The sequence below is a fragment of the Emydura macquarii genome, unplaced genomic scaffold (assembly GCF_026122565.2).
Source record: "Emydura macquarii macquarii isolate MOO-44397 ecotype Brisbane River unplaced genomic scaffold, CSIRO-AGI_Emac_v2 contig_75, whole genome shotgun sequence".
Lineage (NCBI taxonomy): Eukaryota > Metazoa > Chordata > Testudines > Chelidae > Emydura > Emydura macquarii.
This window is the reverse complement of record NW_027130212.1, coordinates 13,099,705-13,171,793: the sequence shown is the minus strand read 5'-3', so window position 1 is coordinate 13,171,793 and position 72,089 is coordinate 13,099,705. Positions and strand designations below refer to the sequence as shown.

The 72,089-nt window shown below is 40.2% G+C and overlaps 1 protein-coding gene across 4 annotated transcripts; it reads left to right on the top strand.

Annotated features, from left to right (window-relative positions):
• Nucleotides 1-27,320: 27,320 nt before the first annotated feature.
• Nucleotides 27,321-58,563, top strand: VGLL3 (vestigial like family member 3). Of its 4 annotated transcripts, none has more exons than XM_067543050.1 (4): nucleotides 27,321-27,922; nucleotides 41,240-41,357; nucleotides 47,724-48,224; nucleotides 57,966-58,563. In XM_067543050.1, the coding sequence occupies exons 1-4, from the start codon at nucleotides 27,806-27,808 to the stop codon at nucleotides 58,007-58,009; spliced, it is 780 nt and encodes a 259-aa protein (XP_067399151.1). In that variant the 5' UTR covers nucleotides 27,321-27,805; the 3' UTR covers nucleotides 58,010-58,563. The 4 variants fall into 4 exon arrangements, with proteins under 4 accessions (XP_067399151.1, XP_067399133.1, XP_067399142.1 ...); XM_067543032.1 differs by having other exon boundaries at nucleotides 41,105-41,357; XM_067543041.1 differs by having other exon boundaries at nucleotides 41,102-41,357; nucleotides 58,099-58,563.
• Nucleotides 58,564-72,089: the final 13,526 nt, after the last annotated feature.

Sequence of the window (72,089 nt, the reverse complement as noted above, 5' to 3'; positions counted from 1 at the left end):
TTCCTTCCCTCTTGTTGTTAATAATTGTGTTAGGTAACTAGTCATGATTTATCTTTTTAGTGAAGACTGAAGCGAAGTAGGCATTAAAAATAGGTATATATTCTATGGCAGCAAATATTCAGTCACCTGACTTTTATCAATTCCTATTCATCTCATAACTTCCTAATTGCCCTTTTAAAAAGTCATTTGTGCTTGTGTAATAATAGCATAACACCTAGTACACTCATTGCATTACACAAAAATCCACTTGTTATTGTTTTCTCTTATTAGCTTGTACTAACAAAAAGAAACCAACAAAAACCCATAGCCTCTTAAAGGCTTTTATTAATGATTAACTCCATAATAGAATACTTTATATTCCTGAATATCATTTTAAAACCTTGGTTTTTTCATAACATCCTGAGTCAGTGCTTTGACACTGAGGTGGGAAGTGCCTGGTTCTGATCTCTCTTGAGATTTACATTAGTGTAATTCCATTGATTTTAAATGAAATTACTCCTGAATTACATATCTGTGAGATCAGAATCAGGTCCAGTCTATCCAAATAAATGAGTTGGAAGTCTATTGCATAAATCCTTTTGATATTTTGTTGTGTAGCCATACATATACTGAATTGTGCTTGTAAATTCTAACTTTGCAGTAAAAGGGTGTTTATATTTAAAGCCAAACCTGGCCATTCTTCCTACTGAACACATTTTCTCCCTTTCCTCACCATAGATTTGTAGTGTCTTTAGGATTTGCAACAACAAAGTGACACACAGACACACACGTGCACAGAGTCTTGAACTACATTTATTAACAACAAATAGGAAGAATGTCCTACAGCTTGCTATAGTTATACAAATTCCACGGTGGGGAGCTATGTGACTTAGTCCAGCACCTAGCAAACTCCCCACAGTGGTTCACACTCAAACCAAGATACTTGCAACTCCTGCAGATGTAAAACACGGTGTCCTTAGAGCAAAAGAACCACAGCCACATTCTAACAAACCTTAATAGAAGAATATTCTACTGAAATCCTTTTTTTTTTTTTTTTTTTTAAATAAAGGTTTGGCTAGATGTAAAATTTTAGTCACATGGTTAAAACCAAATTTAACCAAGGTACTTACACAAATTAATAATTATTTGAGTTAATATTGGAAACTGTTTTTTTTTTCCTGCAAATTTTTGTTCAAACTTGCAACTGAATTTTTATTTTGACAATGTTTGTGTCTATTGAATATTCAATTTTTGTGAATATTTGAGCACTGGAATTTTACAAGCCTGAATTCTCATGAAAAGCAAACATTAATCTTGAGTATCTGCTGAAAGCAAATTTTGAATAGTATATTTTCAACTGTAACACCTAAAGTTCTTGTGTGGTGACTAGTTACACAAGCCATCCAATCAGGGAACTGAAACAATACCATGTGACTATGTAACAAGCCACTACAGCAAGAATTCTGAAGTTCAAGAATATGTAATGAACTGTTGCAAGCTTTTCATATGGGAAGAAAACTTTGCAAAGAAATTCAGGATGATTTTGAATAGCAAATTCAAAAAAATTGCATTGGCTCACAATCTGTGAACAGAACGAGGCAAAATGTAACAATTTTTTGTTGTGAATTGTTCATGCAGCTCTGTTATTAAATGTAAGCAACATAACCAGAAAGGAATTGTTATCAGGCCCAATTATAGAAAAAGGTGATCGTGTGGATTAGGGCTCTCATCATGCAATCAGATATGTGGGCAGACCCTTGCCTCTGAGCAGAGCCCTGGTGAAATTACAGGGGCTCCATGTGTGCACAAAGGTTTACCTGTAAGGATCCAATTGCAAGACTTGGGCAGGGCTGACTCTTGTAATAATTAAGGCCCCAATTCAGCAAGTCTTTATGTACATGCTTAACATTAAGTATGTGAGTCATTCCATTAAGTCAAAGTACCTTTCTGCATCAGGCCTATCTAAAGAATCCTGAGATATAGAATAGAGCCTTTTTTTTAAACAGCTAAACACAGAATCTGATCTTTTATGGATTTCATATATTCCATATCCAGTTCAGAAAGGGCAGCAACTAAAAACCCCAGATGTCAGAGTTATACAACATCATTTCAGATCTTTCAGAAAAGCTGCTCTAAGTTTTCAGTATGCTGTCTAATAAAGAGCCCGTAACAAAGGACTGAAATGTCTACACATACAGTGAAGTGCTTACTTTGCTAACAGTACTCACCCACCATCAGCTCTTAACTCATCTTTTTATAGGTAGAGAGGTGGATCTAATATTCTTCTCTATCCCTAATGCATGTTTTTATATTAACTCTGATACAGGTAGGTTGCTATGTGACAAACTTAATGCACCAATTTGTATATCTTCATCGTTTTAATGGGGTTTTTTTAATGTTGTGTAGGGTTTTTGTTTGCTTGCTTTTTTTCTGAAACTGATCAGAGTATGACTTTTTTTTTTCTGTGCTACTAGCTTATTATTCTCTGTCACTAGTATCTTCTGGTCTCTCTCTAATGGAGGGAAAGATTTCAGTGGAGGAAAGATGTATACCTGTAAGAAAGTAAATTTGATTACCTGCATGTAATCTAGTCTGCAGTGTTTTAAAATGATACTTGCTGTTCCACACAAATGCATGGTATGCTTATCATAAATAGAGTGTTCATACACTGAGTATAGTCAAAGAAAAATATATAATATATGACCACTCCAAACTGTCAGTAATATCCCAGTTAGTTCTGCATCTTTAGCCATTCTAGCATGCTGTCAGATAAAGGATTTTCCCACACTGTGTTCGCAGTAGGCATGATTTTCTTATATTCCTACTGTAGTCTGGAGTTACAATTTACTTGAGTTTAGCATCACGCAATAGGCTAATCTTTAAATCTTAGCGCTTGTCAACAGAAGAAAGTTGAACTGATTTAACTAAAATAGTGTGATTTTTTTTTGCAAAGGGCAGTGTGGCCACTCTGGTTTTGGTTTAAGAGCAGCTTACTTTGGTTTGATTAGGAGTTAGTTTAAGCTAAGCTACAATAGGCCACTCTTAAACCAAAATAAATGTCCACAAACGGAATTGCATTAATTTAACTTATCTGGTTTAAAATCACATCTTTAGTTAAACGTATGCATCTTTCTCATGTAGAGAGGGCCTTAAGAAACCTGTACCATCCCACTTTGGCTGTGACCTCATCAACTCCCACAGGTCTGTGGGCAGTGTCAAGCCTGGTCAGAAGTGGAGTAATTTTGGCTCTGACTTTGGATAGCATACAGATATTCTTCAGCGTCATGGCACGTATCCGTGTGCCTCAGTGACTCAGCATTAGCAGCAGCAGCACCAGAAATTCTTTTCTCACCCATACCAGATGCTTGGAATGGAATGGTAATCTGTATTATCCTGTCCAGCCACCAGATGGAACTCTGTGTAAAATACTTTATTTAAACGAACTTCAGCCATATCTGGCAGAGCATTAAAGGATTTGATAACGAATACATCTGCTGTGTGTAAGCAAGCTCTGTAGCCAGTCCATATCTGGTGCAGAAGTACATGACAGTCCTCAACACTTCCTCTGGGCCGCCCATTGATTTTTTGGCTCCCTCAAGAGTCCCCAACAGGCTCTGGCAGCCTGCCATCCTATGATCCTCCAGGACTCCCAAGAGCAGTGTTTGGCCAGTGAGCCATGTCCTTTTTTCTGCTTTCTTCTCCACAAATTCCCGTCTCCTCTCTCCCACCTTCGAATCTTCCAGTCACTCACCTTTCCCTTCACAAGAAGCCACTGGAGTCTGCAGCTGTGTGACAGGAAACATTAATTGTGTTTAGGCCTACTCTCTCATGTGACTAGAGTCAGGAAATATAGAGCCGTTTCACACCACTTCTCTGCATCACAACTTCATCTGCTTTATTCCAATGTCTCCCTTCCCAAATTCCTCAGTGTTTCCACTTACTTGCTTTCCCTTCCAAAGCCCTCTCCCCTTTCTCCTTCATCCCTATTCAACCCACTCTCCATCACATCCTACAGGGTCGCCTTATTCTCTCCTCTTTATCAGAAACCACATCACTCTTCACAAATCCTCGCAGTCAAAGGGTGACCCTAACACGGAAGAGAGGTCATGTCCTGCTTTTCTGGCAGGGGAATACTGGGGGGGAATCAAGGCCAGATAACCAGTTTCCACAATCAGTGAGAAATGGCATGGTTTGCCATGCCCAGTTGGCTATGGCATTTTGCTGGAAAACTTGTCCCATGTTGGCTGCACTAAAATAAATACCTTTTATAGAAGGCATCATGTGTCTACTTAAATAACAGCTTCTGCTGACAGGAACTGTATGTTTCTGATGATGAATTAGTCTCTGCTGGAGCAGTAGAAAAATATATAAAAACTCTTACTGGGACTTATTGAATAAAGCTTGACATGAGGAGAGGCTCCTTAATGAGAGTTTTGATTATCCTGTGGACAGTAACAGGATGCTTATTTTTCATATCATGTTCATGGAATGATTTAGTGTTCTATAAACAGAGAAGAGACATTGTGTGCTGATGTGAATGTATACAATTGAGCAATCAGTATTCATATCCTTTAAATTGTATTGCCAGACAGAGTGAAATATTAAAAAGGAATTAAAGTTTTATTTCCATTAGAGCTAGAAACACTTCATTTAAATGACAGCCTCTGAGGCGATTATGTATCTATACTAATCAAATTGTTGTTTTTTCCTTTCCATATTGGACTAGCTTTACGAAACAATGCTTTCTTTAAAATAATGCCCCTGATTCAGGAAGGTAAGAGCCAAAGGAGGTAATAAAGTTGTGGCACACAGACTATTAAACAAATTTTGGGCCTGATTCTGCATATTTTAAGCAGGCAAGACTCTCATTGAAGCCAGCAGAAATCTTGCCTGAGGAAAGGCTCAATGTGGGGTCTGTAGCATCCAAATAAATGAGCACAGTAAACTATGTCTCATCAATCAGAATATTAGTGTATGGCCTTTACAAATTGCCATGATCTATTACGTGCCCACCCATGGGAGGGAACAACTCAGTCTGTAGACATGGAGGCAAATCCTAGCCCTGCTGTACTGTGCACAATAATAATGGAACACAATAATAAGCATATGTTGTTAATGATTTCTATATCAAAATCTTACAAAATAACATAACAAATGAAAGATTTTCCTTTTTAAGGTAAATCTTCCATCAGTAGAGGGATTACTTTATAAAATAAACCACTACATACCAGATTATTGATTTAAATAGTCCAAACTGGTTCCAATTAAAAAAAAAAAAGCCTCTAAATGTGCACCTCCAACTATTTACGCATGTAAAAATCTCTCACCAACTGCATTGTTTGCAAATGAGGTGGCTGACTAAACTATACAATCTGCATATAGCATCAGTTCTGTTTGGAAAAGCTCAGTTCTGAGAAGACAAATGTGTGAAAACTTGCACGCAAACTGTGGAGACGCATTTGTAAATTTGGTCAGTAATGTTCTCCTTTTTTTTTAATTTTTAATATTTCAGACATTTTGTGTGTATTATAGTGACATCTTTGGTAGCTGTGGCTAAGAAGTCTGAGGTTTCATGCCTCTAAAATACATTATACACCTCTGAACAAAGAAATGCATTGGGAAGCATGAGATTTGAATAGTATGATGGACCTGGTTGATGTTTCCCTCTGTAATCTGGACTGGTGTATTGCTGTGTCACCCCAAACCCTCATTCTTGGAGCCCATCTTACCCTGCCCCGCTGTGTGAATCCCCACTCCTGGGTCAGCTGACGCACAGCCTACGGCAAGCAAGCTGCTCTCAACTAAGTGAGTGAGTGCTTCTGTCCAGCCGCTCTTGGGATCATGCACTGGTATGACCCACCCAACACCACCCGTCCCAGGCCCTCGCCCTGTGATCAATGTTTCAGTTGCTTGGTGGTGTTTGCAAGATGGAAGTGGAAGAGAGAGAGAGACCAGCAAAATGTTTCCCCTTTTTAACTTGTTCCTTCACCCCCGGGCCTTGCCTTCCCTTTCAGGGTCAGGTGACAAACAATGTTCTCGTATGGGTTCATCCATGTCCTGATTTAGTGAGCATAACCTTATCATGGCTCCAAGCTGGCCAAGGAAAAGTGGGGTGGCTCACTTGAGATCCCTTTGATCCGTTATTGATACTTAGGCCAGTCCTTTGTCCATGGAAGAGTTGGTTTGTTTTATGCATATCTTAGTGAGGCGCAAACTGCCTCTCTGCTCTTGAAAGGTTTTGCCTGAATTTGCTTCAAGCTATGAAACACACATTTGGAAACATTACATAGCGAAACCTCATAACCATACATATGACATTGCAACAAACATATTATCGTAACAATAATGTTCAGTGTGCCATGAGCATTCCAAAAACATCTTACATGACACACTTTGCATTAAACAATGCACAATTACAGTATAAGGGTGCATATGAATGATATACAATCATATCATATGGGTGTGAAAGGAATCTCACATAGAAATTTCAGTTTTGTTGTTAATATATAATGAAAATGAGAGAGGCTACAATTTATCAAAGCCTTTCATGTAGGTTAAAATGAGCATCATAACCTTTCCTTTATGAAGTAAAAAATCCACATTACTTTTATTTTATTCAATTTTCCCCTCTAAGATTGTTTGGAATATGGGAGGACAAAGTCTTTTACATAGTCACAGCCCCCAGCTTCTAGGAGATGACACTGAATATAGACATAGTTTTGAAAGTAAAGGCCACTACTAAATTGCAAGCAATATAGTTTACAACTATTAATAAAAAGCTCAATATTAGAATGTAAACAATATATTCAATAAACTCAGTATCCAAGAACAAATAATGTGTGTTTCAAGTGCTGATAAAAATACTTCTGAGGATGAAATTTTGAAATATGCAAGCAAAGTAATTGTTCACCAGCATTGTCTGTCTGCTTCCAAGCCCTTGTCTAAAGAGGTGAACTTCTTGCTGCCCTCATAACAATAGCTGGAACTTAAATGCGGCTTTTACCTTTGTCACAGAACATCTTGTATCTTTTATTAAAGAACAATAATGTCAATGAAAATTTAAGACTATATTAGTGTTTCACATAAACCCAAGTTTTACTGAAAATGATTTGTGATGGAAAATTGGCTTTACGTTATTCAGTGGAACAGAAGAACATGCAAAGTAGCTTCCAATTATAAGTACTTTCATTTGATCATTTTCTGCTTTCCAGCCATGAAGATGCATCCTTTAGGACTCTGTCCATCAAAGATTCTAGATACATGATGGCCTACTTTTGGGGCACTGTGGTGTTTCATGACTAAGCACCCACACATCTTAACTGAAGAATTGCCAAGCCTAAGTGTTGAAAAATCATGAGCCATGGCCCTCAAAATCATGAGATTTGGAAAAAATAATATGGTGTGGGTACTTTTTATTAGGGCTGATAGAAAATTTTCCATTGAAACTGTTTGACAGAAAATTGGGTTTTCAACTAAACAAAACTTTTTGCAAAAAGTACCTACTTTTCACAGAAATTTTGGATTTTTTGCCGTAAACTGATTGCTGTGGTACCTCACGGGAGTTGTAGTTTGGTTGTCTCATGTCCTTACTCACTTCTATGGGCTGGGCTCCCCAGTTAGACGTTATCTCCTATGATGCACTGCCTCCCCCACCAAACAAGGTAACAGTGATGCTTCATGGGAGAATGAGAAAACTGAAGTACATTTCCAATAAGGCATCACAGTGGTATTTCCAAATAAAAGTATTTTGAGTTTTGATTTTTCGTCAAAAAGTCAAAATTATCTGGATGTGCGGGAGTCCAAATCACCTTCTGATTTTTTTGAATCTTTGGGAGGTGTACTTGTGTTTTCAAATATTTCTCCACAACTATGAGAGTTAGAAATTTTTTTTAAAATGAATGCTGGGATTCTCACGTAATCATCTTCCTCCATGAACAGGGGCTTTAAGAAAAATGTGAAATATCACAAATCTCATAAGATCATGAGATTTGGCAACACTGTAACTGGAATTCATGGTCCCAAATCTTTGTGCCTCTAAACTTGCAGATCTCAGACCTTGAATATCCAATTCACTCTACTCCTGTTCTGTGAAGAGCTTCAAACTACCCCTAACCAAGGCCCATATAGGGAAGATGATTATTGGATGAAGTTAGAGGTATGAGCTCACTAATTTAATCAATTGCAAGGAAAGCTATTCTTGGCTGATCTGAGTTGAGAGATTTGCTTAGAATAATGTTATTAAGAATTAATATATACATTAAAGTGCAAATGTTCAAAGGTAAAGATATAGGAAGGGTAAGATATCTGGTAGATGCATAAAAAAGTTAATCCAGTTTCACTGGGTTGGTGCCCATACCCTAGTTCTAATTTAGGTCTGTTTTTTATTAAATTTTTGCTGTTTAAAGGTGAATTAAATTTTTCAATACGTTTGTCTATAAGGAGTTTGTTGAATTAGGCAGAGTTCTGTATGGCAGTGATCTAGAGAAATTAGTTTACATATGCTCTATTTGGCTCTGCAAGGTATAAGCTATACAAATGAGCTTTTAAAGAAAGCTTCCATGTCCCAGCCAAATTCCTGGAAAACTATCCAAGAACAGAAAACAGATCTGTGTACAAAAGGCTGGGATTTTTTCAAATCAATTTTGCCCTGTACAGTTTAACTGTGTGCACATTAAATGCAAACACAGACACTGAAACTATGCTGATTTACACCAGCTGATGATCTGGCTCTGTATTTGGGGGTGGCATTCATATGGGAAACTTCAGTGCCATGTGATAAACTACATTTCATCCCATAGACCCTGCTGCACTCTGCCAACTGATCCCTCTCATCTGGATTGCTCATAAAAGTCTAACCTGTAAACTGCAAAAAAAGAAAGAAAGAAAAGAAAAGCTGCCAGAGGAATACTGCCTTCCTCCATCTCCCCTCCCCCACACCCCAAAAATGTGGACTTTCTCCTCCAACTCCAAATTAAGTTCTGTTGACTTCAGTGGGTCTGCTCACATAAGTAAAGGGTTGGCCTGCAAGATCATAGATCCACCCTTTTGCAGGCTGCTGCATTACTGCCTACAGCCTGCGCTATGTTCCATGCAGCAGTTGCAAAGTGACTGCAAGAGGAATGCAATGCATTCTGGATTCCCTCAGGTAAAAATTCCTTTGTTAATCTGTCCTTTTGAAACCTGATGCTGCTCAGATCTAGAAGAACTTGTGTTTATATTGTAGATTGTACAAAATTTGGCCTTCATATCCAATTTCTCAAGGTTTTTTACATTTATTTTTATATGTCAGCAAGCTAAGCCATGTGGAATTCTAAGTGTCTGTGTGCATAAGTGAAGCAAACAATTATCTTAGAAATGTTAAGAAACAGACAGTCTGCCTTGACAGTGTTGCCAGCTCTCACATTTTTTTTTATTGCAAGTCTTGCAATATTTGATGTTCTCCTCCGAGCTCCAACTCCTGGAGTGAATTATGTGAGAATCTCAGCTTTCATTTTTAAAAATTGCAAATTTCTAATCCTCATTGTTACAGTGAAACACATGAAAACATTACCAGAGTGTACCCCAAAAACTCAAAAGCCAGAAAGCAAATAAGAACCCCCAATTTATTAAATTTTAAATCTCATGAGTTTTTTTTGGGAGGGGCCAACTCATGAATTTTGATCACTGGACAATGACAGTACTCTTTCATATAATAGGTTTATCACAACTGGGGAAAGCATCAAACAATTTTTGTATTGTGATCTGCGGTTAACTTGAGAGGAATGCTCAAATGCTCACAGTCAGTACTTGCTTTATCCAATATAAAGATAATTGCAAAACAGGTATGTAAAAAGATGCAATCAGAAAATTGTTTTAATATATTCAGGTGACACTGCAAGAAGTATTAAATTTTACCCACAAAAGGAGGAATGCTATGTATGATTACTATAGAAACATACGAACATAAGAACTGAGTACAGAGAAAAAAACATTTAACTTTTTGAAAATGAGGTCCATCTAGTGGATACAACACTGCATCACAACTGCAAAAATGTTCTTTAAGTTTTATTAGGGACACAAGGTGGGTGAGGTATCTTTTATGGAACCAACTGCTGTTGGTGACAGAGACAAGTTTTTAGAGCTACACAGAGCTCTTCAGAAGAAGAAGGCTTCCTGAAGGAGAACTCAGTGTGGCTCAAAAGCTTGTCTCTCTCACCAACAGAAGCTGGTCCAATAATATATCTATTACCTCACCAACCTTGTCTCTCTAATATCCTGGGACCATCACGGCTACAACACTTCAAACTTTGTTTTATATTGAGTATTTTTTTAAATGACAATTTATTTGTTTTTAACTCAAGATTAAGTGTTCTGAAATTCTTGAAGCATGAGGGAGGTTTTTCTCTGATGTTATGCTTTCCTTTAATGTTCCTTTAACTCTTGACAGAGATACATTCTGCCCTTCCACCTCAGTTTCATCCATGCAACTCCACTGTGGTTGTCTGAAGTTCAGATGGAGGCAAAATTTGGCTTTCAGTCAGTTTCCTGCTCATGAATTCATCACCAGAGTACATGTGGAAACCTTGGAGTGGGTAATTTTCTTTGGGTGTCTGAGAGAACTATGATGCATGGATAAACTGAAAGTCCAACTCCACAAGCCTTCTGTACGTGGCACTCCCATTAACTTCAGTAGTATTTCACACACACAGAGTTCGATTTTTACAAGCCAGTGTGACTACTTGCATGCTTAATGCTGAGACTATGTTTAAGTGCTTTGCTGAATCAGGACCAGAATGCTCAGCACCATCCCACATCAAGCCGATAGGGCTTGAAGGATCAACCTCTGAATTGTTAAAGATAAGTAAAAATCCAATGAACATGCATAAAATTTAGATGAAGGGATCAAATTTTACCTGTCAGAAAAACAGCAATTTTGCCTTCCAGTTAAATTTTTACATGAATATTTAAAGAAGTTTCCTGTCACCTAAAAGAAATTGTCTTTTCTTCTGGTGAAATTTGCAAAGGTAAACTTTCATATACAATGGGCTGGACCCAGGTGCTGACCCCCTAGCAGCATCTGCTAGGGAACCCAGTAGAAATTAAAGTGCTTTTCCCAATCATAATCTGGGTGAGGAGACTGTTGGGGAAATACCACATGATGGGGATAAATCCTCTTACTGGTGTGCAATCCTGCTAGCTCAGAGATGTAGAGTTTACCTCTACCTGTGTCACCTGCAGTGATCTGGCCCTCTTTAACTGTATTTAGAAAGCACAACCCTGTGAAACAGATGTACAATCTGTGAATCAAATCAGTTCAAAATAGGTTTTCACTCATGATTTTATTTATTAAGAATAGTTGAGAACCTCCTGCATGCTCAGTTTTTACTCCTGGCTCCTATTAGTTGCAGGGATTAGCAAAAAGCATGACCCATAAACAATCTTCCCCCCGAAACAAAAAAAGTATAAGTTTTGATGACAAATAATGAATATAGTATTATGCTGTAATAATGTGTGTGCAGTATGTCTGTATCTATCTCTATCTCTATTGACCTCTCTATAATTATATAGCATCAATTAAAGTACAAACAAGATATCAAGTCTTTCAGGTATTTAAAATCACATCCATCAATTTATAGTGTCAAAAGATAGGAAAGGAAGAGTTAAAGCTGCCACTTCACCTTTCACATTATCCTAAATATTATAGTTTATGATCCTGAATGTAAAATCTGCCAGTCTGACATCTGACAATACTTGGACACAATAGGGTGAATTAATGACGGAGCAGCAATCCTAATCCTGAACTTCTTTGCTTTTATAGTCTTTTAACATGGTAGTGCTGTGATGTACAGAAGCTCTTCTACTACTGACTGTCTCTATCATTCCATGTGTCAAGTGAAGGGTCCCTTTCATCTCTCCATTAGTGTACTTCCTGTATTCACAACAAGCTAATGGAAAAAAAGGCAATAAAACTTATTTCGAATATGGTATTGGAAAACATATATAGTATGTGTGAAGAAAAGCAACTCAGCTCCAGTCATTGTCTCCCTAATACTCAGACTGATGTCAGTGGGAACAGGATCATTCCCACTACAGTAAAACAACTATTTTTTAAAAACTACATTATCTGAAATGGCATGGCACGAAATAGTAGGTGATGCCTTTTCTTGGAATAACAACATATTTCTTTAAGTGGCCTCTCCACATTCCCACCCACGGGCTCACCCTCCCTCCCTCCCCTCACTGTCACTGAGAATTCTGAGGGCAAGGCTATGAAAGGGGACACGGTGCCCAGCTGCCCCTGTGCCTTCCAGTCACGGCAGCAGAAGGCCTAGAACCTTCTCTGAGCCTGTCCATTCCGGATCCAACCACCCTGAAAGACTCAGTGCCTTCTTTAGATTTCTTAGTTAGTTAGGATTAGCTTAGGTTTATTACTTTTTTAAAAATTTAGAGTAAGTTACAAGTTTTATTAGTTCTCAGACCTTCGTGTGGATTCATGGATCTGAAGGGGAGGAGGCGAAAAGTCCTGCTGTATTCCACATTTTAGATACCTATACAAAGTGTCTGGCTTGCCTGGGGGGAAGGACTCTCTCCTTCAAGATGCATGATCTGCAGCACCTTCACCCCGAGTTCTTCCAAGGAGCATCAGAACCAGCTCCAAGACTTATTACTGCAGGAGGAGTTAGTGGCCGAACTGTCCAGTTGAATAACTGCTGGTTCCAAGAGTGCTGACAGGCCCACATCAGCTCCTCACCCATCAGGGAATAAAAAAGAGCCCAAAATACCACTGAGGGTAACATCCTCCACTCCTAGACCGACAGCAAAACCTGTGTGCATGCATGGATCCTAAGCCATCGTAGCCTAGTTCTAGACACATCAGGTGTCCACATCTGTTAGCAGAGCCAGTTTAGTGGCAGCTCCCCTTCAGACCTGAAACTTCCAGTTCCAGATAAGAGTACAGTGCATGATTATGCTGCCAGCGTGCAGAGTCAGCCAGGGATCTGCTGAGCAATCTTCCTGGATCCAATGCTAACTGAGCTTTATGTCTACAGAATGTAACCTTTAATGCTGCAAAGCACCATTTTGGGTCCCTCTGGGATACCTCAGAGTCAATTCTGACAACCACAGTACCTAGGCCAAAGGTCAAGGCCATTGCACAGGGCAAATTTCAAAAAAATGGTCATATCCCGAGTGTAAGGAGTGTAATGAGTGTAGTGTAATGTAATGAGTGTATATCAGTTACGGTACAAAGGATTTTCTTTTTTCCACACACACCCGGTTCCCAATTGGCTGCTGGTCATTGCAGAAGTGCAGAGGTCAAAAGGAGACCAAGTAATTCTACACCACGTGACAGAGAAGTAGAAAACCTGGAGACTCTGGGCAGGAAAGTTTTCCTCCTCAACCTCAGTAGCATTAAGGTTTCTAATTACCAGACCATAATGACTAGGTATCAGTACCATCTCTGGGGGTAAATGGCCTTATTTGCGAAGGATCTGCCTGAACAGCAAGGAAATTGGCTAAATGCCTTTATAGCAGAAGGACAGCTATTAACTAATCACAGATTGAGAACCTTTTTTGATTCATCAGATGCTACAGCAAGGGCTTCAATCATCACACAGAAGACATGTGTGACTTAGGTCTTCTGGTCTTCCACCTGAAACCAGAGCACACATGGCAGGTGATGGTTTGTTCAGCACAAACATGAATGAAGTGCTAGAGAAGATGAAGATCAATAACTACATTGATAGGGGTTTATCAAAGAGAAGGTTTGAAGCTCCTATCTTTGGATATAATAGACAGCAAAACACTGCTTTATCCTCATCTTTGTATTCACACAGATGCTACTATCAGCACCAACAGCTTTCTGCTCAACAGCAGCAGAGAAAGACATTCAAGCTGCACTGATATAGCAAGCAAACCACACCTTGTCTTCTGTGCCAAGCGTTAGACTCCAGGCTTGACATAAGGCTAGAGAGCTGCAGACCAATCTTAACTGGTCATTCTCCACAGTTGGAGATTGACTTTGTTAATTCTTTAATTACTGAAGCACTATCACCACAGACAAGTGAACTAGGATGAAGGGATTATTCCACACAATTCAACACCATGCTTCCCACCAACCCTGCACTTCTTTCCCTATTCAGGGACCCCCCCCTTACAACAACCTACCAAGAAGAGAGGCTTGCTTTCTCTTGGAAGGAGGGGCCAGATGGGAAGTTCCAAATGAATTCACAGGAAAGGGAATCTATTTCAGATTCTTTCTGATTCTGAAGAAGGATAGAGGTCTCTGACCCATCTTAGATCTGAGAAAGGCCAATTCCTCCAACAAGAAGTTCAAATTCTGCATGTTGAGCCTAGCATCTTTAATTCCCAATGTATCCATAAAAGAGTAGTTCAGAGCTCTTCATTTATGGGATGCATATTTCCTCATGGCTATCAGACCTTCACATCGCATATACCATTGCTTCCTTGTGGGGGAGAAGATCACTATCTGTAAAGAGTCTTCCATTTGGCCTTTCTGACACCCTTTGAATATTCACAGAATACCTATCTGTGGTGATGCACATCTAAGTTGAGTATATACACATATACCCTTATTTAGGTGACTGTCTCCTAAAGACATCACAAGAAAGCCTGTCCAAGGATATGCGCATGCTCCATTTTTGAGAAACTGGGACTCAGAATAAATTGGAAAAAATCACACTTACTTCTTATACAAAGAATCCCTTTCAATGGGGCACTTTTGGATTGTCAAGCAGGAAGAGCCTTCCTTCCAGAGGAAAGATTCCTGAGAATTTAGTCAGCTATACTCTTAACTTCCAGAGAACACTCACCAAACAGTAATGTTCTTCCTCAGACTTATGGGCCTCATGGCCTCAGTTACATACAGAAGCCCTTATGCTTAACTCAGGATGAGAGTTCTGCAGCACTGGCTAGCAAAACATTATCTGCTAAGCTCAGACGACATGTTCTTGAAATTGTCTCTCCCAGGGGAAGTGCTTGTATCCCTCTCATGCTGGACACAGCACCACACTGTCTGTCCTGAAAAATGTAGCATTCAATCCTCCAACTCCACCAGTAACTATCACCTCCAATGCTTCCAACTTGGGGGTGAGGAGCCCACTTCAGCAACCTAACATTTCACAGACATTGGAAGCTCCTGGTGAAGAAGATACATATCAACATACTAGAACTGAGGACAATTTTCTGGGTGCTCAAGTCTTTTCTTCCTCACTTGCAAGGCAAGGTAGTCAAACTTGTTTTAGGCAACATGACAAAAATGTACTGTGGGAACAAGCAAGGAGGAGCTCATTCAACTCAGCTGTGCAAAGAAGCTGTGGCGCTAAGGGACTGATGTATCCATTACAATATTTACAGATGCACCCTAACAGATCAACTCAGCAGGGTAGGAGAGAAGTATATAAATGGTCTCTAAAGACTTCAGAGATGGATGAGATCTTTGCCCTGTGGCATAATCCAGAAATAGATCTGTTTGTAACCAGATTCCCAAAGTTCTGCTTGAGAGAAGGAGCAGGCAGTCCATTTTGGATGCATTCCTAATCAACTGATGAATAGGTCTCCTCTTCACCTTTCCCCATTTCTTCTCATCCAAAGAGTAACAAGGAAGATAAAGGAAGACGAAGTCAAAATAACTGTGATTGCCCCAACATGAGTGAGACAGAATAGTTTCCAGACCTCCTTCATCTTTCCAGGGCAGTATATCAACATCTTCCTGTGACCCCAGCCCTGCTATCTCAGCGGAACAGCCAGATTTATCACGCAGACCCTCATCATTGTACCTACCAGCACAGGCCATAGGACTCTGGCAAATTTAGAGAAGTCCTGCTCACTGCAAGTGCAACGGATCTTTATAAATTCCAGGAAACAATTGATTTGCAAGTGTTACAACTTCAAGTGGAAAATGTTTAGAATTTGAACATCTAATAATGTAGCCCCGGCTTCAGCTCCCATTCAGTCTATATGTGAATATTTGCTTCAACTGAAACTTTCTGGCCGCTCTTTATTTCTGCAAGGTCATTTAGCAGCCGTTATCAGCTTACTGCATACTAACTGATAATAGGACTGTAGTTACTCATGACACAGTAAATCAATATACGATGGGCCTACTGAACATCTATCCACTAGTCAAAGTTCCATCTCCATTGTGGGACCTTAACATAGTCCTTACTCAATTTATAAAGTCTCCCTTTGGACCTCTGAATGAATATTCACTGTTTTATTTATCAATAAACATAGTATTTATTATAACCATTATCAAACAGCAAGCTCTGATGGCTGATCCACCTTTCATGGTTTTCCAAAAAGACAAAATTGTTCTCTGTCCCCACCCTAAATTCTTATTTAAGGTGGTAATTGATTTTCATCTTAATCAGTTAATCTGCTAGTATTCTTTCCCAGACCCCATTCTCCTTCATGCAAAGCAAAACTCAACACATCAGATGCTAAAGCTTTAAAGGCTTTAGCTTTCTACCTACATAGGAACAAAGAGTTTAGAATGTGATCAAACTTGCTTATTTTTGTGCACGAAATAACAAAGGGGAGGCAATTCCTTCATAAACACTAAATGACCTGCATATTGAAGACAGCTACAAATTAGCCTCTTTCCTTCTTCTGGTAGGCATTACATCACATTCCAAAACGGCAAACAAAGGTGGCCTCCATGGCATGCCTTATGCACATTTCTATTGTAGAAATGTGCAGAACTTCTACATGGTCTATTTATATGATTACAAAACATTATGCACTAGACCTAGCATGCCAGTTGGATGCTCAGTTTGGTACAGTGGTACTTCTATCACTGTTTAATTAGGATTCTACATGCCACCTTCCTCAGATGACAGTGCTGCTTATCAAGCTGTCCTATGAGTGAAACTGTGCACAGGCCACTTGAAGAAGGAATGAAGTTTTATGCGCCTGTAATCAGAGATCTTCGAGAGGAACTCTGCACATTCACACTTCCCCCGCCCACCTTTCCCTCCTCTTCAGAGTCTTAATTACAGTTTCAGACCTAAGGAGGCAGTGGAAGTGATGGAGGCAGCCAGAGTGCCATGCCTCACTTTGGAATATTCAGGAAAAGTGAGGGGAAGAGCAGGAGAGGATGTGAGAGCACTCCGACGGACACCAGCACAAAATGCTGCACCGCCAGTGCATGTGAATGTGGAGAATCCATCTCAAAGAATTCCGGTTACAGGTAAGCAACCCTCATTTACTACTTCTGCCAGCTTGGGTTGTGACTTGAACACTGAGTTATGGTGCTAATCGAGGTTGGTGTTTATTTAAAAAGAAAAAGATTCATTAGTGAATCTGATGCTCATGAAAATTGTGGGACTGACATTCCTGGAGAATTAAGTGCTTTATTTATACACAGAAGAGTTGCAGCATGAGTTGCAAACAAAACAAAGCCCAAAAGATCACTTGTGCTACAAGAAGGTTCCACCATACTGTATGTATTATCATCTGTAAAGAGCTCCGAATGTCCTTTTTGGGATATGAGATGATAGATTAGCAAGTTATTATTAACATAAATTGTCAGAACTCGTGGCTCTTTCATTTGTACATTTTAAAATGGACACTACAACTGTCTTTCAAAAACATTTATTTAAAAAATAATTCCTCTTTCTTCATATATGTTACAGTGTAAAAGGAAAAGCAAGGAAAAGGATTTTTACACATACTACTTTAGTTTTTGGGCTTGTCAACAGATGTATTTTATTTTTGTTTCCATGACTTCTAAATAAGAGCTAATTTTAGGAGACTAATATTTGGTTGGCATGTGAATGGGTATGCTTCTTTGGAAAGTATGTATGTGTAGTACAGATTTTTTGTACTGTGCAGTAAGAGTAAAATGGTTATCCATGTTTAAGGCCAGATTCTGATCACACTGAGTAGTACCTCACGTCATTAATAGCTCCACTTATTTCAGAGGTACTCTTTGTGGAGTAAGGTGTTATTTAACATGACTAAGAGAATCAAAATAAGGTCCTTAATTAAGAACACCTGACAAATTGAGACTGGAAAAGTCACTTGAGGATCTGCTTGCAATTTGCAATGCTTTGTATATATACCCTCGCTTGTTTCCCCTCATTTCATTTCATGTCTGTCTATACTTTGGGTGGCAGAAGATCCTCTTGGTTTGGGCCAGATTCTGTCTCCCTTTACTTTGGCTCACAAGTGATAAAATTGAGATGAAGAATAGTCCAGTGCTTTGGATGGTAGCTTAGGACTTGGGACCCTATGTTCAGTTCCCTGCTCTGTCACTGGTTTCCTGTGTGATGCTGGAAAGTCCGAGTCTCTGTGTCCCAGCTCTCATGTTGTAAAATGGGGATAATAGCACTTACCTATCTAACAAGTTTCAGTGCATTAATGATTGTGAGGTGTTCAGATACTTATCTGTGGGGCGAGATAAGTAGCTAATCTTCCTCCTGTGGCAGGAGCCCCATTGATCACAATGTAACTCCTGGCAAGCAAAGGAAGATATTATTCAATGTGATTAAAGAGGGCAGAATCTGCCCCTTCAGTTTTAAAGGAACAACTTTCTGGACCAAATAGCAGCATTATTTGCTGAGAGATTCTAAAAAGGAATGATCTTGTTAAAAATGTGAGAGTTTCATTTCTATGAAAAGCATTTAGTTAAAAAATAATACAATTAATTCAGTGAAACCTGCTCTTATGGGTAGGGTTTGGATGCACATCCCCAAATAATTAGATTGTTACAGGAGGATTTTGTTATAGGTGTTAAGTTGTTTAAGGAAGAAGAGGAGGGCTGTATTTCCTTAAGAAGCCAAGTAAATATATAGAGAAAGAGATTGTGTGTGTGTAAGAAATGGGTGTGATTAATATGCATTCACGGAATAATCCAATCCATAGCTGGAGATATAGAGCCTGATTTTCATTTACTCTGTTCCTGCACTTGGGACTGGGACAGAAGCATGCATTCCCCCCATCCTGGAGCCTGCTCAGCTCTGGTGTTAAGTATTAAGAAAAGCTTTAGAGCTGCTCTCATTCAAAGCCTGCTTCCCTTGACCTCTTGGGAAGCAGATAATAGCCATAGTGCAATGTACTCCAATCTCATCCACTACTCTGGGATTTGGAAGCAGTGCTGGAGCCGTAATGCCATTTCTACACCAGCTAGGAGGCCGTCTGTGCAATATTTTCAGTGATCTATTTCTGCCCACTTTATAGCTCCTTTACACTGCCAGAGAGGCATACACAGGCCTTAGCATAGCTGAGGATCAAGATCTATGGGGCGGGAGAAATTCTTACTGAAGGATCTCACTCCCTCTGAGAGGCTAAACCACCTTCGTGATCTAAGCCTAGGCCTGAAGCAAGACACTGACTACCCCTATGGTCTTGGGAAAGTCTCTTAACCACTTTAGCCTGACTTTCTCCATCTGTAAAATGGTTATAAATAACTTGTGTAGTTGACAGTGTTGTTAGTTAGTTACATAGTAGTACTTTGAAGATAAACATTCTTATAAATTCTAAGTATTGTTTATTCATCTCTTTTCACACAGCTCCTGCTTTGTGTGGGTTAACAGTGGAGGAATATTGTAGATAATGTGCAGCTCCTCTTACTTATTAATAACAATAACTTACTTAATAATAGTAGGAGATAGATGCTGGTAAATACTTAAGAAGGAATGTTAGAATAACTCTTCTTCCACCAGACACAGAAACTGCTCTGGAAGATGAGTAGCTAAGCAGGAAACTGAACTCATGAAATTACAAGAAACAGCATTCACAGAAATTGAAAGAAGGGTAACAATCATGATTATTGTGATGAAATCTAGAGTGGCAGTAAATGAAGTAATTTATTACCCAACTACTTTACTGTACATTTTTACTGAAAGCACAAATAACAAAACATTTGTTATGTGTAGTTAAGTGCATTTATGAAACTGCACTTTGCAACAGCAAAACAACTTTCCTTTACCTGCAGCACGTATACCCAGAGACGGGAAGTTGTACTTGATATTCAAAATACTTCAGTGCTACCTGCAGTAAATATTTTCCATTGTCAAGCCACTAGAAACTTTCACATCTTTCCATCTCTGTAAGCTGATCCATCCAGCAAAAGATTTGTCATGTTCTTTAATGTCACCCCTAAAATACAATGAGCACTTCTAGCTAAATTTATATAGAAACCACTTGCAACAAGTGGAGAAAGAGAACAAGTAAAAAGAATCTGTTTGTTTAAATGTTAAACAGGCAATTGCTTTTTTGCAAGAATTCTCTAAAGCAATCTAACTGGGAAAGGCCGCATCTGTCACATTTGGCTATGAAATTGTATGATCATGGTAGTGATTTAGAGATGAAGTAGGAACACAAAAATGTTCCTATTTTTCTGCAAACTGGGAGATGCAAATGCTATATAGAAGCAAGCTCAGCCTTCTCTTTAGTGCAGCTCTTCAATTGCTTTGCATGTCACCACCATGAAAAGCAGATGCAAGAGGACAAAAAGATTCAGCCCATTGAGACTACAGCATGTGTAATACACTAATATGAAAAAGACATGGTGAAAAAAATCAGTATAGATGGGAGGACTTTGGAATCATATTCCACCCAGAGATTCAGACTCTCAGCTCCTATTAAAGTAACTGAAAATTATTCATATCTCAGAGAAGAATTGGGACCTTTGACACAATTCCTTCTTTTTTTCTTTGGGAGCCAAAGTTTTCAGTGGTAATAGAGAATATCATGACCAGGATAAATATAATGCAGTTGGGCACTAAAATGCTGCTTAGTTTGCTGAAGGTTACAGAGATGGACAAATGTAACGGTTTCTCATGGCTTGAATTAAAAAAGCTATTTACTGCAAGTAGCTCTACAGCCTTGCTTGTATTACAAAAAGCAATCACCCTATAAAGAGGACAGATATTCATATAGGGGAGAGATCATTAGATGGTATGTATTAGCTTAGGTACCATAATACACTTGATGAGTATCAAGTCCACAGTTTGTCTGTAGTTTGGATGTTTTGTTGTCTTTGGAGTTGTGTAAATAATATTTCATTAGCTTCTCTGTGTGTCATATGCTTCACTATTGAAGGTGCTAAATTCGTGCCAGCCTCAATCTGCAGGTTTTTGTCATTTCTAATTTAACATAGAATAAACAAAATAACTTGCCTTCACATGAAGGACCTTTTAAATCAAACCATTATACTGAACTAAATTTTATAATATCAAAATACACAATGCACATGAAAGTAATTTCAGTTAGTAGTAATCATCAGTTGTTACCATCTGATGGCTGTTTGGCCTATGCCGAATTAGCTGTTTGGTGTCAATCCATTTTGCAGTGGACTGGTGTTTATATCACAACAGTAGGGACTAACTGGGCTCCTTATTGGTACTTTCAGCAGAGAGACCAAGGATTGAATGTAGACGGAAATGAGCTACCCTCTCACTCCTGCTTACAGGGTTTGATCCAGTGCCCATGGAATTCAATGGAAAGGCTCCTGTTGACATCACTGTATTGGATCATGTCCCCCTCTAGATGAGGATTGAGAGACTTTAGTGAGAATCATAGGGAAGCTTTCATCATCAATGCCAATGATGTATCTATTTTGTGGATTAATAGAAGATTTTGATCTCCACATTCATCAAGCCGAAGCATTACATTCAGTAAATGTCTGCATAGTTACTTATATGCCCTCCTCCTCCATCATGATAGCAGCAGAGTGCCTGACAAATGTTAATTAATTCATTTTTTCTCAATCCTTGAAGTGGAGACACGTTCCTAAGATGGAGCTCTGAGGTATGAAGAAATTAACTAGTGGCTTGCACATAGACACAGAGGAAGTTTATAGTGGAGCTAGGATTTGAACCTGGATCTGTCTGGGTTCTGGTGCAGTGTCTTAACTACAAAATCATCCTTCCTCACTCTGTGATGGAATTCAATAGGAGTTAGATGCCTAGGCACTTTTGAAAATCCCTCTAGATGCATAGTTGCATTTTTAGCCACCTAAATACCTTTAAAAATCTGGCCCACAGTGAATGCAAGGTACAAGTACACAGCACCTTTCAGGACCAGGCCTACTCTGACAAGAGCTGCTTTGAAAAATAAAATAAAATCAGTACTTTTGTTTTCCATCTTTTGAAACTTTTTTTTAATCAAAATATTTTGATATTTTTCATTTCTCATTTTCCATTTCTGAAATGAGAAATATTTTAAAGCTAATTTTTTAGTTATCTTAGTCGCATATCTTATTTCAGAAATGGAAAATGAGAAATAAAAATTTGCTAAAGGTTTTGATACATTTTGATTAAAATGGTGTGAACACTTTAAAAAACCCCTAGTTTTTGCAAAGAAAAAAAAGGGCATTTTTTAATGAAAAAATGTTTTGTTCAAAAAATTTCAACCAGCTCTAACTGTGGCTAATTAATTTTTTTTCCTTTTGGAATCAACTGGAGATATTAAACTTCATATCTCCTCTTGAAAGCTTTTGTGAGATGTAGTTGCCACAGAATGGCCGCTGCATTCCACTCCAGAGGTGGCAGTACTTCAAGGGTGGGTGCATAAGCCCTATGTATATACCTGGCAAAGTGTTTTGGAATAAAAGGCACTATATAAATGAAAAGTAGTGGTGCTGTGAATGAATTTGATCTTTTATTTCCCTTCTCTTCCTTTATGTAAGGACAGTTAATTTTTCCTTGTTTTCATTTTCTTATGACACTGCATTTCTTCAGATCTGCTCTCCTCGGGCTGTGGTCTCCAATTATTAAGTATTTATAGAATGCCAGCAGAAGGCTGAACCCAAGAAAGAGGAGAAAAAAGATGCCTGTCTGTTTGTTTTTAAATTTTCTGTGGAATTGTTATTGTGCTGTGCTATATCTCCCCAGGAAAATAATTGCAATGAGGAAAACACTATTTATTTAATTATAAATCTATAAAATATTAGTAACTGTCTTAAAACCATTATTTAGACACCTAAATAAGTAGTCTTGTCCTTAGAAATGCCAAACACCCATACCTCCGAATGTGGGAGACTCTTTTAAAAAACTTTGTCAAAGGCTTTTTGGAAAGTCCAAATAAACTATATCTTCTCATTTTCCCGCTATTTTGTTATAACAGTCAAAAAATTCCAGCAGATGAAAGACCTGATTTTCCTCTATGGAAGCTGTGCGGATTTGTCCTATCACATCTTGTCTTATAATGTTTAAGTGTTGTTGCAACCAGTTTATCCGGTGTCAAAGCAGGGCTTTCTGGTTTGTAATCAGTCATGTACTGAAGGAAGAGGCGGGGGGGGACATGCCCCAAGGCACTGGTCTGGGGGGAGGAGCCAGCCAGGCCCTCGGAGGAGGAGCCATCCCCCACTGTTGCAGGCAGCCAGGGGCCGCTGGACTTTAAAATCCCTGGCGGCTGAGCCGACCCCAGCTCAGGCCTGCTGGCGTCTGAGGGCTCCCGCTGCAGGGGCACCAAGCATCCTCCCAGCCCCTCTGCTCCAATGCTGGGCACAAGGAGAGAGTCGCAGGGACCCCGGCCGTGTAGGAGCGAGGCAGCCAAAGGCAGGGCTCCAGGGCAGAGCCCATCACAGCCCCCACACCACCACCAGGTGGCTTGGGGGCATCTGCCCCGTCACTCCCGCTTCCCACCGCCTCACAGCGATGGGAGGGAATGCGGAGAGCGGGAAACGGGCCCGCGAGCAAACCCCCCCCATGAGGCACTGCTGCTGCTTCCCCAACAGGGGCAGAAGGGGGCGGTGGAAATGTAAGTATTGGCCCCTGGGCACTGGAGACCCATGGTATGCCACTGTTTGTATTTCCTTGGGTTGCTGACTTTACTGAAATTACACTGGGAATGAATTTGGCCTGGTGCATTTAGGAAACTAGAAGGTAGGGCAAAGATCAATCAACATCACTGATGGGCTGTCATTTAAATCCTTTTCTACATTAAAAAAGTTAACACTGGTGCAAAACCAGTGCATATCCCTATGGTACAGATTTGACACAATGTATCATGGCAAAATTATTTTCATTAAAGGTTTGATGATGCAGATTGATGATTCATCATGTCAAACATCTGCCTGCTAATGGTTCCATTCTGCTGTTTGACATGATATATCATGTCACTGTTTTGCACCTTAAAGCAAATGCTAAAAACATGGAACTGAAATGACCCTGTCAAAAAAATAATGTGGAATACACAATAACAGAATATTTGAGCATTTTGGCATCCTGCAAAATAGTACATGTATTAGTTTATTTTCTTCTGTAAGCCTCTTGCATGCTCTACATTTAGTGATCACTAAATTACTATTCTAAAATGTATCTTTCCTTGGTACAGTAAATTATATCATTTTTATTTTGGTCCAGTTCTGCTTTGAGAACCAGAGTATCTTCTTCACAAACCTAGCAATCTACAGATACTGTATAAAGACCATGATCCTTCTAATCATTGAATGTAGATAAGTATTATTATATAAGTATTTATATAAGGTCCCTATTACCATGGCGTCTGAGTGCACTTTATGTAGGATAGAGCGATACTACACAACCTCTTGCCTAAAACAGGAAATAGGTTTCACAATCCTTTGCAGCAACCAATACAGCTTCCCTGTGAGGATCTGTGAGGGTGGATAGCAGCCAGTAGCCGAAGTGGTAGGAGATGAAGAGCTAGTAGACCAAGCAGTTAGTGGAATGCCTGAACAAAGATATCTTACACTTCACTGTAAAAATGTCCAGCCTGGGATCAGGCACATATCCAACACTACTGCAGTCAAGAAGCTGGTACTCCTTAGGGAGAATCCATTGCCTCTAGATCCTATGAACTTCACTGTTGGGACAGATAGCTGAAGCTTCTTAGTACTGTTTTTTTTTAAGATAAATGGGGCCTTCGTTATTTAGGAATTTGTAAATAGTAATCAGCACCTTGAATTCACCATCCATGAACTGATAGCCTAAGCAGAATGCAGAGTGTAGGTATTATTTGTGCTCACCTTAGCTGAAAGGTGAGGAGCTGCATCCTATCCTAGACACTGAAGCTTCTGACTAGTCTTAAAGGTTAGCTCCCATGTAGAGCCCATTTCACGAGATGTAGAAATTGTGAAAAGTGTGAGGGGGGAAAATTAAGTGTTTTATGACAAACAAACAAGCTATTTCTAAGTATTTTAAAAATATATAACTCCCTCAAGTCTGCAGGTCATAGACTCATAGACTTTAAGGTCAGAAGAGACCATTACAATCATTCGTCTGACCTCCTGCACAATGCAGACCACAGAACCTCATCCACCCACTCCTGTAATAGACTCCTAGCCTATGACTGAGTTATTGAACTCATCAAATGATGGTTTAAACACTTCAAGGTACAGAGAATCCACCAGCAAGTGACCTGCACCCCATGCTACAGAGGAAAGTGAAAACCCCCCAGGGTCTCTGCTAATCTGCCCTGCAGGAAAATTCCTTCCCAACCCCAAATATGGCGATCAGCCTAACCCTGAGCATGTGGGTAAGACTCACCAGCCAGACACCTGGAAAGAATTCTCTGTAGTAATTCAGAACCCGTCGCATCTAACATTTTATCACAGTCCATTGGGCATATTTACATAGTAGTCAAAGATTAGTTAATTGCCAAATTAGGCTGTCCCAGCATACTATCCCCTCCATAAATTTATCAAACTCAGTCTTGAAGCGAACTAAATTTTTTGCCCCCACTGCTCCCCTTGGAAGGCTGTTCCTTTTCACTCCTCTAGTGGTTAGAAACCTTCATCTAATTTCAAGTCTAAAATTCCTGATGGCCAGTTTATATCCATTAATTCTTCTGTCCACATTGGGACTGAACATAAATACTTCCTCTCCATCCCTTGTATTTATCTCATATATTTATAGAGAGCAATCATATCTCCCCTCAGCCTTCTTTTGGTTAGGCTAAACAAGCCAAGCTCTTTGAGTCTCCTCTCATAAGGTAGGTTTTCCATTCCTCAGATCATCCTAGTAGTCCTTCTCTGCACCTGTTCCAGTTTGAATTAATCTTTCTTAAACATGGGAGACCAGAACTGCACACAGTATTCCAGATGAGCTCTCACTAGCCCTTTATATAATAGTACTAACACCTCCCTATCTCTACTGGAAATACCTTGCCTGATGCATTCTAGGACCTCATTAGCTTTTTTCACGGACACATCACATTTGTGGCTCATAGTCATCCTGTGATCAACCAGTACGCCCAGGTCCTTCTCTTCCTCCTGTCAGTTTCAACTGATGCATCTCCAGCTTATAGCAAAAATTCTTTTTTACTAATCCCTAAATGCAAGTCGCTGATGTCCAAAATTAAAAGTCAAATTTTATTTGAGAAAAAATTTCATGATACCTAGGAACCAGGATCGGAGTATAGTGACCCCAGTCCTGTGAACACTTATGCACATGCTAAGCTTTGTCCCAATGTGAATAATCTCCTTGCGGTCAAATGATATGATCTCAATGGGACTACTCACATACATAAATTTAAGCACATATGTAAGTATTCACAGCATCTGGGACGATATCATAAGTGAGCACAGCAAAGAACAATAATAATAAGAACTGAGATGTTACTCCTTACGTTGTTCTCTATCTGGCAGATATATCTATGGCCTCTCAACTCCCATTCAGTTGGAGAGAGTCTCACTCATTATGGATTCATTTTCAGACAGTTTATAGGTTTCTCCTTCTAGACTTGAAGGATTTTAGAGTGTGTTATACTGAGATGCCCCTTGCCCTCAACATCACTCACTATAAATTATCGCAAAACTTCTGGAGGAGCCTCGGTTATATAAGAAAAACAAGTGCAATTAGAACAAAGGTTCATGTAAAAAGAAAATGCAGTAAAGCAAACAACTTACAATGAAACCTACAGTAAGGGACACATTCATCAGGCCACCTGATTGTCTCAAACTACTTTAAAGTGTTCTAAAGGCTTCCAGTGCAATTTAGCTCATATCAAGATCACTTGTTCCACTTTCACTAGACAACCAATTTTTGATGGACCTGTAGGTGGTGCGTTTAGAGGTTTCTCTTCACTTTTGCAGAAAGAGAGAAACAATGCTTTCAATGAATGGGCAAACTTTTCAGTGGAGTCGTGGTAAAAGTACTTTCCTAAGAGATCTTTGGACATCCCTGTAAGAAACCACATTAATGCCAAAGGCAGACAGCACCCAGCACCTGACTACTAAGTGCAGCCCACTGATAGATTCCCACTGCAGGACTCCTTTCAGCCAGCTCCAATCCTCCTCCAGATGCCACTGCCATCCTCTACTGTGGTGCCTTCTAGGTTCCAGCGGCTGCAAAAGTACACAGCATCTAACAGGACCGCAAACTGAAGAGGGGGCCGGTCACAGTCTCCGATGACACGCCCCTTTTCTGGCCCACTCAGCTTTCAGCCCCGCAGCCCAGAAGCAAACTTGCGTCCAATCCGGAGGCGGGGGAGGGTAGGGGGGCGGAGTTTCGGAACTTTGGTTCCTTCTCTCTTCCCCCCCCTCCTGCTCTGGGCGCTGGCCATTGGCAGAGCCCGGAGCTGCTCATTGTGTGTATGGTAATAAGCAGCTGCGGCGCTGTGCCCCACTCCGCCGCCCCGGGGCTGCGCCGCCGCTGCCACCGCCGCTATGCGCCCAATTCCGCCGCTGCCCCAGCTGCCGCCGGGCTCCTATATAAGTGTCCGAGCGGGATCCGGGGGCTCCTGAAGATGAGGGCTCCGCCACCTCCGTCCTCTCTGCAGAGCTCGGCGCTTCTGACCAGCTGCCTGCCCAGGGAGAGCGCAGCCCAGCGCCCAGCCGCTGCGGCAGGGGGCCGCGCAGGGCAGCGGCGCAGGGAGTAGCTGTAGCGCTGGCGGCTCCCCTGCCCCGGCGGCCGCTGCCATGAGCTGCTCGGACGTTGTGATGCACCAGTCCCAGGCGGCGTGTGGGGCGCCCCAGTATCTGCCAAGCCCGGTGGCGGCAGCTGCGTATTGCCCCTTTCCTCCGCAGAGCCAGCAGGTGAGCCGCCGGTCTCCGAGGGGGCTCCGAGCCGAGCGTTCACCCAGGCGTGGGTCGGGGGATGCCACTCCCCGGATCTGCTCGCGGAGCCGCTGGAGTCGGGAAGCCGCAGCAGGGGGAGCGGGAGCCGCGCTGGGTGGGGAATCCGACCAAAGGAAGCGCAGCTCGCCCGGCCCCGGGGCACCCTCTGGGCGGGCACTGTCCGTGCATCCCACTCTGGGAGGGAGAGCCCAGCCAAGCACCTGACGCGGGATCCGTGCGCCGCTAGCGTGTGTGTGTGTAGACGCCTAGGGCTGGGTCGGCGCCTGGTGTGTTGGTGTCTATCCCTGCGCAGCGCCGTGGGCTGCTTAGCTCGTGCTGCCTCCAGTGAGCGGCATGCCCAGCTCTGCTCCGCGCGGCTCCGGGGCGGGCCAGCTGAGCCTGTCGGGCGCATCGCTGCGCCCCCGCTGCCCGTGGCGCGCCTCTGGAGTTCGTCTCACTGACGCGGGGCAGCGGCCCGTCTCCGCCGGCCGGGTAGCGCTGCTGTATGTGTGCGCTGCGCTGCTGTATGTGTGCGCTCCGCTGCACTGGGCCGGCTCTGGGCTGGGTGCTGAGAGATGAGCGAGCGGGACCTAGCGTCCCCGCGGCGGGCAGCGCTCCAAGCCCCGGGGGGTGGGAGTGGAGGGCGCTCCCCCACATCCTGCTGTCGGAGGGGAAGTTACGATGACAACCAGGAGAGAGAGAAAGCGGCAGGGACCAGGCGCCTTGGGTGAGTTTCCCTCTGATCCCGGGGCTTGGGTTTGGATTGAGTTTGGGTGGGGGCGGGGGAGGAGGAGGATGGAGGCAGCAGAGACGTGGAGCTGGTTGGGTTGGCATATCGCTTGCTTCGGAGTCGGAGACCTTTCGAACGGAGATCTTGTGGACGCATCGGGGCAGTCTGGTAAGGAGGGGGAATCTCGGTCTGGCTTGGTGCGAGAATCTCAGCAGGCTTCCCTGGCTTTGAGGGAAGGAGTTAGTTAGCTGGCAGTTTTTCGCCAGTCCCCAGGAATGTACTTGGCACCCAGAGATCGGAACGTGAAAGCTCCATGCCCAGCAAGCGGAGACGTTTCAAGCTCTCTCCAGACTAGCCGGGGTGTAATGTTGGAGGGGTGAGGTAGGTGTAGTGTTTAATTTGTAATGAAAGGGGTGCCTGGGCTCAAGCAATTGTTTTTACTTTCATAACTGAGGTGGCAAGCTCAGAGGTGCATGCTGGGGCTCAGCCCTGGGTAGGTGTGCTTCAAAAAAACAACTCTTAGGAGTTGGTCAGATAGTTTGGTGTTTTTTTTAGGCTGGAAAGTTCTGTCTCATTTTAAAGATGGGAGGAAGTCAGCCTTTCCCCCACTCTCCTTCCCAGGCACGCCCTAGTAACCTCTATCCCCACACCCTATTGTCTGCGGTTTTAAATAAAGTATTTTGTTTATTAATGTTAATAATGGCTACTTACATTTGATAGTTGTCAAATCTACATTGTGACCAAAAATCACATATACGATCTATTCTCAGGCACCTGATGCAAATACATAGCTGAAGATGTCATAAGAGTAGGACAGACTATTTCATATCAAGCACTCTGTTTTCTGAATACATTTTTTTTGTGCCCACTTAGCTTTACTTTGCTGCTTTCAACTAGTGTAGCTGTTAAGGTCTATAAAATATTTTTTGGGGAAGGGGACTGTTTGAACAAAACCGTGGTCTTTTAGAATATCAGCTAAAATAATTTTACACTTGAACTTGGTGATCTGAATCAGGAAATTCTTATCAGGCTGACAGCATTTTTAGACTATGCAGTGCGTGGGTGAAGTGGGACTAATATTGACTTGGCCCTAATGTAGTCATCTGAGAATACATTTTTTGGTTGTTGCTGCATTCCATAAGTTTTTATCATTATTATCCATGAAGATTGTTTTCTCCGTTCATGGGAAGTGACCCCTAATATCAGCTTGCCTGGAAGACACAAATATGGGCAAAAACATTAAAATTCCTACTGAATGTTATTGTTTTCTTTTTATTTATTGTTGTGTGTGCGTTTGTGTGTGTGTGAGAGGGAGAGAGAGAGAGAGTTTTGCAGAAATTATACTAAAGCTGACTTTTCCAGGTTGCTGATGTTATTCAAGGGCAACAAGAAAGTTTGGAGTTTTTTGTCCATTGCAACATGCTTTCAAATTGATTTTTCAAATCTAGGTCAGAGCTTGCAGAATGGAAGGCTCTAACTTGTCCAGGAATTTTAGTTTTATGCGGAAAATAAAGATGCTGTATTTGACTAGAAGACCTAAAAATATAAAATTAGGGTTGAAAACGAAGTTTTAGGTTTTGTCTGATTTGTGTGCATTCTTCTTAGGCTTTTGGTACAATATACATAGTACGTTTTGTAAGGAAATACATTAAACAGTCATTAGCTTTAACTATGCTGCAGTTTGATGTAACTATTCCTTCTGCTTCACACTTTAGATTGTGATTGGCTTCAAATGATAGAGATAAAAATGAGCTTGCACTCAGCATTTAAGGATACGGGAGGTTTTAAATATGAGTGATGTTTGTCCTAGAAGCATCACAGTGAAAGCTTAGTTGCTAATAATTTTATTTTATTAAAGATGAAGACAATTGGTGTTGGATCAAGTTATTTGTTGCTTTAGCAGTAAGAGAGATGGTGTTAAATGTGTAAGATAAGAGAACATAGAGTTGAACCAATACAATTTATAGGTTACTGCAAATACAAAACATGCTGTTATTACAAAAGTTACATCAATGATTTGTTTTTAATCAGTTCATCCCACTTGCACTAGCTTTCCTCAAATAGTTCACACTACTTCTGTTTGAATTGGAGGGCTCCTTATGAACTGTTTGAAATTCAGGCTATAGGACTAGAACGTAGAGCACTTCTGTAGTGTACTGACCTGGGAATTTTGGATGTAAAAACAGCTCTGACGTATGGAGCGGTTTATAAATTCACTTTGAAGTGCCCTGAGATCCAACACTTAAAAATAAAACACAAAAACCATATAATAGGCTCCTCTTCCATCTGAACAGTCACAATGGAACAAATTGTTCAGACAGTATTTCACACTACACAAAACACACAGGTTTCTTCAAAATCAGATTGCCAGGGATATTCACTCAATCAAGCACTTTGATTGCCTGACAATCCTCAATGCTTTATAAAAGTAACTATCGCTGTGTTTTTATTCCCTTACGTGTTCATCATGTCAATCTCTGCTTTCCTAAGTGTTTGGTAAAGATAAGAACTATTTTAAATAATTTTTTTATTTACCAGAATTAAGAGTATTTTTTAAAAATGCATTAATGGGCCATTTAAAAGTAAAACTATAGCAGATCTAATGAGGTGGAGCTCATCCTTGAAATATGCAAGAACTCAGCCTCACAACTTGTCTTTTGGAACTGAATTGGGAAAAAATCAATTTCTTGATAAAGCAGACTAATCTGTAATGGATCTTTTTGGCCTCAAAGTTTCAGATTCTTTCCAGGTTTTTGGTGGTATGTTTTTCTCACTGAAGTTTAGGCATCTTGAAGGATTTTTGGAGTAATAAAATCTGTGTTGCATACAAAAGTTTCTATGCTGGTTTTTGCTATAGGAGTTGCATCTTTTAATAGGCCTGGCCAAAACCTCAGCTAGTGGAACTATACCGGTTTACACAGTATGTAGGTAACAATAATTGTTTGGAAAGGTAATCTTCGCTTATTTTAATTGGTACTTTATAGGTGTGTTGGTAAATGTTTCTTTGGCATGTAACTAACTGTTATCATATTAGCCATATTAGCTGTGAAAGGATTTTGAAGATATTTTTTAAAAATGGGTTAAGAATGCAATCACATCTCCTTTTAAAGTAAGCGGATGATTTAAAATTATGGAATATCAAGTATTGTTGCATGCAGAAGTGAAGTCCTGGGTAGGTTTTTTTTTTTTTTTTAAAGTAAGTGATACATCATTCTTCTAAGAGTAACATCTCTGCCCCTTCATTTCTATATCTGTAACTTTCTGTTCCCTAAAATTACTGCAGAAATTCTGGAGCCATGGCTTTTCACAGTTCCGTTGCCACGAAATAATTTTCTGGCAAACTTATTTAGTATGGGATTTTTAAAAGATCTTAAGGGGATTAGGACCTGACACCCATTAACATTCAATGGGAGTTGGGCCCTAACACTCTGGAGTGTGTTCCTTTTTTTTTTTTTAAATTGCACCTAGATCTATAGGAATGCTGAAGTCCCGGGTGTCTGTCCAAGAAAATAGATAGGATACACACACACAGTGCCAGATTGGACAAGTGAAAATGAGGTGCAACCCTGGAGTATGCATCTGCTTGCAGACTGAGTTTTCCTTTTTTCCTCCTGCCAAAGTATCAAAGAATTGAAAAGTACACTGTACCCGTATGTGTATGATAGTGTTATACTAGGCATATATTGCTCTTGTTGCTGGGTAGTCAGGATCCATGCTGATAGAATTACACAATATTCAAGATATTAAAATCTGTCATCTTATTTTTATCAAAATGCTTCCTCAGGATCTGATTCAAAGCCCAGTGGGAGCCTTTCCATTAATTTCATTGGGCCTTTGATCAAGCCCACTTTTCTTTAAAAGTGTCTTCCAAGTTCACATTATAGATATATGTGGCTGAATCCTACCATGATTTACACCCCATGCAATTCCACTGACATCAGTGGTACATGGGTTGACATGCAGTATTCCTGCTTTTCTTACTAGTATGAGTTTCTTGCCAAGAAATAAATTATAAATTATAAATAATTAAACAGTACTTATAAAGTACTTGCCCCCTCTTACTCTCCTCCTCTGAATTGGTGGTTTCTTTCTCTTCCAGTCACTTTCCTCCATCAGTACAATATGGTGGTAAGGTAATCAGCCCCTTGGCCTTTTGGCTGAGATTGCCAGCTAGGGTGGCAATAGTTGTTTCCCATGATTGTTTTATATGGGAACTGGAGTGAGATCTAAATTTGGTAGCCTCTCCATTTCACATGGGCCACCTACATATTGTCAGATGATAACTACTTCCATTCACTCTACCTCGAACCAGTTTTAAGCTAGTGACCTAAAGATGAGAGACTCTGTATCCCATTTCCAATTTGCTGACCTATCTAGTGTCCCAGTGGAAGTTTTATTATCCCCAAGTATATATTGTTTAATTCAGTTATTTACGTATTTCCAGGAAAATAGTTTATTAAACTATATGGCTACCAACAGAATACATTGTTTAACAAAGGATAATTTTAACTGTGCAATCCTCAATCCCCTTTCCTCTGCACTGTTACTGATAATCCAAAGATTCAGGTGAAAGAAATACACTAATTTTGCTGTGCAGAGCTATTCTGCATAAGCTCATTTCCTTACTTATTCATTTGTAATTATAACAGTTAGCACTTTATACTTTCCAAGTTCCCTGCAAATACTAATTTGTAGCCCAGAGCTGCCTTGAGTAATCTAGCTATCTAGCTTCTGATTGTTTGAAAATGTCCTTTTTTGGGGCCGGGGGGGGGGAGAAGGAGGGTTAAATGCTGTCTACTTTATATACAAGAGCCACTTTTACACAGAGTCATGCCCACAGTTGGTTACTAAAATTCCATTTTGGTGGCTTCTAGAATGACAAGCTTTTTCTTTGAAGAGGGTTATGGGCTGTTTCCTCAGCCTTTTTGCACAAGATTTTCTCTCCATTTACACTAATATAAGGCTTAGCCATTTCAGTTTGATTTCTAGACCAAAGTTTATCTATTTACCAAAACTCTGAATGCTCATCCAACCTGAACCTTCATATGTTTTTTAAGGTTCACTTGTCACTAATGATTTGCTATAGACTTTTTTTTTTTTTTTTTTTTTTTGACTAGGCATAGTAAGATCTAAAATCAAGCTAACCCTATTTATTTCCCCATAGGAAGGGCCTGCTTGTGAATAGATCTCAAAAGTAATGGTGACTTTTAGTTTATTCAAGCATACTTTGTAAGGCTATACTTGTCCAGATATCCTATGGCACATGAACTTGATTTGATCCACTAACTTAAGTGCCATGCTGGATTCCTTGTCTTTGATCTAATCTAATAGCAGACTGTTGCAGAGACTGAATTCTCTTATTGGCCACCCTTGTTTCCCATGTGCTAATCTGAGCTTTAATTCTACCTTCTAGCTCATGTAGAGACATAGGTTTTCAGAGACTATAAAACTTCAAAACAGATAGGAAGGCTTACAAGCTAGAGGTGGAAGGGAAATGGAATAGAGGATATCATGAGTAGTACATGAGCGGATCGCAGACCTGGGCATAATTAGGAAGTGTGTAGTGTGGGATCCCATATATATTATTCCACCTAGAGCCAGAAGTATGGCATTGTATCTAAGAGAGAAGACTAGAAGTCTTAGACTTTAGTGATGATATTGTGTAATCTTCGACTGCTTAAATACATGTCAGAACTGATGGTATGATAAATGTACAAGTGAAACTGGGTTAGCATAGATTGTGGTTGTCAGCAGCTTAACCAGCACAAGCAAGAACATCCTTAGGCAAATTCAGCCAAAGGTCAAGAATCTCGCATACATTTTAAATAGCACTGGTGCAAATATAAATGCTCGCAAGGAGATCACTACTGAAATCCAAAGAAGCAGCTCACAAGTTAGCTGGCAGGTAGAGAAGTTTGAAGGGGGAGAGAACAATTTGATTTCTGTTAAAGTAAATATCCTCTGAGAAGGGAGATATATTAAGTGATCTCATTATAGCGTCTTGTTCAATACAATGCTGTATTTAGTGAAGAGAAGATTGACTGTAACTGGTATTTCGATTGTCTGAGAGTTTTCCACTTGTGGTATAAAATTGGATTTCTTTTTTTTTTTTTTTTTTTTTTTTTTTTTTTTTAAAAACCCAACCTGTTCAGTAGTCTTTTCATAACCTTAAATAGAATCATTCATAAATCCTGAAAATTTTACTTTAACATAGAACTCATATTCTTATCTTTGTAAGAGTCATCAACTTTGACTGTCAATCATTTCATGTTAATCTATGCCCAAAAGTTCAATAATCGGCACTACTGGCATAAAAAGAGAGAGAAATACCGAAGAGTCATTGTTTTTTAAAATCAATCAAACAACTGTTTAGAATAACTTCATGGACTAGAAAGGGGTCTGGGAGGATTGAAATGGAAAATAAATCAGATTCTTAGACTGTGGAAAGCAGAACATTCCTGCACAGAGAAGCAACTCTGGAGATAAATTTTAATTTCCTGAACTCCAGTCTCTTTATAGGAACATTGAAAGACTTCCTTCCTGATAACCAAGTCAATCCAGGCGCTATGTTAAACTGTGAGTGTCTACATAATTGTGTACACATATATGTATTTCTGTATTTGCAATGTAAGTACACGTGGCACATCCATGATATATATCAACGTCTTCAGTGTTATACATACTTTATTAAGGTCTGGCATATAGTCTAAGATCTGATATAGACCCTAATATCATCAATACCTGTTAGACATCTATAAAACTTTTTCTCTTGGTTTAAAACAACAACAATACAAACCTTCACACTTTGGGCCTGGTTTTTAATGGAAACTGGAGTTAATCTGCACTTCTAGAGTATGTGTAATGTTACTGCTCTCTTACATATATGAAGTACAAGATACATATATTATATTGTAAATTCTGTAACCACATAGAGTGCATTAAGGCCTGATATTCAGTGCTTGCTTAGACAAAAATATTAAGTTCATTGGCAGTCTTGCCTGAGTAAAAATTGCAAGATCTGGCATTAGGAAAGCATCATTTTATGAAACTTCTTGTTTAATACTTTTTAAAAAGCATATTAATAACATATACTATGTTCTAAGTCCCCAAATCGCCTCCATTCAAAATAATTGCCTGTCATAATTTAATACACAGCTAGCTATGTTTTCACTTTAAAGTAAAGCAGTTCACTTTTAAAATGAAACTATTCAGAGTTTTGCTATTATCCTCTGCACATTTTTGTCTTTTCTCCCCCAGTTTGCGTGTGTTTGTGAAAGGGGCTTGGTATAAAATGAATGTTTCTCTAACCATATGTCTAAATAAAACATATTCCACTAAGCAATATTTTAGTGGAAACTTGCCTCTATTAGTTTGAATTGAATTTCCAACAGTCATTTAGGATTCTCTGAATGATAAATAAAATAAAGTGACTTATGATTATTATATTCAGCATAGAATTTTCTGTAATGTCATTAGAATTTGAACGATTACTTTATTGTTGCAGTGTTCAGTCTTAATGATACAATCCAAGACTAGGTTCTGCAGTGTGTTAACTTTATAATAAAATTGTGGACTTCAAGCTTATAGGTTTATTAGTTGCATTTGCAATATTTGGATTATGCTGCTTGTAGTGAATAGATTTACATAACATGCATTTTCTAGTAATCACTTCTTATTAAGAAGTAATCCTTGTATTTCTACTTTATTTCACAGTAATTAAATTCTGTCTTTTTAAATATCCCAACTGTAACTCGCTCTGTAGTTTGCCAGATTGCAAGAGGTTCCAATTATATAAAATATTAAAATCAATCTAGTATGCTATTATGTGGAAGGAAGTTCATAAAAGATCTAGGAACCAAAAATGTGCTATATAAATAATAAATTCTTAGGAAAAGGCAAGAGTCATAACCTTGAAGATACTGATGGTGCTAAAATGTTGCCAAGCAAATCATAATAGATGGATCAGACTCTGTTTTTAAAATGAAGCTACTGAGTAGTGATGCATGTGTGCTTCAATCATGTCTGTGTTGCTGCATCTGTCTGTGTAGAGTTGGTTGTTTAAATGGCTGGCTTTTGCCACTGCAGCCTACTGGTTGTGGTGAGCTTACTTTCTGTGAAAACTGTTGTGAAGTGGAACATCTGAAAAATATGTTCCATGCAAAATTGATCTTCACACACACTTATTTGGATATTTTGGTTTGATTTGAGAGAGAAAAGAGTTGGGAATAGTTGTTCACAGGCTTCTGTTTTTGTTTTTGTTGGGGGGGGGGGGGGGGTTAAACTGTCTATATTTCTTGTTTGGAGGTTGTCAATGGTTTTTTCTCCAAAATTATGTTTGTTTATTTCTTACTTCACTGTTGCTACCCCTACTGCTTTTACAAATTATGTTTAAAAAAAAAAAAAAAAAAAAGGCAGCATAGGCTCCAGTGAGAGAGGAAAACGGTTTTTCTCTTATATCAGTAGCATTACTTTGTACCATGAAACTTCTCAAAAAGGGTCAGATTCTGTCACCTTTACTCATGCGCAGTAGTACCTCCCTCTGCAAGTAGTCTGAATTGATCTCAAGGGCCAAAGAGTTATGAACTCTTTCACTGTCCAACATTAAAACAGTGATACATAGGTTCAGGGTTTTTTCTACAGGGGTCCTGGTTTACTCAATTTCTTGGCATACACCCACAAACATTCATTCTAAAGTTGAGAGTTTATTGATCAGACAACCCCCCCCCCAAGAAATTAAAACAAACATTTATATTAAAACTGAAATTGAGTGATTACAAAAAACAAACTTAATAAGACCTATTAAAGTCTCTGCTTTTGGAGGCAAAATATAAGAATCTCTCATTTTCATTAACAACTTTCTTTGATGAAAAGGAAGGGTTAATATTACTGTCAATCCTGTGAAAGAATATTCACTTCTCCTGTTTTTACCAAACAGACATAAAGTGGAGGAGAGACAGATGTGGGGGAAATATGGCTTTTGTTGATGTTTCTGGAACACTGGGCAGCTGGTCAGTAACAAATGGATGCTTTAGGCTTTCAGGTTGGCAATGACACCTGTTGCTTGGACTCAAGCTCACATTCCAGTCAGGGATGTCATCTGGTTGGGTCCTTTTTCCTCAGATAGGACAGAGCTGGGCCATCTCATTTTGCTGTGGTAATGCATGAGGTACAACTGATTTCAGGATTCAGTGAAAAGCCAAGAGAGATAGAATAGGAAGGGGAAAATCAGTGAAGCAGAAAGTAATGCAAAAAGGAAGGGAGAGAGAATAGGATCTCATGTGCCTCTGTAGTGCTGACGATTCTCACTGATGTATTGAGGACTGGATGTCATGATGATATGATGATTTTTGGGACTCACAGGTGAAAAACAAAGTTCCTTAAATAAGAGCAAGGCCTGATGACCACCTTCTTGGGAAGGAAATCCTTCCACCTGGTCTGCTCCCTCTGTCTTGGGGCGAAGGAAGGTTAGTTGAGATGAGTTGGGATGGGACAAGCTGGGAAGCTGAGGTCGGTCAAGGTGAGCTGGGATGAGATGCATTGGGATGGTGGATTCCCCCTCCCCAAAGTCTCTTTAAGAACACCAAAAAGAGGAAAAGTGGGTGGCATATTTCATTCCTTCATCATTTTGTCCACTATTTAGACCTGAGATCCGCCATACTAATCTTGGTTCATTAATTTCTAGACTAGTATCTTCATGTTTATTAAGTCTAACTCAACAGAATTTTTTAATCGTATCAATGGGCCTTTTTTTGTTTGGCATAATTTAGTCTCCTGGTCTGGTTTTCTTACACTTGTTCATAACATCGTTACTGAAAACAATTTGGACTATTTTCCATGGTTAATTCCCATGCAGTCAAACATTTACAGGTTGTTGTGACATCTTTTGAACTTTCACTTACTTTTCATAGTTGAGCTCACAATTAAAGTCAATTTGTAGACAGTTAACACAACCTAATCCCTCTCTTTTATGAACCATTTCTGCCTATAGTTGGATATTTGCTCATAACATCAGTTATAAACAAAAGAAAATTAAACTTAAAATTTTCTTAATGTTATATGTACTTAAATTGGCTTGGCACTATTTTATCAAATATGAAAAACGATAATGATACAACTATTTACATTTCTGTAGTGAAATCAGAATAAATTAGACATTGGTATATTGCATACCTTCAACTAAAGGGAGGAATCTTGGCCTTATATACATTAGGATGGCATAGTTTAACATGCATTATTATATTTAACTTATATGTCATATTTAAAAAAACAAACAATTTTGTTTCAGTCATTTTTACCATTCAGGTTGCCTAAAACACAAAAACAAAGCCTTAAAGCCAAATTGTAGCACACCCAAAATATTTTGACACTTTATTAAGTTGTTTCAAGAGAGGTTTGAGTTTTAATTCACAATTAATGCAGTAGCAGCCCTGAATTAACCTGGCATTTTGTTAAAAAGAGGGTTACCGAAAATGTTGTTTTTGTAAAAGTCTGCATTAGCAATATAACCTTCAACAGTTTAAAAAATTTTAATGTTACCACTTTTGCTTTTTAAAAAAATTATTTTCAAAACCTTTACAATTATTACTAATTACAGAAGCTACAAACTTTCAAACAAACAAACAAACAAAAAACCAACATTTTTTAAAGAAATTAATTTAAAAAAAAAAACCCAAACTTTAAAACAATCTTTAGCCCCTCCTACCCCCCCGTTTTTTTAAAGCAAAAACATTAATGGTTTGCTTTGCATGCTTATCTCAAACAAGCTCAACACATTTGAGAATTATAAAACTTTTGTTTTAAACTTTGAATAAAATTGCTTGTTTGCCAAGGTGTCAGCTTCTGGATATGTATTGACTCTTTAAGACTAACAATGGGCATCAAAATATTGTATTAATTTAGATGTGATAAATGGGCCAAACCTGTTAGCATAACCCAGTCACTGTCTCACATTAAACCATGTTAAAACAAGTTCCAGGAATACAGAGACCTCAAGCTGCTTAGCACCATGGCAAACTCACCATTTTAATTTTTTTATTAAAGATACAGAAAAGAAGGAAAAATGGTTAAAATATTTGAAATGTAAAATTTTAAGTAAGGTTTTGCATTTTAACATCATTTTTTTGTTCCCTTTTACTTTAGATGGAGAGAGTTTTAGAAGGAAAAAAAACCCTTGTTTGTCAGTTTCTTAGATCATATGAAAGATAGCAAAACCTGCCCTTTTGGGTAAAAGAGAAGAAGCTAGTTGAGATGGGCTGGAGCTGTTGTTGCTGTTGTTAAAATCCAATCCTGTTTCATCTCAGGTGGTGGTTGGGATTCAGATGGAGCTTGTACACATGCCATTGTTATCTAGATCACTCTCTCTGACATGGTTTGGATAGGACATTTCTCAGAATCAGGATGACAAAGGTCCAGGATTCGAGGAAACGGTTCGTCCACGGTGGCATTCATTATGGTGATGTCCTCTCCAGCAGCCTCTGTCTGTTCATTCGTATTCTCCTCCTCCCTCCCCCCGAGTATATTTTCTTTAAGGACCAAAAAAGGGAGTGACGGATGGACAAGACCATTCCCTCATTATTTTGTTCACCAGTTAGGTCTACTTTCTGACACACCAATTTCGGTTCACTGATTTTTTGGACCTACATTTTCTTGTTTACCAAGCATGATCTTAACGCAGTCCTTGAGTTATATATGCAGGCCTTTTTGTTTAGACTAATTCAGTCATTCTGTGTGTCTCCCTTTTGTACCTTTTCCCATCAACATATGTTGTTATGAACTTTTGCATGATTTTTACAATTGATCGCAAAATTAGGCTCTCTGCCCAATTATTACAACAGGTCCTATTGCGTCCACTGGCACTAGTACTTGTGGAGTGAGGTGGTGTTCAAAGAAAATGGAGATGGCAAAATCTGTTCCAAAGTGAAATATTTAAAGTGAAATGTTTTAAATTATACAGTATGTGGCACACTCTTCTATAAAGTTAGGGTCCAAGCCTATGGCCTGTGGGGGCTGTTCATAGCAGTGAAGATGTGTAAGGACTTCAGGATTGAGCTGTTATCGTCTGTGTTTTGTTTTTTTGTTTTTCAGAGGTGCTGAGCTACTGCAACTCTCATTAACTTGATTCGGAGTTGTGGCTGCTCAGTGCATGTGAGAACTGGGGCTTAAGTGTGTGCCTGAGCCACATGAAACTCTGAAGTGGGGCAGGTTGAAAAATTTTGAAAATGTTCTATGAAAAACAGGGACAGGTTATTTTTTTTATGAACACGTTCATTAAAATTTTCTCATATTTTTTTCTACCAGCTTTACTCCTAAGGCATTATGAAATGTGTATATATATTAAATTTATGTAATTTCCTTTAAGGAAACTGGGTGTTGTGTTTCCATGAACTGCCACTAGTGATGCATCTTCTTGTTTTGTTTTTTAATCCCAGAAGAAGTTAGCTGTATACAACAAGATGCAAGAGTCCCTGGAGGTGACCCTTCCCAGCAAACAGGAGGAGGATGAGAAAGACCAGCCTGCTGAGATGGAATACCTTAACTCTCGCTGTGTCCTTTTCACTTACTTCCAGGGAGACATTGGGTCAGTAGTGGATGAACACTTCTCAAGAGCTTTGAACCAAGCCAGCAGCTTCAACCCAGAAACTGCCCTTTCAAAAAGCAAGGCAGGGCTAAGCCCTCTGTGGAGAGGTAAGAGAAGTAATAATTTGATTACATGCTTCTAGCTTACTCAGTCAATCTGTTTTATGACTACGCATGCTGCATTACGGCTGTAATTTTGCTTCTTTAGTCACAGTGGAAATACCCCCTGGCTCCAGAGTATGTGGAAACAGCAAGGAATTTCTCGGGAGAATGGCTGGAATTGACAAGCAGGGAGCAAGAATCAAAGATGTGGAGGATATGGGCTTTTCAAATTCTTCCTGGCATTCAGTGGGTCTGTGAGGAACTGGAACTGGCCAGTGTGGCTTCACAAGGGACTACTATAAGATCTGAGGCATAACTTTCAGCCCCAAAGTTTGAAAAATTTGGTCACAGAGGATAATGGACGGATGGCCTGTCCAGTGGTTAGGGCACTAGCTTGGGACTCAGGAGACCCAGGTTCAATTTCCTGCTCTGCCACAGACTTCCTGTGTGACTCTGGACATAGTCATCAGGTCTCTCTGGGTCAGTTCTCCATCTGAAAATTGGAGATAATAGTACAGCGCTTCCATGATGCGGTGTTGTGATTGTGAGGCATTTGGATACTATAGTAATGTGAGCTGGATAAGTACATAAAGTACATGTCTCTAGAAGGATGAACACATTAAGCAGTGTTAATTTTATAAAGAGCAGGTCTTGCCAGACAAGCTGGATGGCTTGTTTTCATAGGGTTGCAAAATTAGTGGATGAAGAGAGAGCAGTAGATATAATATATTTGGATTTTGGTAAACGAAGCTTTTTATACAGTGTTTCTCAAAACCTTTTTCAAAAATAATTGAAATCATCTTGTGATGTAGACTGATAATTGGCAGAAGGGCTGTGCGCCAGGGGGGGTAAGAAGTGGCAACATATCAAGTTGGGTGAGTGAGATACCACGAAAATCTGTGTTGGAACTGATCTTGTTTAACATCTTAATTAACAATCTGGAAGAAGGAGCAAACAGTGCATTAATGAAATTCACAGTTGATAAAAGAGAAGATTTTTGAACACCACTGGGAAAAAGAAAAATAATGCAAAAAGACCATCTTGCCAGAAAGAGATTAACAAGCGGCAAGGAGTTCAGCAAAATAGTTAGGGAACTGGGGAAAAATAGGACTGGATCCTGCACTATTAAAGTTAATGGGAGTTTTCCCATGGACTTGATGGAGAGTAGGATGAAGCCCATAGTTACAAAGAAAAATGAAGAGTTGAATACTTGCAAGCAGCCATCTTGTCCTCCCAGCAAACTATAAACATTTAAGAAGGATGATGATCATCACATTACTTCCCAAAGAGGGAACCATCTTGCATGCAGCCCTCACACCTTCCATGCTGGTGGGGCAGAGTCCATCACATCTATGGCATCATATGCCCTTGCGGCTTCTCCAGCGCCTCTCTGTGATTCCATGACTAGAGCTGCTTGGGAATTTTGTTGAAAAATGCCAGTTCATTGAAACCAAGCCTTTTTGTGGGAAAAGGATCAGCTTTGATGAAACATTAATTGGGAAGACTTCTCAAGTCCAGGATGAGGGAGGGAGACATATAGACGTGCCACAGAATAGTCAAAAATCAGGCACTCACCTGAGATGTGGAAGACTGGGGTTCAAGTCCCTGCTCCAAATCAGGAAGAGCAGCGAATGGACCCTATGTCTCCCATCTACCAGGTCAGAGCCCTGACCACTGGGCTATATGATATGCTGGGGTGCCTCAGTCTTTTTTTATGAAAAAAAATTTTTTTTTGAAGGTCTCAGTTTGTCCCAATGCAGAATAGGAAATTTCTTTAAAATCTCAAAACTATTTCCTGATCAGCTCTATCCATGGCCCCTATGGAGCTTTGCAGGAGCACAGAATAGCCCAGCATACAATTGCCTTATCCATATTTCCTCCTGACCTAGAATACCCCATGTAACCAGTGCTGTTGCAAAGGTCCTTGCCCTGAAGTATTCCATGGATGGGGATCAGGGAGGCGTATCTCCCTTCTGGCCCCTTTGCAACAGCCTACCTACCGCAAAGATGCTCTAGGCCAGGGAATGCTGAATAAAGCTCTTTGATTCTGCAGTTTATAATCAGAAAATTAAGTACATACTTGTTTTTCAAGGTAAACTAGGATGAAATGTATTTTTGTCATGCCCAACTAATGTCTAAGCACGCTAGAGTGTAAGAAGGAAAAAGATGGTCCCTCTGATATTTCCGTCTTCCAATTCATTCATTGAGGTTAATGTGCTCTAGTTCAGCCAACGCATATTAGTTTGTATGGAGGAAGTTGATGCTTTGTTAGTCTGGAGATGTCAACTTTAAAAGTACTAATAATAATCAAAGGCAATTTGGCGTTTCATTCAATTTTTTTAGTCAACAAACCCCTTGAAAGGCCCGTAAAAGAAATAAGCAGTGCATTTATAATTGCCTTGTGGAAAGACACAGAAAAATTTGGGAGTGGGTAGGAGTGGATTGTACCTTTATTCTTCCTGCATTATCTCTTGTGAATCCTGAATGAGGAATAACAATTGGATCCAGAAAATATTTAATGAACTCCTACTTTTGTGATGGATGTGAGGTGCTAGTTGTGATTAAGACTGAATTGAGTTTTGCACATAAAGCAGTATTCCATCTCTTTCTTATCCATGCAAAATACAGGGCATCTTCCTTATTCTTTTGAATGTAGAATGAATTTATAAGAAAAACCGGTATTAGTTTAAACCAAAATTAATTTTAAAATAGGTCCATTAAGAAATTTAGCCACCACTGACGGATGTTTTTGTCTTTAAGAAATCTTAATAGCACAAATTCTTCAAAATTCCCTGAAATCTTGGGCCTAGACTACAACTGAAGAATTTTTTAGGATTAGTGTTACTTTTTCCATTATTCTTCATAATAACTGAAAGTTTTCTCAGTTAGCAGTAACTGAAGAGTAATGTTGTACTGCAGAGAATTCCACAAATAATTGTCTCCTGTCATAGCATGCAAGCCTTGGTGTGTTTTCAGTGCAACGCACAGCACATTGACCACCCTTAAAAAGTTAACAATTTCCATTAGTTTATCACTCTGGTATCTGAGATATTGCAGTCCTCTTCCCATCTTCCCCCCTCATATTTAGAAAAGGAAATGACTGTGGTAACTGTGGTATATCTGTTGGCAAATGGTTTTTGTTTTGTTTTGTTTTTTATGGAGGCCAAAGTAAGCTGGTAGGTATAAATATATTTTTTTCATAGGGACAGTGTCAAGTTGACATCAACCAGATGGCCAAATTGACATCTCCCTTACCCAAATGACTGTCTCACCATTAAAATGCTACCCTAGGATGTAGGTTCTTTCATAGGTATCTGACACAGTAGTGTCTGTGAAGATTGGCTATTGGTTATGCTCACTTATTCTGTTAAATGAGGGGAAAGAATAACTTTCAACTATAATGGAAACTGACATTCCCATGTGTGCTATTTTGGGCTGTGGCTCAACTCGAAGTTGAGCTCATAGAATGTATTATGGACATTTTTGTTGGTGGTGTCATTTGCTTATATAGTGCTCATAAAAAAATGCTGGCTTGTTAGTCCTCTTGTTTATCCACGTAGCAGTGGCAGCATGGGCAGCAGAAGTGCAAACTTCCCACTGATAGATTCCACCCTGAGTGGTTGAGACCACCTTGTCCTTCAGAGACCTCCCTGGCCTATTCAGTCCCTGGGCCTCTCAACCTGAAGCTGACAAGAAGACCCAACTATTGCCAGTGGTGGTGGTTTTGTGAAACGGACACTTACTCAGTGGGAACTGGATTGCAGCAACCAAACATTGATGTATTCTATACCTGCTGTAGATCAAATATCCTGTAGAACCCTCAGAGTTACAAACACCTTGGGAATGGAGGTTGTTTGTACCTCTGCAATGTTCGTATATCTGAACAAAACGTCATGGTTGTTCTTTCAAAAGGTTACAACTGAAAATTGACTTAATACATCTTTGAAACTTTACCAGCAGAAGAAAAATGCTGCTTTTAACCATCTTAATTTAAATGAAACAGTTTCTTTAAAAAAAGATTTGACAAAGTAAACTTCCCTTTATTTTTTAATAATTTATGTTTAACACAGTACTGTACAGTATTTGCTTCTTTTGTGTGTGTGTGTGTCTCTGCTGCTGTCTGATTGTGTACTTCTGGTTCAAAATGTAGTGTGTGGTTGACCGGTCAGTTCGTAACTTTGGTGTTCATAACTCTGAGGTTCTACTGTATTAAGACTTTTTTTTTTTTTTGCCAATATGCATTCAGCTAGATTGGTAATGTCTGAAGTGTTTGTCCCATTGTTAGTAACCTGAGTTATCCAAGGGATGCCTAGCAGTTAAACATTCATTTCCTTTGCTTGGTTTTGTTTGTGTGTGTGAAAGTGTTTTTTGTTTTATGGAATGTTTCAGATTTGGAGCCTGTCAGCTCTGATGACAGCCACAGTATTTCCAACACACATCCCCAAAAGCAGGGGTGGATTCCTCAAAATATTGGCAATGAACCATCAAGTTCTTCTATTCTAAAAGAACGATGTATTATCTACTAATGAGAAGAAGGGACTGGGAGTGAAGAATACAGAAGGAGTGGGGAATAGAGGGGTGGGGAAGGTGTTCCCAGGTCTGTTGCTATCTCTCCAGGCAAGTTATTTAAACTCTGTACCTCAGTATGCGCATTTGTAAAATGGAGACAATACCTATGTCACACGGGTGTTGTGAGGCTTATATTAGTAATATAGTTGAAGCACTTTATGATCTTCTAATATCAGAATATTAGATATATTAGAATATTAGAAGATTGCTAAAAAAAATGGAAAGCAGCCCTGTTAAGCAAAGACAAATTGAGTGTTTTACTAAATAACCCTGTAACCTTTGAAGCAGTTTGGCATGAAGGTAATTTTTGCTTTTGTGCATATAGTGTTTGCCAAAGAAAATATCAATGACAGAAGTTATTTCATACACAATAAGCTATCTTATAAATAGTGGCTAGATTCAAAGCCCACTGAAGTCAACAGAAGGATTCTAACGGACCTTGAATCAGCCCATAAATATCTTAATGGTGCAGACAGATAGACAAAGCAATTTTACAGGTTTTATTTTTTTAAACGGTTTTTGTTTAAAGTAAGCAGAGTACAGTTTAATGGTTTCTGAAGCATCTATTCATTGTTAAATAAGTCTTCAAGTCTCTTTGGGGATCCTTGTTAAAAAATGGACATGTCTCAATTTAATATAAATATCGATGCAAACTTTCTATGCAGCACAGAGGATTCCCTGACTGGTCAAACATAAAACTTCACCAACTTTTTTTCTCCAGGGAGTATTTTTATGATTGTGTTCTTTCATAACAGGGTGGAGTCCCATATTTCAATCTATTTCCATCTTTGACCAAAAAAACTCGCTCTATTCAAAGTGGGGCACATTCTTTTAAGCGATACTTAAAAACATGATATTTTGACTAGAAAGCCATTAGATTGGAGGCATTGGTCACTGCATCAAAAAAACTAACCAATCCTTAGAGGGAATTTTTAAATGTGATTTTTGTGATACAATGATATTGGAATTCTCTTTTAGCATAAGTTGAACCCCAGTTGTGAACGTAGACAGGTCTTTTCAGACTTTTGAATCCATTTCCAATTAAGTGGTTTGTCCTATTAAAGTTCTTTTATAGCCAGAGTTCACCCAAAGGTGTGTAACAAATTAAAGTTCTTGTTGGTAACTTTGCAGAGAGAGGACTCAGAATATGAAAGCACTGATTTATTTTTCATGAGGCTTTTGAGGTATATACCTTGTTTTTGATAAAGTTGCAAGGTAGCAGCAATCATATACTGGACTTAGAGCCAAATTGTAATTCTATAAGGAAATTACATAAGATGTATTTATTATGCATGATCTACCCCACCAAAGCAGGTAATCAATTTAACAGGATCTGTTATCCTACCATAATCCATATACAGAGCCAGTAGAAAATGTTTACTTCAGACATCTCTATTCACCAGCCTAGAAAAGCTTTATGCTGCAAAAGTAATCGTGGATTCTCCATCCCTTGAAGTCTCTAAATGAAGACTGGATTCTTTCTAAATGATATGCTCTAGTTCAACCAGAAGTTATGAGCTTGATGCAAGAATTATTGGGTGAGATTCCGTGGCTAGTGATGAACAGGAGATCAAACTAGATGATCAGGAGGGTTCTTTTTGTCCTTAAGATATATTAATCTATCCTGTTATTTAAGGAAGGACGGATCAGGAGAACCATTTAATGAGTATGGTGCAATGCATGTTCTTGTGCAATGCAAACTGGTGGCAAGCTAGATCTCCCAATGCTTGTGCTATGTTTTTGTTTTTAACTGGTAGTGCTAATCTATCAATTGCTTTCAGTGTTTATACTTTCTTTTTCCAGAGAGCTCAACAATTTCAAGCCAACGGAGCAGTTTCCCAGCTTCATTTTGGACCACCTCTTATCAACCTCCACCTCCACCATGCTTGAGTGGAGTCCACCCTGACTACCCAGTCACTGCACCAGGCACCTTCCCCACTGCAGATCCTAGCAACTGGCCAGGACACAGCCTTCATCAGACTGCCCCGCCTCCTCCCTCTACCGCATCAGAATCTTGGCATTATCCTTTAGCATCTCAGGTTAGCCCTTCATATGCACACATGCATGATGTGTACATGCATCACCATCACCCCCATCCACACATGCATCATCACCACCCCAGCTCTCACCTTGACCCACGGTATGGATCCCTATTGATGCCTTCAGTACGTGCAGCCAGGATTCCTGCTCCACAGTGTGACATGACAAAGACAGATCCTACTACTGTCACCAGTGCTACCTCAGCATGGGCTGGAGCCTTTCATGGAACAGTGGACATTGTGCCAAGCTTTGGGTTTGAGACAGGTAAGATGATTTGCTCATTTCTATGGCTTGACTAACAGGAATTATTTGCAGTGACTAAATAGATTCCCTGCACTTAAATCAGAGCTTCCAATCAAATCTTTCAATTACTTTTCTGGATGTGACTTCTTCCTACTGATGCTGGGATTTTCATAGAGGCATCTGGGAGTCAGACAGCCAACTCTCACTGACTTTCAACAGGAGCTGGGCACCTAACATTTGGCCCATCCCAGCCAATTGATTTACAAGAAGCATTTATTTTTAAAAATTCCTGCAGGAAATAATGAATAAATTTCAGTAAGGAAGTGCCCAGGCAGTTAATGTTCCCATTGTAAATAGGGGCGCCTGACTACTGCACTTACCTTCTTTAAAGTAGAACAGCTTGCAGCCTCCTTCATCTGTAATATGGCAATGCAGTCTAAAGAGACCACAGGTCCCAGCATCCTAAAGGTCTTGATAGGCATCATGTAGACTCCAGATTGAAGTCTTCGTATTAGACACCATTCCATAACGACTGTACTGCACTCTTCATAGGTGAGATGCAGGCCACATTTAGAATACAAAAGGCCACACTTAACCACAGGCTGTACTTTAGCTACTCCTTATTGTAGCAGAACTTCGGTTGCAGTAGCAGTCTAGCATTATTGTATAATAGCATCTGTACTGGAGTATGTGTGCAGGGCACTAATGACTGATAGCTATCATTGTAATCAGGCATAGAGCTTGTTTATACTGTCCTGTTCTTCCTTCTTTGATGGGTATTTATCTGATCTGTTATTTACCAGCAGCAATGCAGACCATATGTTACTTGTGGAATTCCTTCCATGCAATTATGTCACTGAAGAAATATTAGATTCCTCCAGCTCCCCTTTCCTTGAGATGTTTGTTTGGAATTCAGTTGAGGGAAGGTTGTTCATACCTCTGGTTGACTGATCTATTTTCTGGAGTATGATCCACTTTCTGACTTTGTCTAATGTGTGTAGGGGAATAAAGAACAGGTGGGGAATACTTGTGCCAGATGAACACACTGTTCGATCTTTTTTCCGTGAAAATAACATGCAACCAAAACCCAATTGTAATTAAACTAAAGTCAGCTACTAAAAATCTCTCTCTCTGTCTCCTGTACTGACTGCTGCAACTCAGCAGACCTCAGCCAGAAACCCTCCTTTATGCAACATATAGTCAAACTGTGCTACTTGTTGCCTCAAGAAATTAAGAAAAAATAGCATAACGGGATTCTCAAAAGTACAGGACAGTTTTATGGCCATTAATAACATTTGTAGCTGTGCAGATGATACAAGGGTAATTACATTTCATGTTTCAGGTTGTAAACTGATAATCTACTAGGATTGGGAACCAATGTTTTCCTCCTCAGATGACATGGCTTTAGGCAAGTTAATGAGGGGGTTTCACCTCCCTCTGAAGCATCAGCAAATTGCCACTGCCAACGACAGACCAGTGGGCTGATTCAGTATTATAGCAATTCCAACAGTCCCAGTCATGAAGTCAGGCATCTGACTCAACTTTCTGAGAATGAGTTATTTAAGGAAGCACCAATCAGGAAAATCATTTGATGATCATGGTGTGGACTATTCCATAGGTCCTGACTTGTTTGTGTTCAGTGCAAAGTGATGGGAAACTGATTTACCGGTCACTTAGGTTTTGTTTTGTTTTCTCATTTTAAACTTGTAGTATTAATATACCAATTGCTTTCACTCTTTTCTTCAAGAATAGAGTGCTAACTGTTCAAAATAGATCACAGAGCTGGCACTCCTTCCTGGTTTAATAGGGTATGAAACACACTGCCTCGCACCTATGTGTAAATCCCTGATGCACGGGTGCAGTAAAATGGTACAGATGGTGTGAGTAGAGAATTCTGATTTGGTATATTTACATGCACTTTGCATAGATGTAAGTGACTACACAAGGTGCAAGGCAACATAGAGAACCTGGACTATAATTTCTAGTCTGTGCTGAAAGCTCAACTAAGTAATGCTGTGCTCCTGAAAATGGGGGGAAAGCTATGAGAAAGCTGATCCATTTGCAGAAACATCAGGATTCAAACTGACCTATGTTTTACTTACCTCTTACTATTCAGACTGGGGTGTGGCTGCTGTCGCATGCAAACAGCTACTTGGAGCCACACGTGAGAGCTGGGTCTAGGTGGAGACCAAAGTGGATTAACTACTCCCTAAGGAGCATGATGTGTTCCTTGGATAGGTACTGTCTTTACTTAAAATTCCCTCCCCCATAAATCCCATACACTGGGTACACCAGGACTGGTTAGATGAGAACAATGGGGACATTTCCAAACTCCTAAGTGATAAGCAGAAAACGTTTGTTGAATGGCAGAAGGATCTCACTTCCATCTCAAAGATAGGTTAAAGTACCTACAGAGCAAGGCTCAGTTTGAAATGAGGAGAATGCAGGATGAACGGTGGGAGAGGAAAGCTGCAGAAGTTCAGCATCATGCTGATACGAACATCACAATGGTCTATGGACCATCTAAATCTGGTATGGCTCTCCTGAAATTGGCAGATGACATAACCCTCATCAAAGAGGAGGAGGGAATCATACAGAGATGGGCTGAATACTTCAATAGTCTGCTCAATAGACCATCCAGGGTCGATCAGCGTGTCCTTGTTCAATTTCCTGAGAAACCCATCAAAATGGATCTTGATCTCCCTCCATCAGTTGAAGAGATCATGAAAGCCACCAAACAATTTAACTCTGGCAAAGTGTCTGGAAAGGATGGTAGAGGCATTTCTCTCCTCTGTAGCAGGGAAAATCACATTCTACTGAACAGACTCATTACAAACATATCTGAAGAGAATCTGCCAGAAGCACAGTGTGGTTTCAGACCAGGTCATAGTACTATGGACATGTTTTTTGTTGTAAGGCAGGTCCAGGAAAAATGTTTAGAGCAAAACATGGACCTGTATGCAGTCTTCATTGACTTGACCAAAGGTTTTGATACGGTCAACAGAGAGGGTCTATGGACTATTCTACATAAACTGGGCTGCCCAAGCAGGTTCATACAAATCATCCATCTGTTCCATGACCACATGACAGTGCAAGTGCTCTCCAATGGTGATTCTTCTGATGCATTCAAAATCTCGAATGGAGTGAAGCAAGGCTGCATAATTGCTCCAGTTCTGTTCAATTTGTTCTTTGCCTATGTCCTCAGCCATATCACAAGGGACTTGGATCAGGAGATATGCATTCACTGCCGAGGCGATGACTCCCTCTTTGATCTTTGAAGACTCAGTGCTAAGACTAAAACACTGGAGAGACATCTCATACAGGCACTTTTTGCAGCTGATTGTGCCTTGATGGCCTATTGACATAATGACCTTCAGGTCATCATTGACAAGTTTTATGAAGTGTCCCAGCTCTTTGGCCTCACCATCAGTCTTGGTAAGACAGATGTCTTGTTCCAACCAGCACCTCATTTCAGTGCCCCAGCATCAGCCATCTCCGTCCAAGGAATACAGCTGAAAAATGTGGATCAGTTCAAGTATTTGGGCAGCACCATCTTGAGTGACAGCTCCCTTGATAAGAAATTGCCTCCAGAATCAGTAAAGCCAGGCAGGTCCTTGACCGACTCCAAACAAAAGTCTTTAACCAACACAACATTCATCTCTCCATGAAATTGAAGATCTACAGTGCAGTGGTTCTAACTTATCTTCTGTATGGATATAAAATGTGGATTGTTATAGACTGCACATGAAACAGCTTGAACAATTTCACATGCACTCCCTCCACTCAATAATGAGCATTTGTTGGCAGGACCGAGTGATCAATGTTAAGGTTCTTGAGAGAGCAAACACAAACAACATTGAGGAAATGATATTGAGAACACAACTTAGGTGGACTGGACTTGTCATCAGAATGGAAGACTACTGTCTCCCAATACAGATCTTGTATGGGGAGGAGGGGCAGGGCAAAAGAAAGAAGGGTCATCCGTATAAGTACTTCAAGGATAACCTGAAGGGCAGTTTGCAGTGGGCTGGCATCAATCTAAAAGAACTCGAGCAAATGGTTCAGAACAGAATTCACTGGTGGTCTCCTGACAAGATCAGCATGTAGCAGTTTGAGCAGGATCAATGAAATCATCTCCAGGCTGCACATGAAAGGCACCACACAGCTGCATCATCAAACATCACAGATATGGACTTCTCATGCCCTCAGTGTGGCCGACTCTGTGCATCAGGGTTTGGACTTCAGAGTCCTATGGATAGCCACAGATGATAATTGCAACAATATCCTCATTATCATTATCATCAGCGATGAACTACCACCACCACCACCACCACTATTCAGAATGTCATGTGCTGTAAACACAATCATGCAGACTTGCTGGAATGTCCCCAGTTTGGTATATAGCCTTTTATAAACAGAGGGTTGGGCAACAAAGGAATGGCTCATGAGACACAACAGCGTAACATTGCATTGCAATGTTTGTATCATCATTGTGGCAGTACACAACTATGCTGAGTCATGAAGACATGGAAAGGTACCATTGTAGGATGTCGCATCATGACTATCTTTTCTCTCTGATTCTATTCAATATTCTCTCTCTTTTCTTTCTTTCTTCCCCCTTTCTGGTTGTTGGAAAAGGCATGGTTCGGAACTGACTCCTCCAACTTTGCCTGAGTTGAGTGGAATGGGAGAATGTTCTTGTGACTGGAATTCTGCATGAGATCAAGCAGAGCAAAAGGAGCTTTAATCACATGCATGAGATCCCTCAGAGCCTCATACACAGCCCCAAAGCTGTCATTCTAAGGCCATGGGTTGACTATAACTGTCTACCCTTACTTTTTATCCTGCATGGGAAGGGGAGTGGTAATGGCATATGGTGCTTTTCACTTCTAAATCATTGATTCAGAACTAACTCAGGCTGGCAGCAACAAAGTTTATATCAGTTGGCGACTGTTCTGGGACCTACTTGGAAATTGATTCCTGGTAGATACATTTCCACATCACACATGACATTTGGCATTAATTGACAGCCATGCTGGCAGTCTCAGTAGAGAGGCTAAGAACTGAAAGCCATGGAGAATGAACTAACTTCTTTCAGAGAGATGGTCTATCCAGAAAAGTATAGAGGCATATTGGCAGGAAAACTTGAGCTCTAGTTGTCATTGCTTGTACCTCTTTGGTGAAAAGAAGGACATCACCCTCTATAGTTGTCCAGTGTCACAGCCCATCAGCTTTAAATTATTAATATAAGAAAAATCATTTGGCATAATTTTAGCTCTAACTTTTTACAGGCATGCAGATATGTAAGCAATTCTTCTTTTCCGAATAATTACAGTGTGCCATGCTTCCTTTGCTGCTGTGATTATAAAAAAAACATTTTGCAAGATTCTTCGTGCTGAATTATGTTGAATGAGGGTGCTCTGATCAGCAGAGGAGACCAGCCTGTAATTTTACCGATCCCAGCTACACTCGCTGCACTTCTGTCATTCTAAGTCAGATCTCTGGTCTCATGAGCAGATGATGTCAAAATACTTCAGTGTCTAATGTCATGAAGAGAGTGGATTCCTTTGTATATTATCAACTCCTAGGGAATTTGTGATTCAGAACATTGTTAGTTCCATGAACAATGATTCATTAAAGTACTGATCTCTGTTTTGCATATCTTACATTTACATGAATTCAGTTTTAGTATGATGGGAAGGGAGTTAGCTACCTGACTCCCATTAAATGTAGTTTAATCCCCACATGCTATGCTGAAAATTAACATGTCTATAAACTTCTACTTTGGCACTGTGGGTTTTTTCTTAGACAATTTTTAAGCAGAATCAGAATCTCTTTATACATAATCAACTGGTGGCCTTGAGTGAATAGTGCCCTACTGAAGTTTCAAGAGCCTAAGGCATAGAATTTGGAAGAAACCAACTTTGCTACTGTTATGGTGTGTTGTGAGCAACTGGTCCTGATTCTCTGCTCTGAATTCAATAAGCAATTCTAACTCTAACAGAGTAGCCTTCCAGCTAACTCTAACTCTAACATTCTAACTCTAATACTTCTAACAGAGTAGCCTTCCAGCATTTGCTGCAGATCACTGCCTATGTAAAGAGAAGCCATTGCTAGGCCATGACCCCTAATGGGGACCTTTGAGACTTTTGCTTGAATTAAATCTTTTTGTCCATGTGTAGGTCCAGCAACTTGGCTGTGCACTTAGACAGGCTCCCGGGAGAAGGGGGGAATCCTCATTGTACCTCAGACTACAAAGCTGCTCCACAGCCGTCACATATTTGCAGTAAGCTGTTACTGCTTTGCTTTCCAGTCCCAGGGAATGGTTGCTGGAATTTGTGGTCATAGATCCACCAATCCCACACTCAGAATCTATTCTTCACTTTCCCCCATGCACTGGGATACAACCTCCCCATGGCAGAACTGTGCTGTACAGCACACAGGGACTGTAGGCATCCTTCATCCCATCCATCCACCCACCTGTACAGTGGACCCATACTGGTTCTGCTGCCTCCAGAACCATTGATACTCCTAGGGGGAAATGAGAACAGAATTATTGGTCCCTTAAGAGTGTGCTAGAAGTGTTGCTGCTGTACAGATGTGCTGAGGGTAGAAGACATTTCCTGCACGCAAATAACATTGTGTAGGATTTTAGAGTATCTGAAGGCTGTATCTCCTTGTCCAGCTGCCAATGCAGCCCTCCTTTTGGAAATGTTTGGGAGCCACTGTCACAAATTCAATGCATGCTTAAATGAGCACAGCGTACTGTCTTCAGTTGAGTTGACTCCATTTACACCATCCATAAATTTGACCCTTTGTCTTTGAATTTCACTTGTTAGGTTAGAATTCTTCTAAATGACCTGATTTCTGAATATAAGCAGTAATTAATCACAGTGCTAGTGTTTCATAGACAGTTTGCTGCAAATGTGAAAATACTGAGTCATGCAAGATGAGCGAAGACATTTTTATAAAGAGGAAAAATGTTTGTTCAATCAGTGTATTGTTGGTTAAAGCACTGTTCAGAAATATGGCTAGAGTGGGACAGCTGCAGATTGTCTTCCAGTAAAAGAGGTGGGGAAATAATGAAAAAAAGGCATATGAATTGTTCCATGTTCAAGATTTATAAGGCAACTATTCCTATCTGCAGTTACTGCTGTTTATTGCAAAGACACCTAATGGAAAGGGTGGAGCTGATCAGGGAGTTAGTCCCTTGCTATTGCATTCTATCAACAAACCTACATCCTCTTAAACAGATGTCTTTGTTTTTAAGGCCGTTGGAACCATATTCACTCCTTTCCCCACACCCTCTTTTACTGCCTCTTATTAGCCCATAGTACTTGCTGGGGCACCTTAATGACTTTCTTACGCTCTAATTGTGTCTGTCTGTCCAATGACTCCCTCTTGTTTTATAAAAATATTTTTGCAGATAGAAGGGGAAAATAACACAGAATCACAACAGCTGTTTTTGAAATAACCTTTTTTTAAACCCTGTAATTTTGGCTCGTGTGTGTGTGTGCGCGTGCATGAGTGTCACTCCCAGGAAAGTAAAATTTGACACCTTAACAGAACGAGAGTCTCATCACAGAACCAAGTCCCTCAGTTTTAGGATGAGGTTTAAAGACAGATACTTTAAATCAGGGATGCCCAAATGTTGCCTAACTGCAGGAGCAATGAGCATTTCGTAGGAGATGTAAAATGGAGCAAACAGCAATCTCCTCCTCTTTAATATGGAATTGTGGCCAGTACAAGTCCAACACTGTTCGATCTTGATCTGGGGCAGCTGGGCCTGGCACCCTGGGACTAGAAGCCTTATGCTTCATTTGGCTCGTCTGTAAGATGCATTTGTTCCTGGATCATATTTCCGCAATGTCTGTGTTGAGCTGAAGATCAATGCTTGGCTGGTGATTAAAGTAGAGGACTGAGAGTTGGACAATCTGGGTTCAATTCTTGGCATCATAATAGTCACAAAATCTCTCTGTGCTTCAGTTTCCCCACATGTAAATTGCAGACCTTACAAATGTATGCAAACTCCTTTGAAATTCTTTGCTGGATGGTGCAATATATTGTTCTTCTCTTCTATTAGCCCTAACTAGTAACTTTATAGCCAGCTTCTGAGGTGCTATTGACCATTATCAGCAGTTTATCTATATACATTCCTGGGGGAAATAGGGGATGATCTGATCCAATACACGTTAGATTTAGGTTTAGGCAAATCAGGACTTGGGTTTAAGTAAGATGATGCTAAAAACAAGCTGTTCTCCTGAGATTTTTGCCATTGTGGGTTTAAAATTCTGAAAGCAGTGACTCATGTGAAAGTTCTCAGCCACTTCTAAACCAAAAAAATCCAGAATCAAAACTGTACCGAGGGTATAACCCTACAGAACCATCTCCAGGCCTTACCCTTACAGTTTGAAGGTATTCAGAGGGAAAGTTCCACTTTTGGGCCTTCTTTAATTTTTACAGACTAATAGCCAACCCCTCCCCCCGAGCTTAAGTGATGGCAATGCCATTGGAGCCAAATGGGAATTTGCACCTGCTTAGGACAGTGGTGAATGTGTCCCTAAATTTATAACAGATCAGTTAGTGGCACTATTCCTGTACTAAGTGGGTGGACAATACTATTTATAGCTCACTATAGAGAAGAAATGCTGCTGAACATTTCTCATGGTGATAACTGTCCCCTTATGGCTATGGTGGAAAACATCTTTCAATATCCAGCTTGTATTTAGCTGTGATACTCTGAGTACCTTTCTCAGATCAGAAGAATAGCTCTGTGGATCTCAAAAGCTTGTCTCTCTCACCAACAGAACTGGGTCCAATAAAAAATGTTACTTCACCCACTTTGTCTCTTTCACTTTGCTTAAAGTAACAAAATATCAAAGCGCTTGGTTCATATTTTTTTCCTATAACTAAACTAGCAAGTAAGTTTCTTGTATGTTTTCTTTTTCTACACTTTGTATTGTCTGTCACTAAGTGCGAGCTCTCTCCTGATGTAACTCTAGCAAAACATAAATCCCTCTGGCCTAGATAAATTCCAAATTACAGTACAGATTCCACTGCTATAACGTTAAAGCCCATTCACAGCACATTTATTGGCTGGTCCTTGATGTTTATATAGGAAAATATCACCGAATCTCATACCAAACTCAAGCTGAAAGTCATTTATTTTCTCTGTGTGAAAGCACAAGCCATTCTTGGCTAAAAATCTGACATTCTGTAGGTGAAATTGCTTAATATTGTCACCTGCTGTGGGAATTCCCCCTGCCTCTGCCATCCCCTGTTTAAGGTGAAAAGTTGCAGATGGCTCTGAGGTCCTAAAATGTATCAGGATTTCTAGAAAAGAGGCAAAGTTCTATTAGAACTATGATCTAATTGTATCAGAAAACTGGTTCTGCTCCATGCAGATTCATGTATACTACAAATACAACACTGTTGGAGGCCCTGGTTACAACTTGGTTGTCTCCCAATGAAGTTAAAACATAATACAGTTTTGCTCAGTGTAAACAGGACTTTATCAGGATTACTGAAGTATGCAAGCATGTCTAAGGCTTTAGCACAGTTTAGGAATACTTCCTTATACTGGGGAGACAGCAGTGTTGTAAGCAGCTCCCCCAACACAAGGGTAGTGTAGATGTACTATTAATACAGGATTTTTATAAATATGTTTACCCCAGCTCACTGTCTTGGGGTGAAGGGAGAGTTGTATCAAATTTTAATTAGGTTTGTTTTTTTTCCCCTTTCCTCCCCCATCCCTAAAACTAGGTCTACAGCACCAGGACAAGAGCAAAGAATCTTCTTGGTTCTGAAGATCAGATGCATCCTAGCACCAGTAAGATTTAGAGTTCCTGTAGCTGGGAGGATTATATTGAAACTATTTTGAATTGTTTCTGCACAGGGGCAGAGGACACACTGCTAAAGAAAAACTGAAGAGCCAACCATTCTGGGGTTTTGCTATTGAGCCTTTTCTTTGGCAAGCCACTTCTGGGTCCCAGAGCATAGAAGAAAAAAACTTGTTTTTCTCTTTCCTCATCTGAGCCTGCTGCAGCTGTGCAACCTAACTTCTTTTTGCTCCTTTAACAGTGTTTTGTTTTCTTTGTTTGGTGATTTTTTTATGCACAGCCTTGATTGTCAGGAAAAGACTGCCTCAACTACAGCGCTCATCCTTTCAGGAATACAGTTTTTGTAGCTCTTCATGTGTCAATTTTTGTAGAAATACGAAAGTTTGGGTAAGGATTGGTGGACGATTATAGGATGACATATTTTTTTTTAAAAAAATTGTAAAATTAAGTTCTGTTTAAAGAACTTGCTCTCAGAGAAGCACTGGCAAAAAAAATGTATAAAATGCTTATTTTTAAATGTTTGTATTTGTGTGTTTGTTTTGTTACCTCAATTGGTTGGTTTTTTTTTTTTAAGAGCAAACCCTTTGCTAGTCCAATCCTTCATTGTTTCCGTTTTTCAAGTTTTTTCAGCTCTTTATCCTTTATTCTAGCTTAAATAGTTATAATTTACTCTTAACATTTCCACTGAATATTTTTCCTGCCTGTGTTAGATTGTAAAAATGGTGTCTTTATTTTCTTTTTCTTGCTTCTGAAAATGGCTTTGTGCTATGCTGACTATGCGAAGAAATAGCATGGGGCAAAGTCTGCCATTATTATAGGAACTATATTCTCAACCCATTTATTCTTTCAAAATGGACCAAATATTTATATGGACTTAAAGAAGAAAATGAGCCTGGGCCTGGCCCAATGTCCATCGAAGTGAATGAAAAGACTCTCATTGACATCCATGGTCACTCTGGATCAGGTCCTCTTTCTGTGATAACCATCAATACCCAAATTGGTATTTTCATTTCTAATAATTTTGGGAGGCAGGAGTTTCAGTTTAGTCATTTGAAGAGTGATACTTTTCACGTGAACATTCAAGGATAAAATACAGGTTTAACAAAAAGCTACAGCTCGTGGAAACAAAGTGTTTTCGTTAGGCCAGATCTTGCAATCTGCTGAATACCTTGTGTGAGTTACTTGAGTGCCTTCAATTCCCATTGAATTCCGCTTGGGCTGAAGTTTTCAAAAGTTGGCCTTTGATCTTGGATCCCTCATTATTTGGATGCCCAACCTGAGCCTTGTTAGGGTCTGAATCTGAAAAGGGCTGATGACCTGCAGCTCTTACGATTTCTTGTGCAGTTGTGAATTTTCAGCTTTTGATCATTTTAGCCACAGCAGTTTGCAAGATGTGCAGGACCCCTTGCTGTATTGGGCCTGATCTAAGAGCCCTCCCACACACAAGGAGTCCTGTGGAAGCTATTCTGAGTGAGGACTAATCCCATGAATAAGGGCTGTAGTATTTTACATAAAAAAACAATCCTGCAATTAACTTGGTGTGGGTGGACCTATATGCAGAGCTCCATTGACTTCAGTGGGGCTTTAAATAGGAACAGGAGTCTGCCTATCTAGTGCTCACTGCAGGATGAGGACAGAAGTTGGTAATGCAGTCATTGTTTGGAAGTGTTGCCTTTTTGCTCCATCAGCTTTTTAAGACCTACATATTTAAGCTTTCTCCCATTTTTCAAATTTCTCCTGTAATGTATTGTATTGTATTTTTGCTACTACCCTTTCTGGCCAAAACATTCAAAAGATAAACAAAAATAATCTGTGCGATCAGTACTGAGATAGAGGCTGACTTGTTAGGGCAGTGAACATCTTAAATGTGGGGTTTGCAAGTGCAGAGGACCCACAACTCCAAGGGAAGTCAGTGGGAGCTGTATGTGCTCCACATCCTGAAATTCAAGTCTATATCTTGATGAGATTATTTTCCTCCAAGCTCTTAGGACCGGAAGCTATGAGGTGCTGAGCATTTTCCACTCCCATGGAAGCTAGTTGGACATGGTGGCACTCAGAATCTCAAGATTAAGCCTGTAATGCTAAACCAAGTTTGTCTGATTTGGGGCATTAGGCCCAGTTTTTTAATGGTAGTTAGGCATTGCAACGCCTAAAAATCTGGGCCCCAATTACAAGATCCTTAACTCCTTCCTCCTGTCCCCCATTAATATTTTTCCTGAGTTTCACTGCCACTATATTCCCATAGCAATTCTGCTCTCCTGGGGGAGCTGGTTTCTTGGTTGCTCAATGGGTTAGTTAGCAATGGGAAGACCTCACGGGTAGGAAGCTAGCATAAGCCTCCAAAAGTTGAAAAACAGTTTTTCTTGGATTTGGCTAGGTGTGGAAGGGAAAGGACCAAAACAGCCACAAAATGTTTTAACCAAACCTTTTGAACTAAAAACAACAAAAATAAGTTCCTATTTGAATTTTGGTTGGTTTTTACTGTATCTGAATTGACTAACCTGTTTCTAGTAAGATAGTTCCAGAGGGGCAGCTGTGTTAGTCTGTATACAGCAAAAACAATGAGAGGTCTGTGGCATTTTAAAGACTAACAAATTTAATATTTGCAGACGTAAGCTTTCGAGAGACTTCAGCTCTCTTCTTCAGATACAGTAATACAGAAAATAGGTAACACAGAGGCATCTTATAGATATCCAGGTGCATTGAGAACAATGGGGGAGGTGGAGTCCAGTACTTAAGACCTAATGACGACCATTTTGGGTTTAAACTGAGACTTGGAGTGGCTATCTCACTACCGAAGGTAAATTACTTTGCTCACTCATTCTCACCTCCTACTCAATGGTCGCCACAGAACTCTCGTTGTTTTTGCTGTTTCTAGTAAGAGTGCTAATTGATTGCCCTCCTCTTTGTAAAAACAGAGCATGAAAAGATCTGCCCCTGTTCCCCCTGGAGTCCATGGCAGAACTCCCAGTGAATAAAAAGGGAGGTCCAAAGCTTCTGTTAGAATTTCGATTAGTGTCGTTTTATGTGTTAGCAAGTAGAGGAGATATGAATGAGTGAAGATCATAGCACCTCTTGCTTCCACCGCAAGGGCTGTTTCCACTGGCTAAACCTGAGAATAAATCTAAAGTACTTCTGCCACTCCATGGGGTTAGGTAGACAAACCGCCAATAAAAATGTACTACTGGTATAACAGTTAATGTATCCAATCAATTGACTTAAAGGTTTATTACATATTTCTCCCTGTTACATTTGATTTCACTAGCAACTAAACTGACCTTTACTAAGGAAGGAGCTGAAAAAAATAAAATCAAAGCTATAGTATTATGCTTGCTCATATAGTCAAGAACTTGAAGGACAGGAACAAATCTTTCACATGGCAAACCTTTACAGTTGAAGTCAGCAGATTTACTCCACCAAAAAAACAGAGGAGGGAGACTTATGAGAAGCAGATGTAGGATTGATATTCATTCTTGAAGGAGCAGATTGTGCACTCACAACATTTCAATTCGAGATCACTGATGGCAGTGAAAATAAAAGGAAAGCTATGATAGATCATTTTCAGGAGATAAGGGAAAAAGTCTATAAAAACAGGTCTCAATCAGTTCACAAGTCTTAATACACTGCATACGGAGTCATCTCATTGCTATGCTAAAGTCCACTGCCCTCCCGGGAAAATGGAAGATTTATTTTGTACTAGCATATTGTACTTCTTTCTAGGAGGAGATGCCAAAATGGTTTTTTGGTGTGCATAAAAATAATCAAATTTATATTTTAACGTACCTCTTTGTAGAGGTTTCTATCTTCTGAGTTATCTGGGGCCAGATCCTACTCCCTGTGAAGAAAACTGGAGCTGTCTCACAGATTATAAGTAGGAGCAGGAGCTGTCAACTGGATTGAACCATTTCTGAGACTGTTTGTCCATCACTTTTTAAGCAGAACTCCCCAATAGTTTTCATAGGAATGTTTCCAGCTTAAAAGCTGATTGGCACCAAGTTACACAGCGGACATAGTTACTGGAGATTTGAATACATTTCTCCTGGTAAGAGCAGACCTATTTTTGTTCTGATTCTTCAAGATTTTCAGCACTAGAAACACAAATTCTGCAAGGTAATCAGAGAGTTTTGTAACATGGAAATCTTCTTGGAAGGTTTTTTTTTTTCCTTTTTAAAAAACATTGTTCCTCAAAACATGCTTTAAATACCACCCCCCCCCCAATCTTTTTCCATAATTTTTGGAGTTGTTATACAGGATTTTTTTTCTTCCCCCTCCCCCCTTTACCCCCACATTTTTTAGAAATTAATTGGAATTGTATTACTAGATCCCATCTGACTCTTTGAATATTTAGGCATTTGTATTTCATTCTGTTCTCCATGGCCTCCGGGCTGTGTGAAATGTTCTTGCCTATACAAAAGGCTTTCAAATGTGACCATGCAGTCAGCAGGTGTATATAAACAGAAGCACAGTGTGTTTTAATATGTTGGACAAATGCATAACTGTTGACTATGGATCATTCTACTCACTTCAGCCACAATTCTTTCTCTTTACCAATGGAAGATTATTTACATTTCTTTGAAACATCTTGGAGACTTTTTTTTTTTTTTTTAAAGGTTTAAGATTTTTTTAAAAAAATTCAAGCCTTTTGAGATTTCTAAAGGATATTTGAACTATTAATATTAGACGCTTTAAAGGAAAAAAAAGTTCACTTGACCTATAGGTCTCTGAAACTGAACTGCCAGGTCCAGCAAGAAGGGATTTTTGTTTTTGTTTCTTAAGGACATATTGCCTTTTAGTATTAGTCTTGTGGGCCCAGTCTTGCAGTTAAAGTCAATGGGAATTTTGCCTGAGCAAGATCAAACCCTTTCGTTGTGACAGGAATGCCAAGGATAGTTTTCTTACAAAGCTTGATCCTGACGTGCTCTGAGCAGAGATGAGTACTTCATGCATTTCATACTGCCTGGCCCCCCCCTGCACAGTGCTGTACCCACACCCCTTCCTATGTGGGTAAACAAGACCCAAAAGAGGAACTAGATCTTCCCCAAACTCAGTGTTGCTGACCTTTTGATCCACATTCTCAGGTTCTTGGCATCCACTGACTAGAAAAAGTGGCTTTTCTGCTGAGAGCACTGACCTGAGCGGTCTGCAGTAGCTCTCTTAGGGGCTGCATCCTGAAAGGTGCGTAGGATTTCCTGGGGAAAGCTGAAGGTACTCAGCTCCCCTTGTAGTTAGTTGAAAATGAGGGGTGCTGAGCACCTCAGAGCAAACATTCAACATCTTGCAGGATCTGGCACCTGATGCTACACTGTGCAGAATGGAGCCCTAGCCAGGGAATAGCTAAATGAAGACCCTTTATTTTATTTTATTTTATTGACTTCAGTGAGTCTACTCATGAAAGACCTGCTCCAGTTTTCACTTATGTCAATGGAAAGGCATCAGTGATAGCTGTGTCAGCAGGACCAGCCTCTACCACCGGATCTGCATACCACGGTGTTGGTGGGCACAAAATGTTGACTTGGGTCTGATCCATAGACCACTGACATCTGTGGGAATCTTTTCATTGATTTCAAAGAGCTTTGGATCAGGCCATTAGTATTTATGCACCAGCAATTTTTATGGTAACAGAAGTTTACAGTACTTTTTTATTAGCAGATTTGCAGATTGCGAATCCCCTTTCCCTTCCAAGACTTGTAGCTGTTGTTTAAAACTGTCAGTCAAATCAGGGTTCCTTTCCCTTCCCATCCACTTTCAAACCTTACTTCCCTCAAAACTCCATTTAACTCTTTTGTATCCCTCATCAAAATTGGTGGGGGACTGGGTGTAAAGAAAAGTGTTGTTTTTTTCATTGTTTAATAAATAATTTAATGTGAATTTTTATTGTTATTTTTATGTAGCATTTTTGGTTTTGTCTGTATTCTTGACAATTAGCTAATGCTTTCATGTTTTACTCTTATGCAACTAAATAACTCATTAATCTCTTTGTAAATTACAGCATCCTGGGGTTTTTATTTTATTTTTTCCCCCCACAAGGTTAATTTTTAGAGCTAAGGAATTTGTTTTCTGATGAAAAGCATGTTGTAAAAAAAGTGTTGAGAATTGTAAATGAGACTCTTCTCTGAAACTACTTGCTCTTGATTCCATAAATTATCATCTGACTCAATTGGGATTATTTGTTTTAAATTGTTTAATTTTTGCTGAGTTCATTGGGACATATGGAGCCCTCAGCAATGTTCTTTCTTCCTTTCTAGGATCTAACACTGTAATTGGAGGTGCATCAGTAAAAGGTTCTTTTACTGTATCATCTTTTAAAACATGCTAGATGCTCTATTATAGGTGAAGGTGGTAGCACCCTCTGTTGTTAAGGTTGCTTTGGCATTTCCAGTTGGAAGGTCCTGTTTTCAATTTATAAATTTATAACCATTTAGTCTGAAACTTCCCATGTTAGGTGTCTGCCTCATAATGAATTTTTCTGGAAAGTTTCAGTAAAAATGGCTCAGTCATTTCTGAGATTGAGATTAGGGGAAAATGTTTTGCCTATGTTAAAAATTACTTAAAATCATTTTGATGAGAAACTTTTGTGCCTCTAAGCTTTGAAGTGGGGACTTGACAGTTGTGGGAGGAGTGGGAAGGGGAAGGGGTTGTCCTGGTGTCCTGGATGTGTCTTTTGCTATTCTCTTGAAAAGAAAACTGCACAAATGTGGTCAAGTTTTGAGCCTCTGAAAAAAAAATGCAGTTTGTACATGCTCAGTAGAGATGTGTTAGGAGTTTGGCAGCAAAATTAACTTAAGCCCCTGTCTAAGATTTCCAAAAGGTGCTGCATCTGCATTTGAAGTTTTTTAGGAGTCCGCGAATGAAAAAAAGATTGAAAACCACAGAACTAAAGCTTCTATCTGCCCTGAGCGTGCTCCATCCCAAGGCTACAGGAACTGAGAAAGAATTTCCCTGAAATTGTTGCTTCAGGTGCTGTGATGCCAGGCACTGGAACCAAGGGCAGGGAGGCAGTCTCCTGTGCTCTTGGTGTTTCTTCTGCTGGTGTCCAGACAGTGAAGAGGAGAAGAAGGAGAGAACAGCCTGATTGAAATGCACGAGAGCTGGGCAGGAGATAGGGGATGAGTCTGTGAGGGAAGAGTGCGACTGCGAGCCAGAATACTGAAACTGGCTGTGTAAGAAGCCTGGAAGTGGGAGCAGGCAAACTGAGATGAAGAGGGAGGGGGACTGGGAGCCAATGTGCAAGGAAGCATGGGGGGATTGGGATTGGTGAAATATAAATAAATAAAATATAGGTATTGCTTGGTTAATGCATAGAAAGGGGCAGAAGGTACATGATAACCATCAACAACTCTATGAACCTTGTGAACACCAAAGACTGAGAGAACTTGTTCAGAGCGTTATAAGCTAGGGGTAAGTGGTCAAGACACAGAAGGACAGTAGGGGAAATAAACTTCAAAAAACAGCAGTATTTAGGTTGATTTTAATCATGCTGGGTGAGATCCTCAGCTGCTATAAATCAGTGTAGCTCCCCAGTTCTGTGTTATTTTACACCACCTGAGAATCCTGCTGTAATCTCCAAATGTTTATTTTAGACATGCTCAAATTTAAGGCTGAATTCTGGTCTGGTGCTTGAGAGCATGGGGAGGAGTTTCTCCCCATACAAAGAGCAAGCCAGCTTACTCCCAGCCTGTACACATTTGGGCTGGCTCATAGGAGACACATCCCACACATTCCAAAGAAAAGGGTCAGGACAGGCAGCATAGGGTGAGCTTCTACAAGGGGAGCAGCAATTGCCCCTGCACCGTACTCAGTGGCAGGCACGTTCCCTGTGACAAAAGATCCTATGAGCTACATCTCTTGTCCTCATTGACCCTTATGTTTATCTTCTTTGTGAAGCCTCTGAATTCAAAAGGTTGTGTTGTCTGTAAGTGTCCAAATCAGACAGTGTATATAGGGTGGAGACCAAGAGAGGTGGTGAGAATTCTTCACAGTTGAAGTGTGTCCCCTGTTGGGACACCAACTGCCATTGAAATGATTTTTATTTTTTTTTTTGGAACGTGCACTCATCCAGTGAATTCCTACGTTTTGAAACATCATTTTTGGGCTCATCCAAAACAATAACTATTGTAAAAGCCCTAAAAGAGGATCTTTGCTTTGACAAGAGCTGTACATCTGCAATTGGTTTATTACTCCGGGGAAAGAGAAATTGAGCAATAAAGTTTTGATGGCAATCATAGCATGTATCTCTGGCTTTGAAAGTGATTTGTCATGTGACTGTCCAAGGTAGCATCAAAGTTCAGAGAGCAGCGTTTTGTTCTTTTCCATGCCCACTTACTTTAGGATGAATGAAGAACACCAGTTCTGGTTTCTTTCCTCCCCCCAGAGAGCACTGGATTAGAAGCCAGTAGTAACAAAGGTTTCTGTATCTAGCCAAATACTTAAAGCTGTTCCCCTTTAAGCATGACACTCTGTTCTTTTCCTGTGGCTGAAAATAAAAGAGAGAAATTCAGTCTTATGCTACCCAGCTCCTTCTGTCTTTCAAAGGGGCAGTTTCTGCATGCAGAGGTTGGTTTTTTGTTGTTCAGGTGAAGAATCCTATTTGAAGACTTGCACCTAAATCCCCATCACCAAAATATCCCTGAAGTCCAAGGTCAAATAACTCTTCCCTGTTTCAAGTGCAATCTTGACCATCCCAGGAAGAAACCTGTCACTGCCTGGAGACACAAAGAGTCACGATGCTGCCTTTGCTTCCCCTCTTCCTCCTCCCCACTGCAACCTTGTTCTGAGGGAAGTTACTATACAATTTTCTGTCGAGCAGCTTACTCCCCACCTACCTCCCCATGGGTCTGGTCAGGTACTCTGGCTGGCTAGTAGGATAGGTGGGCGTGGAGCATGGTGTCCTCCCAGGCCCTGCCCCTTTCTTCCTCCCCTCCCTTGTCCCCTTCCTCATGCTCATTAGGTGAGCAGCCCCTGCTCTCCTTCCCCCGGCCACAGTTGCAACCTGAGCAGTGTCTACCAGCAGAATGAGCAGGGACCTTGCTCCTCCTCATTCCTCTGAATGGAGGAGTAAAGGTGTTGGAAAGGGAGGCCTCATTAAAGGGTCTAAGCACTCGATTGGGACCCAGGAGTATGTGAGTGGTCTTATTAAAATATTTTAATCTAACTGAAGTAATTGGTTTCAGTGTAGAGGTATTAGGCGAAATTTATGGCCAGTGCAATACAGGAGGTCAGCCTGGATGATCTAAAGGACCCTTCCAGCCTTACAGTCTCTGATACTATGAAATGAAACCCACTGACAATCAATCCATCTGTCCACCCTTTTTTAAAATGGGGATGATAAAATCTATCCTAACCCTGAGGGAGCCAGAGCAGGTTATTTTGAGTATGAAGTTCTTTTAAGATGGGAAGTAAGGGGGAAGCAAATCCCAAAACCTTTGCTCTCCTTGATTTTAAGGAGGCTGTCTGTCTCTGCTTCATATGGATGGAGCATCAGTTTGAAAAGGCTATTCCATTTCTGGAGGGGTTGTTTTGGAAGATTTGCTTCCATCCCACCCCATTTCTTGTATTAGCATATCGCTATAGGCAATCCAAAATTTTTTTAAAAAAAATCCCTCCCTTTAATGTAGCGATTGCCCTTGTTTTTGAAACCATGTCTCATCTGTTTTAAGGCTGGTTGGCTGAAGGTCGGCACTGTAAGATGGAAGTGAAGAATACAGGGGGCCTGATCCATCTACCCTAGAAATCAGTGGAAATTTAGTAGTGTTATTGATTTCAATGGGAGCAATGGGAGTATATTAAAAACAGGTGGAGCAAAAGTCAACCAATGGCTATCTTTCCACTGGGTCTCTTTTGCCAGACATTTCAGTGATGGATTTTAAAATAAACACAGGGATGTTTGGAAATGTTTTGTATCTGTAAATATGTAAAATATGCAAAACAAAGCTAACAGCTGTGGGGTGTACTCTCTGGCCACGTGAGGAGGATTTGTGTAATGGTGAGTTTTTTCCATTGCCTCTTCTTTTTTTCTTTTTTTTCTAAAAGCCTCTGTACTTGTTCCAAGAGAATCAGTTTGCTGCCATTCCCAATGGAAAATGCGGGAGGCAGTTGGATGGGCTCATCCAATGGTGTGTGGCGCTCTAAAGACTGCCTGAGCTTCATTGAAGTGCCTTGTACGTTGTGGCGAAACTTCCTTTCCACATAACATGCAAACACTTTGAACTCCATGTTCAATAAAAGCTTTGCCCTGCAAGTGGGATGGAGTGTGGTTTTAATTGAATCTAACCTTTCAAGAGCGGTAACACAAGGCAGAACATCATTGGGGGGGGGGGGGGACGACATGTTTTCTGTAGCAGTTTTCAGTTTCCTACTAAAAAGTGCCACCAAAGTGTTAATCACTGGTATATGATTCATTTCCTATTCATTGCTTATGAAAGAGGATTGATTGATTGACCTTCCAGCCCCCAGTTCTTTAGTTATCCACACTGGCTGGTCCCATTGATGACAATGAATGAAATGGGACTTCCACAGGATCAGGATTTCACTCAGTGTAACCACTGGACTAAGGAGGGCAGGATTTGACCCAAACCAAGCACAGGTTGTCTACCACTCTTACTCACATTATTTTTTAGTGGGCCTATTCACTCCATATGGTACTGGTCAAATGTAGTAAGAGCGTCAGAAGCCCTAAAATGGGGGCAATGGGCACCAGCCAGGAGAGGTCCTGGGAGACATGAATCATCCAGAAAGTTGACTCTTGCCCTGGTGGGGGAAGTAAATTAGTGCAGCCTTGAAAAAGATGCACTTGCTCCCCTGCTTCCTTCCCTGCCCCTCCTGCAGTCATGAGGCTATGGAGGGTAGAGCCCTGGTTTTTGCTCCCAGTCCTTTTCCCTCTCCTTCTCTACCCACATCCTTGTCAGCTGGAGAGAAGAGAGTTTCCCACGTCCAGTGCAGCTCTACATCTCCATTCCATGGAGGAGGTAAAATTACCCCACTTCTGCCATTTACATGTCAGGCAAAGTCTTGGCCACGCTATAGGAGGTTCATGGGTGTTTTGCCTCCCAGGAGCCAACATAGCGAGTTCAGGAGAGAGCCCTGAATAAGGGACAGCTCAGTCTATTTGTCTGCTGTCTTAGACTGAGGGGCTTGCATCACCTTGTTTGCATGGTACTGCAGGAGGCTGGTGTAAATCTGTTGAATGACTGTTATCTCCTTGGGTTCTTCCTGCAAAGAAAAAAAAATAAACATCTTCTTCTCAGGAAGCTGCTGCAATCAGCAAAATCTGAAATAAGTAAATAAATATGAGATCCCATGTCTAGGGCTTATGGCAGCCTGAAGTCCTTTCACATGACCTAATGTATATAGCTGCATCACTGAAATAAGTTACTCTAGGACCCTTAAGCCCAGATCCTCAGGAATTGAGACACATAACTCCCATTGAAATTAGGCACCTAAATATTGTTAAGGATCTGGGCGCCTTGACAGCTAAGTGTGATGTTAAACCATATTCTGAAAATTAAAAAGAAAAAGCAGCAGGCATACATTTCAGCTCCTCCCTAATAACAAGAGTCCCCCGATATCACATGTATCCTCCTCACAACCAGGCTGGATGGCTCAGAAAGGTATTTCACACCGCTGCCGAGGCTCTGGAAGAATTGAGACACTGTTAGGTCCCACAGCTTGGTGAAGTTTTTACTTTGTGACAGGGAAATAGTTTCTTTTTGTGTGAATGTAATGCTTACAGACGACAGCAGCCTGTTTGAGTGCCCTTTAGACACAGCGGGCCCTCAAGAAAGCATAAACGATGTATTGGACAGGTGCGGCACAGGCAGTGGGGCCCAGGTCCTCGATGATATTTAGGCATTGCTATTAGCATCAATGGAAGTTAGGTGCCTGAAGACCTTTGAGGATTAGTCTCAGGTGACCAAGCTTCTCTACACTGTCCTGCCAGAGTTTTAACCCTGAGTTTGAGAGACAAGATCTGAGGTGAGAGGGTTACTTTTCACTCCTATTTGACCATTGGCCTCTCTTCACAGCCCTCCAGCAAAGGTGCCATTTACCATAAATCCAGATCCTAAAGGAATTCAGGCACCTACCTCCCATGGGTTTCCCTAACTCCTCAATGGGAGTTAGGCACCTGAATACCTTTGAGGATCTGGGCCTTAGTGGTTGGTTTTTGTGCTGTAAACTGAGATTGCTTATGTTGAGAGTGTTCACCAAACACTGATGACTTGTGGTCACTATTAATCAGTGATTTAGCTGTGATAGGTTTCTTCATGACCAAATCCATAAGGCCTAGTGTCCCCCTGCACACTAGCATTTGTAACATAAATGACTGATGATAAAAAGGAGGCAACACTAATTTTGTGAGGGATGAAGCAATTTATACTTCTAAAAGGAGGGAACGTTGACAGGAATACTGTAGTTGTACAATAGAGTTAATAACTAAACCCTTCCTTATGGCTGATAAATTACTCCATTCTTACGTTTTGGGCTGTATTTCAGTGACTGTTAGCAAAGGAGAAATAAGAAGGAGAGAAAGGAGAAGAAGTTTTGTAGTCGTAATACATGACATTCCTAGCTAAACACTTCTGATTCCTTTGTAGGTAGATGACTGACAGTTTGAAGAAGCTTGAAAGGCAATATTGGCAGCCCAACCCAACACAGTGTCAAAACCTCAAGTTCTCCGATGCTCATCTTAATCTACAATTACAAGGACTCTTCTGCAAATCACAAACCTGTCATTTTCTTTATATGAAATCAGCAATCACTATAATTTCCTCTCAACTGGAATATCTTTTTTCATTCCTTCCCCCACCCCTCCTTTTTTTGATGGGTCAGATTTAAACCATCTGCAAGCAGATGGAAAGGAAAAGTAGAATTATTGTTTTCACTGAAAACTTTTGCAGCTGTCAGGGTGTGTTTGAGACAGTCCTGATGGCTGAAAACAAAGACAGGACACACTGTCCCAGCTGGGTGTAACAGGAGCAGAATTCCTTATAGCCCAGTTCTTTCTTGGAGAACTTGGGGCTATATGAGGTGAACAAAATTATTACTGAGCAAGTCGCAAAGGCTTTCCAATGGGGATTCTTCCCATGGGGAGTTTTGCTGGGCCTAGATGAGACCCCTGTCACTGTGGTAGCCTTTCTAAGTGCCTGATGTGAAAAAGAAGTGCACAGTTTTGTGACTTTTACATCACATGGCAGGAGGACAGCAGTCATTGACTCCATATTACACTCTCATGCATCCCAGTGGAGTAATCCAAAACCACCAAAAATAACCCACAAAGCAAAACCTGCAGGTAGGTTATCAAGTAAAACTTGTAATAACCATGAACTGGTTAGGTCAGCAACAGTCTGTACAAAATAAGAGAACAGTCTGAACAGCAGATATGTAGCAGCAGGCCCTGAGTAGCGGCACGCACCCAATGCTATACACACATGTGCACACACACATGCATGTACAAACACTCTCAGACCCTTAGCCAGGAACAGGAATACTGAGATTAAGGAGTAGGAATTATGAAACAAAACAAGAACAGGGAGCAGAAAGCAGGAAGGCAACATGCATTCTTGTCATCACAATTTCCTTTCCGTTGCCCCAAAAGTTCAGTACCTCTGACTGGAGGCAGCAAGTGATCTTGGGACCTTAGGTTATACTTGATTCAAAACTTCCCCAACTGGCCACATGACATCACCATATGCAGAAAAAGTGTCCTCTTCCCTGTCTGTTCCCTTTTCACTAGGCAGTATATCTCACTGGTTAACAACATGTTCTCCCTGTGGCAAACACACTCACCTTGGTCTGTACCTTGCGGCCTACAAAATCATGTCAGAAGTATCAAAAACGCTTCCAGACCCTCACTTAAAATACACTTCTTGTCCAGTATAGAATGCCTGGAATCTTGCATGGATATGTTTGGTGAAACAAGCATCTTTCCTAGTCACATCAGTTGGCTTCCAGGATGGCAAAGGGGTGAGATGAACCTTTTCTGTCGGTATAGCCAACTTGATCTGCCAATTGGCTGAAGAATCCATGTACCGGAGTTTCTCCAATACTTTCA

Excerpts from the sequence above, each read along its gene's own strand:
- VGLL3 (XM_067543025.1), top strand. The coding sequence starts at position 27,806 with ATGAGCTGCTCGGACGTTGTGATGCACCAGTCCCAGGCGGCGTGTGGG. Across the intron at positions 27,923-41,101 it reads TTCCTCCGCAGAGCCAGCAG|AAGAAGTTAGCTGTATACAA; the intron begins GTGAGCCGCCGG and ends TTTTAATCCCAG. Across the intron at positions 41,358-47,723 it reads GCTAAGCCCTCTGTGGAGAG|AGAGCTCAACAATTTCAAGC; the intron begins GTAAGAGAAGTA and ends TTCTTTTTCCAG.